This window comes from Dromiciops gliroides, chromosome 2, assembly GCF_019393635.1.
Source record: "Dromiciops gliroides isolate mDroGli1 chromosome 2, mDroGli1.pri, whole genome shotgun sequence".
NCBI classification, from domain to species: Eukaryota; Metazoa; Chordata; class Mammalia; order Microbiotheria; family Microbiotheriidae; genus Dromiciops; species Dromiciops gliroides.
Window position 1 is genome coordinate 369,503,336 of NC_057862.1, and position 72,089 is coordinate 369,575,424.

General features: G+C 39.1%; 2 protein-coding genes across 7 annotated transcripts in view; one reads left to right on the forward strand and one right to left on the reverse strand.

The window, feature by feature from the left end:
- The first annotated feature begins 834 nt into the window (after window positions 1–834).
- On the forward strand, window positions 835–54,233 carry RPN2 (ribophorin II). Of its 5 annotated transcripts, none has more exons than XM_043984045.1 (18): window positions 835–1,146; window positions 8,611–8,801; window positions 17,354–17,449; window positions 18,277–18,452; window positions 20,661–20,736; window positions 23,292–23,426; window positions 26,755–26,931; window positions 29,181–29,299; window positions 32,079–32,184; window positions 36,848–36,939; window positions 40,155–40,269; window positions 42,524–42,718; window positions 44,202–44,288; window positions 46,169–46,264; window positions 47,505–47,580; window positions 48,556–48,685; window positions 50,584–50,631; window positions 52,135–53,851. In XM_043984045.1, exons 1-18 carry the CDS (start codon window positions 1,122–1,124, stop codon window positions 52,349–52,351), a joined length of 2,157 nt encoding a protein of 718 aa, XP_043839980.1. In that variant the 5' UTR covers window positions 835–1,121; the 3' UTR covers window positions 52,352–53,851. The 5 variants fall into 5 exon arrangements, with proteins under 5 accessions (XP_043839980.1, XP_043839981.1, XP_043839983.1 ...); XM_043984046.1 differs by having other exon boundaries at window positions 836–1,134; XM_043984048.1 differs by lacking the exon at window positions 52,135–53,851 and adding an exon at window positions 53,873–54,233 and having other exon boundaries at window positions 838–1,146; window positions 50,584–50,677.
- An 11,685-nt stretch (window positions 54,234–65,918) lies between these two features.
- GHRH (growth hormone releasing hormone) overlaps window positions 65,919–72,089 on the reverse strand; it is a 23,530-nt gene continuing 17,359 nt past the window's right edge. The window contains exons 5-7 of one of the 2 annotated variants that reach the window (XM_043988576.1): window positions 70,996–71,127; window positions 70,191–70,298; window positions 65,919–66,872 (exon numbers count right to left, since the gene is read on the reverse strand). In XM_043988576.1, the coding sequence (XP_043844511.1) occupies window positions 70,232–70,298; window positions 70,996–71,127 (199 nt within the window). In that variant the 3' untranslated portion in view covers window positions 65,919–66,872; window positions 70,191–70,231. Of the gene's footprint in view, window positions 66,873–70,190; window positions 70,299–70,995; window positions 71,131–72,089 lie in introns of both variants that reach the window. The other variant, XM_043988575.1, reaches the window with a different exon arrangement.

Below are 72,089 nucleotides of genomic sequence, written 5' to 3' on the forward strand. Positions count from 1 at the left end.
AGGTACTCTTTCCTTGGAAAAGCAAAGCAGTTAATTAACCAGAGAGTGGTTAGTCAGATAACGGAGGAAGTTGGGCGCCTTGAAATTTATAGGAGCCTAATTGGGCCAGATGTACCTGCTACGTGATCAGGACCAGGTAGTGACAATAATCTTAAATTAGGAATATGACATATTTACTGTTTCATGTATCCCACTCCCCAATAGCTAGCATCCTCATTCCCCAAACAGCTGTAACTTTTCAGTCCTAAGTCTGTCCCCCCCCCACCCCCTTCTTTCCTCTATAAAACTATCACCTTCTCCTTTGTTCGTAGAGGAACATGCCATAAATCTGATCTTTCACTCTCTTTGAGCAGAGTGGTGCAATTGGAAGAACCTAGGTCTTGAAAGCTAAGGAGCAGCAATTGCGAAGAGTTCGCTCCTACATTTTACTAGGCGTGTGACGTTTAAGACTCAGTATTCTCATCTATAAAATGGAAAGAACAGTCCTTGTAGCAACTCCTTCCCAGTGGGTGGAGTCCTAGGGGAAACGCTAATATGCAATAAATGGTTTCCATTTCTATATGGCTTTGAGGTTTGCAAAGCTGAGGAGCAAGAGAGTTGTGGTGCGTCAAGCAATTAAAATTATTAGAGTTACATAGCTGCTTTCCCAAATGAATATGCCAAAATTTCGAGCTTCCTCATTCCTCTCCCCGCTTCTTCCCAGCCAAAGCCTACTGTCTCTTTAAAATGAGCTATGGGAAGGCTGATGAATGACAAGGCAACTGGCCAATCAGCAGAAGCCCCGTTTCTGGTCCGGATTCCGCCTTTCTAGCCGTTTTCCTGAACCACCGGGAGCTTAACGGTTGCTACGCGGACTATTCCATGCAGGCTCTACTCTTGGGGGTGAACGGGACTCGACGCACAGACTGTGTAGGCATTTCAGGACCCTTCCCGTAATATTCACATCACAGCTTTACGAAGATGTCTAAGAGATTTTGATTGGGGATTAACAACCTGTTATTGGTGCCCATTCTCGGGAGAAGATACTCTTGCATAGCCTGTCCACCTCCGCCGTTTAGTTGGAACCACTTTCTTGGGCGGAAGTCTGCGGCGCGCCAGATCCTGGGCTGGAGCTCGGAGAAATGGCGGTCCCGGGTGAGGCGTTGGGTATGGCCCTGGCTTGATCTTGGGGAGGGGACCCGCGAGGTCCTTGTCTCCCAAAAGGGAGACGGTGGAAGCCGAATGCGCCCTGCACTTGAGCAGGAAAGGCGTGTTCTCCCTCCCTTGCGGAACAGGGTCATCTGCACGTTCCGGTTTCGCAGGGGAGGGCAGGGAGGAGGGGAGGGGAGGGAGAGATTCTCAGGGACTTTACGGGTCCCCGAGCGGCCCAACCCCAGCGGGACGTCCTCCTGTTGGGGGTGCGTGGGGGCGGGGAGGGCTCCGCAGCGAGGCGGGGGGGGGGGGGGAAGGGGGACGTGCTGGCTTTAACCTAGGGTGGGGAATTGGAGAAAAGGTGATGTAGCAAATGTGTTTGGGCCTCGGGCAGCGTCAGGGAAAGTAGCCTCGTGCTCCTGGTGGGAATGGGAATTCATGTTTCGATGGCGATTTTAGGTTAGAGAAACATTACTCGAAGCAGCCCTGTAGGAAGCTGGGAAGTAGGGAGTGTTAGTGTTAATTAACCCCACTTGAGGAAACTGAGGCCCAAAGAAGTGAAATGATTTGCCAAGCAGGAGTAGGAAGAGTCGGAGGCTCAGATGGTACCTGGAAAGTTGTTGGCTAAAAATGCTTGAGTTCATTCATTCCATCAGCAAACCTTTATTTCTTTCATTCATTCGATCAGTCAACGTGTATTAAACGCTTAGTGTGTGCCTGGCACTGTGCTAAGTGCTGGGGATACACTGAGGCAAAAAACAGCTCCTGCCCTCAAGGAGCTTACAATCTGATAAGAATTCCAGGGCTTGCTGTGCTGCCAGGATCCAGTCTTTAGACCCCAGGAGAGAAGAACATAAGAGGCTGTCTAGTCCAACCCTCTCGTTTTGCAGATTGGGAAACTGAGGTCCAGGGAAAGTAAATGACTTGTCCATGGTCACATGTGTAGTACTAGGAATGGAATGGAACTTTGACAGAGTTGATCACTCTCTTCTCCTAGATTCCATTTTCTCTCTGGATTTTTTTGACACCTCTCTCTCCTGGTTCTTCTCCTACCCATCTGACTGCTCCTTCTCAGTCTCTTTTGCTGGATCTTCATCTTGGCCATGCCCACTAACTAAGGAGAGATGGTGTCCCACAGAACTCTGACCTGGGCCCTCCTTTTTTTCTCTCTCTGCTATCTCCTTTGGTGTTCTCATCAGTTCCCATAGATTCAGTTAGCATTTTTTTGTTAATGATTCTCACATCTACTTATGAACCTTAATCTCTCTGCTGACCTCCAGACTCACATCTCCATCTGCTTATTGGATTATCTTGAACTTGATGTCCTGTAGGCATCTTACACCCAACATGTCCAAAGCTTAACTCATTATCTTTCACTCTAAATCTTCCCTCCTTCCAAACTTCCCTATTTCTGTCAATGGTACCACCATCTTCCCAGTCACCAAGACTAACAACCAAGGAATCATCCTCAAAGCCTCTCTCTCAGTTCCCATATCCGTTCTGTTGCCAAATCCTATCTATCATACCTTCATAACATCTCTTATACATGCCCCCTTCTCTCCACTGCCCTGGTGCAGGCCTTTATCATCTCACACCTGGACTGTTGAAATAGCCTTCTGGTTGTCGGCTGGCCACACATCTTCCCATTCCAGTGCATCTTTCACTCAACTGTCAAAGTGATCTTCCTAAAGTGCAGATCTACTCATGGCAGGCTACTCAATAAATTCTAATGACTCACTATCACCTTCAGGATGAAGTATTATAATAATAATAGCTTGCATTGATATAGTTCCTACTGCCTTCCAGGTCCTGTGCCCAAAAACAACCCTGGAAGTAGGTGCTATTATTAATCTTCATTTTATAATTGAGAACATGGCAGCAGATGGGTTAAGTTACTTGCCCAAGGTCACATAGTACTTGAGGTCAGATTTGAACTGGAGTCTTCCTGACTCCAAGCTCCATCACTGTCCAGTGCTTCATTTGATTGCCTCTAGCCTTATAAAACCCCCTCTGGCATTCAAAGCCATTGATAATCATATCCTGCTTGTTCAGTCTTCTTAAACTTTATACTCCCCAAGAACCTGGGATAGTGGTCTCTTTGCTGTACCTTTAGGAAGACACTCTATATCCCAATTGGGCATTTTTACTGGCTATCCCTCCATGCCTGGAACAGTCCGTTCTCATCTCTGTTTCCTGGCTTCTTTCAATTCCTGGCTAAGATTCCACCTTTACAAGAAGTCTTTCCCAATCTCTCAGTTTTCCCCTCTACTGATTAGTTCCAATTTATCCTGTATATAATTTGTTTCTATGTTGCTGTTTGTATGTTGTCTCCCCCAAATAGACTGAGCTCCTTGAGAGCTGGGGGCTGTCTTTTCTGTTTCTTTGTATCTCTGGTGTTCAGCACTGTGCCTGGTTATGAAGTTGGGACTTAATGGATGTTTGTTGACTGACTGTATTTGAATCTAAGTGCTCTGCCTCAAGTCAGTGAGTGCTTTTCTAGTATACCACTCCATCAGATAAAAAAATGAAACTCTCTGCCTTGAGGGAGTTTAATAAAATCTAACACATAGCATAGAGTAGTGGCCTGGAAGGGATGCTACAGGGGATCACTGTATTGTGAGTTCAGCCATCTGACAGGAGTTTGTTATACTCTTTCCAATAACAGTGGTAATGTTGCTTTGATTTTTGTTACTTGAGCCTAAGATGGAAATAGGCAGCTAGGTGGCTCAGTGGATGGAACTCTAGGCCTGGAATCAGGAAATTTCATCTTCCTGAGATCAAATCTGGCTTTAGACATTTATTATCTGTGTGACCCTGGGCAAGTCACTTAACCCTGTTTGCCTCGGTTTCCTCATCTGTAAAATAACCTGGAGAAGAAAATGGCAAACCACTCCAGTATCTTTGCCAAGAAAACTGCAAATGGTGTCATGAAGAGTTGGACATAACTGAACCACAACAACCACATAGATGAAAGGATTTAGAGGGATCATTATTGAAGGATTTGGAAATATCCTGACCTAGAAGATAGAATGGTGTACTTTGGAGTCAGAAAGACCAAGGTTTGAATCTTGCTTTACACTTACTGTGTATGATCCTGAGGAAATCACTTAAGCTTTCTGAGCCTATTTTCTTAGAAACAAATAAGATAATGTATGTAAAATGTTTTATAAACCTGAAAGCCCATTGTAAAGATCAGATCCATACATTCTTTTACCCTCTCATTTCACTGAGGAAGAAATTAAGGCCCAAGAGAAGTGTGATGGCTAAACACTACATAGGGAATAACACTTGTTATTTATGTAGTTTATGAAGTATTTTGACATTCTTTGTTTGATCCTTATAATACCCAAATATTATCTCCATTTTACAGCTGAGGAAATTGAGGTACAGAGAGGTCACACAGCCAGTATGTAGCAGAATTGGAATTCAAACCCAGGCTTTCTGTTACCCATTCCACTGTGTCATTGAGTCCTAGGTTTAGAGCTGGAATTGATTTTAAGAGGTTACTGAAACAACTTCATTTACAAGTAAGGAAACCGAGTCTTAGAGAGGATGACTGATTGTCTAAAGTCACATGAGTAGTAAATAGCAGATCTGGGGTTGCAACCTAGGTTCTGTAACTTCAGTTCTAGTCTTTCCACCAGATCATCTTGCTTTTCATCATACATTCCCTTCTCTCTTAAATAGAAGCTTACATGGTATTTTAGATCCTCCCTGTGGTTGGCTCCATTGCCAATATCTATTAAGCATCTGCTATATACAGAACACTATGTTAGGGTGTAGGAGGGGTGTTTCTACATTCCCTGGCCTCATGCAGTATCCCTGGCAGCTTAGTCTATTAGTGATATATGATTTATACACAGATAATATATACAGTATTATAACACAATGTGCTAAATGAAGTTGGCAGGGTGGGGAAGGAGATTGTTCAGCCCTGAAGAGGACAGTGTCAGGGGAAGTTTCCTGGCAGATTAATTATTTAAGTTGTGCTTTAAAAGATGGGTAGGAATTTAATGAGAGTTGGTATTCCAGGCATAGGGAACAATGAGCAAAATTATGGAGACTGGAATAAGTAGGGACTATGAATAATCCATTTTGGCTAATGCTAGAATACTCAAAGGAGAGAACTAGAGGGTAATGCCAGATTGGAGAGCCTTGCACATCAGGCAAAGAAATTTCAGTTTTATCTGGAAGACAAGGAGAGAGTCAGGGATGGGTTATGAATACGTCTGTGCACATAGAAAACTGGTCTGGCAGCAGCATGATAGTATAGATTGGAAGGCAGATAGTGGAAAAGGGAAGACTCTATGGGAATAGGCTTGGCAGTTCTAATTTCTTCTCAGTTGTTGATTTGTGAAGACTAACACAATATCTCTTACATAGCACACATTCTATAGGTATTTGCTGAGTACAGTTTTATTTCATTTAACTTATTAAGCAAATATTTATGCAGGACCATCCAAGGGCAAGATTCATTGCTAGGTGCTATGGGGAATGGAAAAATGAGTGAGCCTTGGTGCTTGCTCTTTGAGAGCTTATGGTCTAGTAATGGGGAGGACACAAGTACCCCAATAACTAATCTTTTTTTTTTTTTTTTTGGTAGGGCAGTGGGGGTTAAGTGACTTGCTCAAGGTCACACAGCTAGTAAGTGTCAAGTGTCTGAGGCCAGATTTGAACTCAGGTCCTCCTGAATCCAAGGCCGGTGCTTTATCCCCTGAGCCACATAGCTGCCCCCCCCCATAACTAATCTTTAAGATAGAATGCTATAAGTGATAACAGTTACTATTGGGGTTAGAAGAGGGAATTGTGGATGCGGTTACATTTAAACTGGTCCATGAAGGACCAATGGAATTTCAAAAGTAATAATAGTTTACATCTATAAACACTTTATATTTCTGATCTTATTTGCCTTCTGCAACAACTGCAAGTAATAATGTAAGTTTTATCTCTGTTTTACAGATGAGGAAGTAGGCTCAGAGAGGTTAAGTAACTTGCCTAACATCACAAAGCTAGTAAGTGATGGGGCCAGGACTCCAACCTACCTGGAGGAGGTAGGGAGGGGGCTGTGGAAAAGGATATTCTAGGTGGAGGAATCCCCATGAACAAAGGAATAGAGGAGGTCAGAGTCATGTTCAGGGAATGACTCTTGGTGTAGTTTGGGTGAACTAGGAATTCTTTTTTTTTTTTTAATAAACTTGTTTGTTTATGGTTTGGGGTTCCAATTTTTATCCCTCTTTCCCTCCCTCCCCTTTCCCCTTTTAAGCCGGCAAACAATCAGATATGGGTTATACATGTATGATTATGTAAAACATTATGAACTACGAATTCTAACACCTGAGGCAGATTGTTTTGGGAGTGGAGTCTGGGACATATTTGCTTTTGGGAGTGGTTGAAGTAGTAGTCTAGAAATAGGTCGTGGGATTTGAGGTTGAAGAACTGAGAGGCCAAGGTAAATAAAGACAAAGATATGAGACTGAATTGGGTACTGAATTTATTGCAGAAGAGAGTGACCTCTCCTTCCCTTCTGTTCATGGATAACAAGAATCTGGACAAAATGAAGAAAACTTTAAAGGAGGTCTAGTTACAGAGTGATAGTGACAGAGGGTCTGAAAGTGGCGACGTGAAGTAAGAAGTATGCCAAATTTTACTCCAGGCCGTATGTTTTTTTTAAAATTTATTTTAGTGAGGCAATTGGGGTTAAGTGACTTGCCCAGGGTCACACAGCTAGTAAGTGTTAAGTGTCTGAGGCCAGATTTGAACTCAGGTACTCCTGACTCCAGGGCCAGTGCTCTATCCACTGCACCATCTAGCTGCCCCTAAGTAGTATTTATCTTTTTTTCCCCTTAGGTGAGGCAATTGGGGTTAAGTGACTTTCCCAGGGTCACACAGCTAGTAAGTGTCAAGTGTCTGAGGTCGGATTTGAACTCAGGTCCTCCTGACTCCAGGACCAGTGCTCTATCCACTGTGCCACCTAGCTGCCCCACTCCAGGCCATATGTGTTCAAGTAAGAGTAGAGCAGCCAGCTTTGCCCAGGGTGCCTAGAAATGTGATATCTTTAGAAGAAAACTAGGTTTAAGTGAAATGGGAACCACAGATGAGAAGGTAAGAAAGGGAGAGATCTAGAATGAGAGAAGTTTGTTAACAATGGAGAAGCATTTCATGGGGCACAGTGGAAAGGGAGGGCAAAGGCTGAATTGGAAAGGAATGGGTTTAGTGCTATGCCTAGGGCATATGTAGTAAGTACTTAATTAATGCTTATTGGTTGATTAAGAAGTTATCAGGGGGAAAAAATTAAAAAACAAGCAAAAAAAAAGAAGTTATCAGGGGAAAGGAGATTTTCACCCAGACAAAAGGTGCTTTCGAATCACAGAGATCTGAGAAAAACAGCAAGAATTTGCTAGCCATAGTGCATGGAGAATACCAAGTGTAGAGATACTAAATTGGCCCAAGGCTCTAATTAAAATGATGTTCAAATGCCCCTGCAGGTCATGACTGAGGTGATACTCCCTTAGTTGATTGGAGTAGTTCTCTAGGTAGCATGGTGTGTGTGTGTCTAGATTGTTTAAATGGAGACTTACCATCTGTTACTATAGTCACTGATAAAACAGTTCTTTTTTTTTGTGTCCAATGTGAGGGAAACCAGAGGAAGGGTGTAAGGCAACTTTTGCCTTCCAAGAAGTTTTCAGCTGGGGAAGATGCTGGACAGCGCTAGTGAGAACCATCCATGCTGATCTTGGCCATCATGTATGGCCAAGTTTTCTAGTCAAGACAGTGTTACAGGGCCCAATTTTCTCCCTTTTTTTTCTTTTTTGATAGGGGTAGTAACTTTTTTCCCCAATGGAAAAGCAGCCTAAGAGTGGGATGTGATGGCCATGACACCCTGGATGTTAGCAGCCCCAGGACAGTAGGGAGGAGAGAGACACCTCAGATAAGCATTCTGGTTCCTACTCTAGGATATGTGAAAAGGGAGTTTATGAGAGCTGAGGCTAGAAATCTTTCTTTTCCCTCAATTATGTAGATATTTTATATAAAGTTCATTCTCTTAACCATATGTCCTAGCTACTTCTACCACTTCATTTGTGTAAGTGAAAAGCCTTGGCTCTTTGTCCTTCTTTGCACTCTAGCATTAAATTGTAATCAAGATTTTTTTTCTGGGGAGACTGGAAATCTATGGTGGACTCTTACTACCAGTCTGTTATTGAGGAGCCATGAGGATTTTTTACCAGAGACTGTCATGATCAGAGGGCATTAGGACAATCTTTGTTATTTGGGAACAGTTAACTTTCCTCCCCATAAGAATACATACTCTAAAAAAAACCAAGATACTCTCCACAAAAATTCTCCCATACCTATCTTGTATAATCATAGTAGTTATAAATGTCAGCAGTCTTTTCTGGGTTATCAGTAACTCTAAATGACATCAGAATAGAATGCAACTTATTTAATAGTCATTATTAAAATAAACACATTTCCCCCCAGGTTCCAACACCATCTTATTCTTGGCCCTAACAATCACAATCATCCAGGCCCTAACACCCAGCCACTACCTCACTCAGCGTGATGTTGAACGATTGAAATCCTCTTTGAATCAGCCATTCTCAGATTTGGAAACTGCTTTCTACTCCATCGTGGGACTCAGCAAGCTTGGTGCACAAGTGTCTGACGTAAAGGTGAGCTTAAGACTTTGGTTTTCCTAATAGTTTTTAAAACCTCCTACATTGCTATCTCCACTTCTTTTACTTGAGGGTTATTTTTTGTTGTTGTTGTTTTTTTCCATATTTTTCTCAAGCTTAAATAAAGGACATCAAGAGCTAATTGAGTTCAAATATTTTTATTTCAATGCAGTAAGTATTAAGTGGCTGTTTCATGCTTGCTATTATGCACTGTGGGACATGAAGAGTATGTGATGTACCTCCAGAAGCTTATAGTGTAGTTGGAGAGGCAAAACATCAACACCTAGGAGAATTACTGATAATACAAGGCAATAGAAGGTAATTGCCAAATGAGCAGATACTAAGGGAATACCTTGGATTCAGTCTTCTGAGAAGAGAAGGAGATCACAGTGGAGCTAGTGTGATCTAGGAAGGTGGCACAGAAGAGTTGGAATTTGAGCTGGGCTTGGAAGGATCTGTAGGATTCAGAAAGGTGGAGTGAGAGCATTCCAGGTGAGAGATCACATAAGCAAAGGAAACATCCAAAGTATGGTAAATAGTAAGTAAATGAATATGACTACAGTAACAAGTTCATTCCCAAAGGTCCTAGAGAGCAGAACCAGTGAAGGATTTTAGGAACTCTGGAAGGAATAATCCACCAATATTCTGATAATTACAGGGTTATGGCATGTTTCCTTTATTGATAATACATAGCTACATGGAAGAGAACCAATATAAATTTCAAGTCTTGTCTGGATAGCAAGTACCTCTCAACAGGTAGAGCAAAATGAAACCTTTTGAAATCTTGGGGAAACAATCAAAAGATGGGAATCACAGAGCTTAACATTTTAGAAGATTAAGGAGTCTAAAGAACTGCTCACAAAATTTTATGGACTCATTCAAAAACACTTGAGGCTTAGAAAATTCTATGGGAGACTCCAGAGTATTCAGAAAAAAGTAAAATGCTAAAAGATAATGGTTTTTAAAAAATTATATAAGCTAGTAGTACAAGCCTTTTATTCTGTTTAGAGGCAACAAGATTCCCCTTAGTTTCTTCAAGTTAGCCTTCATAGTAATATCAAGCTTTCTAAAAGCACAGCAGATACGCTAGACAGACCTAGAGTCCTAATCCCACATTCCCCACTTTTTGTGCATAAGGGAAATAAATCAATCTAAATGTCAGAACCTACATTTCCAGTTATAGGCAAATGATCCTCATAGAGAGGTCAAGAACCACGAGGCAGAACTCATGTCTTTGGGAGGGATTACAAATAATGGTTACTTTGTGAAATGCAAAGGAGAAACCAGTGACCATGGGCTAAGATGATAACACAGGTAAAGAATGTGAAGATGTCTCAAACATTCCAAGCTTCCCAAAGTCTAGCCAGTGGTTTCTCTCTTTATTTGGGGGTCATCATGATTATTTCTAAGGTTCTCAGGGGAGGGAGAAATGTAGATACAGCTTTACCAACCCTTCTTTGCTAATTAGAACATCTAGTCTGTCTAATCTGTATTATTCAGGGATTTGGAACAGAGCAGGATTTCCCCCATCCTATGAAAAGGGCCATGCCTAGCAGAGTAGACATTTTAAGTTTTTCACAAGCTGTTACAACATTAAACTTTTGTTGCATCTGGTTCTGAAAGTAACAGACTTTTTTAGGTATATAAAGTCAAGATTCCTTTAACCCTGTTTGATTTTGGGGTAAAGTTTTGCAAACTATTTTTGAAACAGCTGATTTATATATCATTACCTCATATCATTCAAGGGTTGAAATACCAGAGCTTGTTTGTGGTCTGATAGGTGGAAGACCTTCAGTTCATTTGTTGGTCAGGGTTACCTTTTCACAGCCTTTACAGAACTGACACTCTGACCTTCTCAGCAATCAATAGTTTAGAGATATGCCATTTAGCAGTTCCCCTTTGGTAACCCTTTGCATATTCCTCTCATAGGGTGAATTGCTAATTTATCAGTAAGCATTTATGAAGTACCTTCCATGTGCTAAGCATTGTGGAAATAGTGACAAAAAAGCAGAACTGTTCTATACTCAGAGAGCTTGCATTATAACAAGAGAGACAGCATGTTCATATATAGGTATTTACGAGATACATACAAAGTACATACCAAGATAACCTTGGAGATTAAGGAACGAGCTAAGGCTATATGCAGAAGGTGGTGCTTGGCTTGAGTCTTGAAGGGAGTCAGCAATCACTAGAGTTCAATTAAGAAGGAAAGGTGATACCAGCAATGGGAAACAGCCAGTGAAAATGCAGTGAGAAAGGAAATGGGAAGGCTGGCAAGTAAACCAGTATGGCTAGACTGTAGTGTGTGTAAACCAAGTAAGATGTATGATTTCAAAGGTAGGAAGAGGCCAGGTTGTGGGGCACTTTAAATGCCAAACAAAGGAGTTTATATTTAATTCCAGAGGTAATAGGGGACCCCCTAGAGTTTATCCAGTAGAGCTGGTAACCTGTGCTTTTGGAAAGTCACTTTGACATATCTGAAGGATGGATTAGAATGGGGAGAGACTTGAAGGAGGAGACCTGTTAGGCTATTGCAATAAGTTATGACTTACAAAAACCAATAAAGGTCTGAATTATGGTTGTGACTATGTGATTAGAGAAAAGGAGGCTTTTGGAAGAGATTTTGTGGTGATGGAAATGACAAGATTTGGCATCTTTGGATATGTTTCCCCAGTCAAAGTGAGATCATAGGCTTATAAGTAAATCAGTTTATAATCCCAAGAAATTCCATCTCTTCCACTGCTTACAATTAAAGTAAGATGTAAAGTTGCATCTACATTAGCTGTTTGTTTACAGGTATGCCATATACTGCCATTAAGATTAATTTAGTAGACTGCAGATTTCCAGGGAACAAAATCCCAGAGTTATCACAGTTTAATAACATTCTGTAACTTAAAGGTTCTTGTGAACAGTACTATTTTCAAGCTCTGCTCTTTGTGTTCTTAAAATTGGCTCTGCCTGCTCTTAATAGAATCTGATCTGATTTGAATGAATTCAGTATCAAATTCATGTTAGTAAATTGTTGTAAAGCACCATTTTCCCTTGGATGGGTGAGAATAAACAAGACACAGATACCATTAGGCATTTTATATAGAAAGGCTAATGCACAAATGTATAAATCTTTTGGTTATTATTAATCTGATGTTTTAAAGTCAAAACCCAGCCTTTCAGCTCCTATGTTTAGAATACCTCTAAATATTTATTTTTCATTTCAGTTGATTTTAGGCTTAAAATTTATGACTTTAATTTTACATTTAGGCTGAAAATGCATGGAAATGTTTGAGCCCCCAGAGCTTTGTTTTTGTTTAGTTGCTTTTCAGTCATGTCTGACTCTTTATGACCTCTTTTGGGGTTTTCTTGGCAGAGATAATGGTTTGCCTTTTCCATCTCCACCTCATTTTACAGATGAGGAAACTGAGGCAAAGAATGTTAAGTGACTTGCCCAGGGCCACAGAGCTAGGAAGTGTCTGAAGTCATTTTCCTGACTTCAGGCCAATACTCTTTTCACTGCACCTTTCACATAGTTAATCATTTCTGTTATTTGTTCTTTGACTCCATAATTTTTTAGAATATATCGTTAAGTCTCCATTTAGGTCTACATATTTTGTTTGTGCTCCCAAACCTGAGTACTATTTTTATTGTGTTATATACATCACAATGTAGGTTTCGTTCCAAAATATTAACTGCACAGCTTTATAATAGTTACCAAAATTATGATAGAATATCTAGCAACAGAATAAGACAATCTTATTAACAATTAAAAAGTGATATAATAATAACATAAAACAGAATTTATTGCCAATTATCCATTAATATTAGTCCAGTTGAATGCCTTTTTCAATTATCTATATGATTAAAAACTCTAGGTATGTGCCTCCTGATTTCAGCATTCTGTATTGGTTGCATTCAAAACCAGACAGCCTGGATCATCAATACAATAAATAACAATTGCCCCCAACTAATCTATGACACCTGATGTAAACCTGACTTAAATCACTCAGTTCTAAGGTTATGTCATGATTTTAGCTTTCCTTTCCATATCTACACCAGGATCGCAGCATTGGTGAAATTAAGCCTGGAAATAATTAGTAATCTCCCTAACTTCTTGAAAAAGAATCTCTTTTTCTTTAGAGACATTCTCTTGACCTAAACAATTTCTAACAGGAAGCAGCTTTTCTGTGAATTGGGCTTTTTCCCCCTTTTATTTTGATCTACTCATTCAGTTTTCTGAACTTTTAATAGCTTGCAAATGGTTTTATTGCAAATTACTACATTTTCATTTGCATGCCTCTAACATTTTACTTTCTCTTTTAGTATCTTACCATCAGTTTCTTAACCTTAAGCTTTTCTGTTTACAAATCATGTTTATACTTTATATTGGGTTATATTTCCAAAAAAGTTTTTCTTTTAACCTAGTTCCTTTTAGAAATGACAGTTCCTGGGCAGCTAGGTGGCGCAGTGGATAAAGCACCGGCCTTGGATTCAGGAAGACCTGAGTTCAAATCCAGCCTCAGACACTTGATACTTACTAGCTGTGTGACCTTGGGCAAGTCACTTAACCTTCATTGCTCCACAAAAAAGGGGGAAAAAAAGAAATGACAGTTCCTAAACTAATTGAATTCTACTATGTCATTTATTCAGACTGATTCCTATGAATTGAAATTCCCCCCCCTCAAAAAAAAGCATTAATCTTTCAAAACAATTTCCTTTTTCTGTTGGAGAGCAAAAATTGAAGATAATAGTTACTAGGAAGAAAGGGATAACTTAACAGTATCTAATAATAATGATTCACATTGAACACATTTTGCTTTAAGATGTTAGAAATGCAGCTAACAGCTCGAATAGTGTCACGCAGCTCTCAGCTCACAGCTCAAAGAATCCAAACAGGCAGCCAAGTGTGGGTGAAGGCTTTATTCATCTTTGAAGATGAGCAGGCTTCTGAATGTACCAGAGAGTGCACTGAAATGAGGTCCCTCATCTCTGTTTATACCCACGAAGGGGGGGTCCCCTCCAACCAATCACATTACAGTATTTTACAGTTCCTTATTTACATACTATTCCACCTAGCTACATACAGCATAACAATAACAACCAATCAGATTGTATGAATAGACCAATCACAGTGCTAGAAACTAGTCAGGTGGTACCAGTCAACCAATCAGATTTTACAAACCACGATACCAGGCCATAATCCATTCTAGGCAAGAGTGCCTGCCCCTCCTTAGATCAAAACTGTGTTAACATGCATAACTTTTTTTTTTTAACATACATAACTCTTTAAGAAAGAAAACCTAAGTCGGAGTTTGACAAATCAGATTGCCCTGTTAATCGACCATTCAGATTGTGACACTAGGCCCCAACCTTATTCTGAGTAAGAATGCCCCCACTCCTTACTAAAACAGGGCTTGTGTTAACATAACCTGTCAAGAAAACAAAACCCAAGTCAGGGCTTGAATTCCTAGTCACGTGGGGATCAACTCAGTCTCCTCAAGGTGAACTCCCAGCCCAGCCCGACTCTTAAAAAACCCAGGCCCCACTCCAGGCCCTGCTTGGTACCTAAGGCCCAGGAGCACTGAGGTTCTGGGGAGCCCATTTGCCAGGCAGCTCCCTACTGGGAAGTTGGGGGTAGGGGGGAGCACAACAAAGCTGTAGGGCCTGAAACCAGACTCACTCTCTGTCTTTAGGGCTCTAAGAAGAGTCCAAATAGGGTCTTTTCTCTCAGATAGAACAAAGCATTAAACACCCTTTCTGTTTGTTCTGAGACTCAGCATCTCACTGGGTGTTTTTATTCTATATGAGATAAATGAAGTCATTTATAATACAGGGTTTGGGGTAACTACTGTATCCCACAGTCTCCATGAGAGAAAATAAAATAGTAAGGCTGGTTACAGATATTTAAATTTCTTGATTTCCAATTTGATAATTCTTAGTGATTCCAAAGAAACTCCAATATGAAATTGTTTACAAATTCAGGTTTATTTATATTCTGTACACTGATATTCAAAATATCAGACATATATTTTCTATTTCTGTAGTAATTAGTTTAGATTTCATAAATCTTAAGAACAAGTCCTTAACACAGTTTCATTTTCATAATTGATAAAATCTCTTCTACTTGTGTCACTTGATTGAACAGGTCACAAGAAGGTAGTGCCTTCTGCTCAAATTGGGAAACTTATTTTCTTTTTAAATTGACCTTGGGGCAGCTAGGTGGCGCAGTGGATAGAGCACTGGCCCTGGAGTCAGGAGGACCTGAGTTCAAATCCAGCCTCAGACACTTGACACTTACTAGCTGTGTGACCCTGGGCAAGTCACTTAACCCCAATTACCTCACCAAAAAACAACAAAACAAAACAAAACAAAATAAATTGACCTTAATTTTTATCCCTTTTCACTTAAGAGAATTAATTGTATAGACTTGAAATAGGTTTTAAAAAAACCTCTCAGCATCCAAATTCAATCCCAGAACTGTAGAGGTCCTCTGCTGAATGCTCAAAGACATTGTTTTCATGTGTATACATGGGAGAGACTCATTTACAGAGTAAGAATCTCATTCTTTGTACTGGTCTAGTACATCTGGTCTAGTTTCTGGCACATACTAACTAGGTATTTAATAGACATTTGTTGATCCAGTGAGGGTAGACTTGGAGCCCTGATTCCACAGGACTGAGCTAAAGAAAGTGCCATTTAAATAAGATGAGCATGACACCTATGTGCAGGGTAGTTTTAAAAAGGGCAGGAATTGGAGCCAGCGAGACCAATTAAGCTATTTGAACAAACCAAAGGAATAGCTCATATGTATAGGTAGTTTTAGGGTTTTCAAAATATTTTCCTCTCCTGAGCAGGGTTAATGGCAACAATGGTAATAGAAAAGAAATGGAAGCAAGAGACATTAAAAAGGATTGATTGACAGGACTTAACAGATTTATTAAATAAATGCTTGAAGGACAGAAATAGGGAAAAGTCAGGAATTTGGGGGGGAAAGGGGAGGAAAGGCACGTGTTTGGTTTTAGACATTTTAAGTTAGATTTGATGGCAAAATAAATTATCCATCAGGCAGCTAGATATGTGAGACATGCTGAGAAGAGCAGTCAGGACAACTAGAGTTGTAGGAGTAAGTTGGCTACACATATATGATCACTTTTGAGTTTGGTTCCAGTCGCCAAGATTGCATGTTTTGGTAAATATGCTAGTATTTTACAAATTGGTTAGAACTCTCATTCAGGATTTTGATATTTATATCTTACTTATCATCAACATGGAATTTATAGATTGGTTTAGAAAACAGCCTAAAAGCCCTTTTGGACTTTATTGATCATAATAAACATGCTGCTTCCTAATTATACATTCTCTTTATGAAATGTCTAGAAACTGTATTGTTAAATATATATGTGTGATAAAAGGGAATTGTACCACAGCCTCAAAACTACTGAATTTGCTGCTTAGCCAGTTGTTTGGACTGAATACATCAAATTGAGAGTTACATCCTATTTGCCTCCATTTCATTGTATAGGGGTGATTTGCCTCATTTTTCAATTCTTGCTTTTTCAACTGATGAGAAATTTTCAACCAGAATAATATTGTTTTCTTTTTGAAAACATGAAAATGCCTGCTCCAACAAAATTGCCAGGTGCACACAAGAGTTTTAGCTAAATTTATTGTGTGACATTTTTAGCAATGTTGGGAGGTAAATATGTGAATTAAAATGGAAAACAGTTATGGAAATAAAGAGTCTTGAAGAACAGTAAGAAAACTTTTCATTCTTTGTCTATCAGTTCACTGGGATTTTTCAAAGTTTAATGCTTTTGTGCCTTCTTCACAGATTTTTCTTTCTATTATAACTTAAGAAGCAACAGTTTAAACTGTGGTATCTTACGCTGCGGGAAAGAGATGTAGAGGTACTTGTTTACGTTGATAGGTACACATAAAAAATTGCATTGTATTGCTCTCAAACTTCAGATAGAAGTAATTCACATGGATCAGTTTTAGGATCTTAATAACCAGATGTTATACTCCAGGTTTTCCACAAGATGGAGACAAAGCACATGCTTTTATAGCAAACCTTGTGCATACAGGAATTTGCATGTTGCAGTAATTTGTTTCTTTTTCTCCCTATACTTAATTTACAATCTTCTATAAGGTTTTCTTATTCCCTTCCTTTCCACGATTGGCATTCTTTTTAGATATTTACTTTATTCAGAATTTTAATGGAAATTCAAGGGTTTTTTTAGACTGTTAATTGCTAAGTTGTTTTTAAATTTTGTTTCAGAATTATAGGAACATATAACTTAACAAACCAAAGTATTTAATGATGTTAATGTCTATATAAGAGCACCTCCTTAGTATTTCTAGCTTTAACTCAATCTGGGTCATGAGGTAAATAACAGTTCTATTGCATCCAGTAAAAAATAGATGATCAAGGGACAGAAACATGTATAAGTTAGCTTTTAAGTCAATGTAGAGATAATCTGTTCTACAAGATACTTGAGATTTTCCCTATCCCTGCCAAAATCACTACTTAATCTTACTCTCCTTTTTTTTTTCTTTAGCAAGCCTGTACCTTCATCAAATCCAACCTAGATCCCAACAATCTTGACTCTCTTTTCTATGCTGCACAGTCCAGCCAGGTCCTTTCAGGGTGTGAGGTAAGTCAAATCTCTTCAATCTAATGTTATAACCATTGACCTACCAAAACCTCTTTTGACATCCTTCACGTTACTGTTGGTTGAGGGAGGAATTGTTTAGGGTTTTACAAAAATAAAAGTATTGTTCTTGTTGTTTTTTCCTGGAAGTTCTTTTTATAGCATGGATGATAATTCAGTTCTGTTTAGTTTTTGCCTTTTTTTTTAAATATGAAGCTTTATTTTTTCTCCTGAATTTTGACTTTTTACTGCCTTATCTTAGAAAACAAGTAAACAACATGACTAAGATAGAAATACATTTAACATGATTGTACATGTGTAACCTATAGCAGATTCTTGCTGTCTTAAGGAGGGAGGGGGAAAATTGGAACTAAAAATCTTATAAAAATGAATGTTAAAAAAAAATGAGTGTTGAAAACTCTTTGCATGTAATTGGAAAAAATAAAATAACATTAAGTGGGGAGAAAAGAAAACGAAGTGAATAATCCTTGTAACAGTTTTTCCCCTTGTTGTTTAGGGAAACCATAATTTTCTTTTCTTTCCCACTTTTTTTCTTGAAACAAAGAGAAAGGATAAGTATATGAAAAATCCTTCCTCACTAAATTTCTAGAGTGTTTACATGCCTGAATGCAAGAGAACCGTTATGCAGAGAAAAAGGACTGTCTAAGCTAGGAATCAGAAACATTCAAATGTTGGTGTAGGTGGGTTGGCAAGCTTGATGCCTTTCCAGCTTCACTTTCCTGTGACTAGAGGGAGGAGCCACTAGCCAGATTGCCTACTTGCCAATACCTGCTCTGAAATCCTCTATGTTTCTACTAATTCTTTCATAGATTTCTATTTCCAATGAGACCAAAGATCTGCTCCATGCAGCTGTGAGTGAAGATTCATCAGTCTCCCAGATCTACCATGCAGTTGGAGCCCTCAATGGCTTTGGCCTTCCTTTGGCATCTCAAGAAGCACTCAGTGCTCTCACTGCTCGTCTTAGTAAGGAGGAAACAGTATTGGCGTGAGTCATTGTTGAGAAGCATTTTTTCAGCTCCTAATAACCTGTAAGACTGTCCCTATAACTGTGCTTAGATAGTTCAATGGATAAGTTTTGCCCTCTAGGAGGAAGAAAAATATTAAACCAAGATATGTATGGAGAATAAGATATGCAGTCAGACATAGGAAAGAGGGATAAGTTAATCTTATGGGTAAAGAATAAAAATAAGAGTGAGTATATAATTGACAATCACATCAACTTACCAAGCTTTACCAAGTATTTTCCTCACATTAATCCTGTGAGCTAGGTGTTGTTCAAGGTAAGAATTATTATCTACATTGTGTGTGGGGGTTTTTGGTGGGGTTTTTTTTGTTTGTTTTTTGGGTTTTTTGTTTTTTTGCAGGGGAATGAGGTTTAAGTGACTTGCCCCCAGGGTCACACAGCTAGTAAGTGTCAAGTGTGAGGCCGGATTTGAACTCAGGTCCTCCTTTATCCGGGGCTGGTGTTTTATCTACTGTGCCACCTAGCTGCCCCCTACGTTGTGTTTTAATTCAAAAATCTTTTTCTCTCACCTTCCCAATTTTTTCCCAACTCTGCATCTTTTATTAGCAAACATTGGAATCTTTGTCATGCTAAAAATTCAGTTTCGTTTCCCAATTGTACTGTAATAGTGATCCTTAAAGACTGTACTTCATACTGGCTCTCATGCTTTCTTTTAGTGAACTCTACCACTTCCCTTTTTTATAATAAAACATTTCAGTGGAGTTAAGTTTTCCAGAGAGCATGTTAGAATTGTTGTGAAGTTAATGGAAATCATTGAACACTGAAAACTCTTTTACCTTTTGTGTTTGTTTGTGGGGTTTTTTTGTGGGGTTTTGGGGTTTTTTTTTTGTTAGGCAATTGGGGTTAAGTGACTTGCCCAGGGTCACACAGCTGGTAAGTTGTTAAGTGTCTGAGGCTGGATTTGAACTCGGGTCCTCCTGACTCTAGGGCTGGTGCTCTATTCACTGCGCCACCTAGTTGTCCCAAAAACTCTTTTACCTTGCATTCTCTAGCAAATTGATTTTATAAATAGTGCTAGGCTAAATTCTGCTATCAGTCTGGTAACCAGAGAGCAGTGAGCTCACTCGACCACTAAATAGCTTTAGTTTTCCCCCTTTTAATCCAGAAGAGCACCATTTACATTTTCCAAGGTTTGTGTGGCCACAGAGTAGAGTAATGGATATTTTAGATGTGGAGGGGAAACTTAGAGAACATCTAATCCAGACTTCTAATTTTACAGAAGAGGAAACTGAGGCTAAGAAAGATTAAGTGACCTAATTGCCCAAATGAATGGCAAGACCAAGATTAGAACCAGGTCTCCTGACTCCTGCATCAGTGTTTTCTCTAATATTATGTTACTTCACAAAAGCAACATCTATTTATTGATTTCATACTCTGATCATAGTATCATGCTAGTATTTGTATGGCATTCAAAAATGTCAGACACAGCCAGTTTGCAGTCTAATTAAGTATATCTGAGGGGCAGCTAGGTGGCGCAGTGGATAGAGCACGGGCCCTGGAGTCAGGAGTACCTGAGTTTAAATCCGGCCTCAGACACTTAATACTTACTAGCTGTGTGACCTGGGCAAGTCACTTAACCCCAGTTGCCTCACTTTTTAAAAAAAAAAGGTATATCTGACATGCATTTGAAAACTTAAACAACAATACAATAGATGTCTTATGAGGAGAAATTACTTTGATTTGGGAGGATATCCACCCTTATCCAGATATTGGGGGAATTTCCCATGTGTTTCATAGATTTTCTAACTGGTAAAATATGTGGATATTTCTTTGAAAAATATCTAGATTTATAGCTTGCTTTCTCCTGTTCACTGTTTTGTTGTTCTTTCTAGCACAGTCTAAGGATGAAGGAAGAAAGGATAGAAGTTAAAATATAAATCATATGCTGCTATTCCTGGCCCTATCATGAAAGACTGATGTGACCTTTCCCTTCCTGAGCCTCAGTTTCCTTATTTGTAAAATTAGGGAATTGTACCATTTTGTCTCCAGGATCTCCTTTAGCATCCTGTGATTATGACTTAGATAATCACTAGCTTCTGTTTTCTAATTAGATTTGAAACTACAATTTTGTCTTTTGTTTAAATCAAATTGTTTTGAGTAAGAGTATGTATGTATATATATCTGAATAGACTTGTTTATTCCAGACTTGCCTTTTTTTCACTCTTACAGAACTATTCAGGCTTTACAGACAGCCTCATATTTATCTCAGCAAGCTGATCTGAGTGGCATCGTAGAGGAGATTGAGGTAGGCACTGCACATTCCAACTGGGATCCTCAGCTAATCCTTTTGAAAATTCTCCACATAGGCAGCCAGGGTAAAGAATGATTTGGTTTAGATATTTGTTTTACCACCCTATGCTTGAGAGAGAGAAAAGGATTTATTGAGTTGGCTTATTTACTTTTTTTTGTTTTGGGGTTTGTTTTTTTTTGCAGGGCAATGAGGGTTAAGTGACTTGCCCAGGGTCACACAGATAGTAAATGTCAAGTGTCTGAAGTCAGATTTGAACTCAGGTCCTCCTGAATCCAGGGCCGGTGCTTTATCCACTGCGCCAGCTAGCTGCGCCCCTTATTTACTTTTAATGTTTGATTCCAAATAATTACAAAAAATCTCCAAGTTGGAAGGGATCTCAAACTGGGTCATCTAGTCCAGTCATTACCTAAAGCATAAATACCTTCTATAGCATCCTTGATAATGATCAGCTTCTTTCTGACTGAAAAGCCAGAACTAGGGACCTTCTTGCATTTCAAGGCAGCCTATTTCATTGTTGAACAGCTCTTGTTGTTTGGAAGGTGTTCCTTATATTGAGCTGAAATATGTTTCCCCCTGATTTCTACCCATTGGTACTAATTGTTCCCTTCTGGGACAAATTGATTGGTATAGTAGATCAGAAAATGAATTGAGACTCAGCCGACTTGCATTCAAATCCCAGTTTTTATATTTATGATCTACCTGTATATCAGGCAAGTCTCTTTACCTCTTTGGGTTGCAGGGTTTCCTTCTCAGCACAATGAAGGTGTTTGAACTAGCTATTTGATAAGATCCCTTCCAATCTTGTGATCCTAAATCTAATTCCTTTACCACAGGATGGCTCTTTAGCTGCTTAGTCTTCCCTTCCCCCACCCCGCCCACCCACTCCCAATTCCCCATATGTGTGTGTGTGTATACATTTATATATATACATATAAACACATAAATACGATTCTCTTAAATCTTCTCTTTTAATCTAAACATACTCAATTCTTTCCATTAATTTTCCATTCTAGTTGCTGTCCTGTGGACAGGCAAAGGATTTGCCATTCTTCTTAAAATATGGCACCCAGTAAATATGAGATCCCCTGTGGATTCTGATCCATCCTGAATACAGTGGGATTCATTACCTTATTTACCCTAGCCTGCTGTTAATGTAGCTTCAATACTGTCCCTTGTATTTGTATAAAATGACATGGCACTCATAGGATTTTATAGTTGTCTCTACTCACTTTCATCTTCTCAGCTTTGGCCCATCATTTCAGCCATTAATTTGGAGCTCTTTGGATCCCTGTTGTAGTATGATACCTGCAAGTGGAACCATTTTGGGATATTTTTCAACTTTTCATTTCAGGGATCTGTGTATCTAGGCTGTGACTCTAGGTGTTTTTCAGCTTGAAGATTCCACCTTTTTACTTTTACTGTATTTAATCCCAAGAATCCCAATTTTTTTCTGTCTCCCTTGTAGACTTACCCTGATGTGCCTACATAACTCTACTTTTTTATAAAGTACTTTCCTTTAAAAAATTTAGTGAGGGTGGTAGAACAAGATAATGGGATATTATCCCCTTTTTAAAAATGAGAAAACTGAGGCTCAGAGAAGTGACTTGTCCAGGTTCATATGATGTACATGTGGCAGAGCCAGATTTTGAGACTGGGTCTTCTGGCTCCCATGATCAGTATTCTTTCAATTCAAGAAATGCTTATCCAGTACCTCATATTACAGGACACTGCTAGATGCTGCAGAAACAAAGACAAAGATTAAAGTCTCTTCCCACAAGCTTTTCTTCTGCTGGGGGATGCAACAAATACACAGGCTACAGCAGAAAGATCAGTAGCAAAGGATCTAGGTTCAAATTCTGCCTCTACCACTGTCTTTGACATTAGTCACCTAACCTTTCTGGGCCTGTTTCTTCATTTGTAAAATGAGGGAGCTGGGCTATATTTCCTCATAAGCTTCTTTCTGAATCTAAATCTATGATCCCAAAGAAATAGGAGCTAGTTTGGGAAAGAAGGGAATACTAATAACTAAGGGGATCAGGAGAGGCTTTCTGTATGAAGTGACCCAAGTTGAATTTTAGGGGAAGGTAATGATTCTATGAGGCACAGGAGAAGGGAGAAAATGAATTACAGGCATGGAGACACATGTGCAAAGATATAGGAATGGATGGGGAAATGATTGCCTCTCCCAAATTCCTGATGCTGCTTGTAAGATGTGCATTGGGGTAAAGAGTGGGGACTGCTTATGTTGACAGTTATCAGATGATCTTGTGATTGCTAGTTTTCTTTTTTTTTTTGTTGTTTAATTAATAAGGTATTTTATTTTTTTCCCCGTTACATGTAAAGATAGTTCTCAACTTTTGTTTATACAGATTGCTAGTTTTCTTAAGGAGTACACTATGTTTCCCAAAAATTTCCTTTGAGATTCCTCAGAGCCCAGTATGCCAATCCTGTACTCATACAGAATAATGCTAAGCAGCTTTGTTTTAATTACACATATAATTTCTCTCTTTTTATTTGACTTATATTTTGGTTGTGTCTTTTTGTGGCAGGACCTTGTTGCTCGTTTAGATGACCTGGGTGGAGTGTATCTACAGTTTGAAGAAGGCTTAGAGCCCACAGCATTATTTGTTGCTGCCACCTACCAGCTCTCAGACCATGTGGGAACAGAGCCACCCTTTAAGGAGGTATTAAACAGTTAATAAAATAGAAGACAAAGAACCTTTTGCCTACTAATGTCAGATGGACTTTTTACAAATGAAATCTAACTGTTAAAAAAATGTGATCAGTTTAAGTACACATTGGTAACATGTTGATGCACTTGTTCATTGGAGCCTGGCCAGAATTGTGAAGTACATGAAATTCACACTTGTTGACCCTCTCCCATATCCCTATCCCTATGCATTTCCTTCATATTGCTCTCTGACACTGCTTTTGCTCTTCCAACTATGCCTCTCCTTCAGGGAACTTTCTCATGCTTCAGAATTACTCTTCTTGCCTGGTTGTTAAAACTTTCTTTCCCCTGATTTGGATGACCTCAGCTGTTAGGAGACAATTTGGTTAAAGTAATTCCTGATAATTATAGAATCTTTTGGTTAGGTGGAACTTCAGATGGTAATCAGTCCAGCCATTAAAAAGAAACATGAATCTCTAATGCAGTATTTTAGTCAGGTGGCCATCCAGCCCCTACTTCGATACATCCAGTGATGAGGAAAGCTATATCCCAAGGTTATTTTCGTACAGCTGTAATTTTTACACATTCCTTCCTTATACTGACCTAAAACTTCCATTAGTCCTGGTTTTGACTTCTGGAGCCACTTGCCATACATCTAATTGTTCTTCCATATGATAGCTTTTAAGTATTTGGAGACAAAAACCAAACAAATATTACTTGTAGTTAAGTTTCATGCTGTTCATCCATTTCACTGTTCTCAGTCTTGCTCCCTCCTCATCTTCAATTCTTAGATTCTGTCCACAGGTCTTTTCTTCTTGATATATAAACCCAATTCTTCCCATAAATTCTTGTATGAGTTTTCTTTGCCCTCAAATATTCTCGCTTGCCACTGTTCCTCTTAACGTTTGTGCAAATGACAGGTGTCCTTAATCCTACAGGGGTGAGGGGAGATATGTTTCATTTTTAAAGAAAGAACATGCTAATTCATATGCCTCTATCATTGGTAGAGGATAGATAGGAGTTACTTTTGAGCTGGCTCACCCTTCTTATCTATTTTAGCCCACTCTTACGCAAAAGAACAGGAATCTACAACCAGCTGCTCCACTTTTGAAAGCTTGCCAATCTATGCCCTAGAGTATTTGTAAAAGCAAGCTTCTGTTTTTCAGTATTTAGAAGGAAGGATTTGAATTAGATATTGAAACTTCCCCGTTACTATGCATTTTTTTTTTTTTAGTGAGACAATTGGGGTTAAGTGACTTGCCCAGGGTCACACAACTAGTAAGTGTTAAGTGTCTGAGGCCGAATTTGAACCCAGGTACTCCTGACTACAGGGCTGGTGCTCTATCCACTGCGCCACCTAGCTGCCCCTACTATGCATTGTTAAACACTGGAATCTTCTCTAGGAAATTTTTAGAAAATAGTAAATAATTAGATATCCAGGATGTTTGGTTTATAGCCCTGCTTGAAAATCTCTCCACATTTCCTTCCAGTTTGAGGATTCTGTCTTAGAGTTATTAGTAGTAGTATCATTTGTATGGAGCTTTCCCCCTTCCCCTGAAAAAAATTAACAGGCCTAGAGTAGCTCAGCAGCTTTAAAAGACCTTTTTTAGTTTTTTCTACAAGTGGTAATGGAGGAAAATAGGCTTTAGGGTGATAGGGACGATTCAGAACATCTGTACTGCCCAGGGTGGAGAAAAGACAGAACTGATGATAGTCTACATATCAGATTTTAAATAATTCTACCCTCATGTCTGTTTTTCCAAAACAGGTGTGTGACTACAGAAATTAATCCTGTTGTTACTTTTTACAGGGCAACTCTAGTGAGTAGTCACAGACTTTAAGGTGTCAGGGGCCAAGTGATATTAAAAATAGAAGTGGTAAAAATGTTGACTGAATTTCACTGTCAGAAACAAAAGGCTCTTGTTAGATAGTGACATATGTATGGTGTATGTTATAGTTTGGTGGAAGGAAATACTGCCTCTTTAAGCAAGCCAGCTCCATAATTTAAAAAAATAAACTTTTATTCTTATAATTTAAAATCACTTCCAGATTTTTTTCCTCTAGGCTAGTACATTATTTTCTTTTAGTTTGTTTGTTTTGTTTTGTTTTGTTTTTGCGGGGCAATGGGGGTTAAGTGACTTGCCCAGGGTCACACAGCTAGTAAGTGTCAAGTGTCTGAGGCCGGATTTGAACTCAGGTACTCCTGAATCCAGGGCTGGTGCTTAATCCACTGCACCACCTAGCTGCCCCCAGTACATTATTTTCTAATGGATAGCAGTTTAAGTCCCTTTCTGATGTAAATCTCTGGTTTTGAAAGTTCTTCTAAATAAAAATTTAGTCCTAGTTTGTCTTAATAAGGATGGGATGGGAAGAAAGAAAGGTGGTGGAAACAGGAAGTGAGGGGATAAAGATTTAGTGAGCAGTATATTTCTTTTTTTTTTTTTTTAAGTGAGGCAATTGGGGTTAAGTGACTTGCCCAGGGTCACACAGCTAGTAAGTGTTAAGTGTCTGAGGCCGGATTTGAACTCAGGTACTCCTGACTCCAGGGCCGGTGCTCTATCCACTGCGCCACCTAGCTGCCCCTGTATATTTCATACTAAATGGTACTACTGTGTAAGCTATTTCAAGTCAACAAGCATTTATTAGGCATCTACTAAATGTCTGATTCTCTGCTGAGCACTGGGGCTACCAAGAAAGGCAAAAACAGTCCCTGCTCACAGTCTAATGGGGGAGATAACATCCAAACAAGTACACTCAAGGATAAATTAGAGATGATTTTAGAGGGAAGGCACTAGTATTGAGGGGGACCAAGAAACCCTTTTATAGAAGGTGAAATTTTAGCTGAGACTTGAAGGAAGCCAAATAGGTGAAGAGGAGGACAAGCAGACAAGAATTTCAGGCATAGAAGGCAGCCAGTAAAAATGTATTTTAACATATGTTTATGCATGGATATATTTAATCTTAGGAAGTCGATTTGCCTTTTATCTAAGCCTTCGATAAGTAGGTCAATAATGTCACTACCATAAATTACAATAGTGGATTTTTTCTTTTAAAATCTCATGTCATCACAGTAATAATCTGCAGAAATATTTCAGCTTGCAGACCTGACAAAAATAGAATGAAAGCCATTATATATAAATCCAGAATTTCTGCTTATTTTCCTCCATTTACACATTTCAGTTTATGATTAGAAAGTTTTATGCCACTACCTAGAAAATGGAGGAATGACTTTAAAAAGAGTTGACCTAATAATCCCCCTTTGAAGCTAATTAAAAGAGAGGAAGCATATTTCACATTTTCTTTCCTACTCATTATCTTGGGTTGTTCCCCTTTTCCTTCAGGATCAAGTAATCCAGCTGGTGAACGCAGTTTTCAGCAAAAAGAATTTTGACTCTCTCTCTGAAGCCTTCAGTGTTGCTGCTGCTTCTGCTGCATTTTCTCAGAATCGCTATCATCTGCCTCTCGTCATTGTTGCTGAGGGCTCCGCTTCGGTGTCTCACCAGCAGCCTGTTCTCCGGGTAGGGCTTTCGCAAACTTACTTGGAGTCCACACTGAGTCTCAAGTAACACGTTCTTAGAAGATTGCTTCACTTTACAAGGACCACCTTGTATAGCCAGTCGTTGGTCTCATGAAGGTATATGTGTTATTTAGGACACCACTCAATTGACTAGGGAGGGACATGAAGTATGGATTTGCACTCTCTACAAAACTACCTAGCTCTTGTATTTAAGTTTAATTTTTCAAAGGATTTTAAAATATACTAGCTTCTGTTGTGTAAGTTAACTATATACACATTTCATTTCTGTGTCCATGATATCCCAAGAGACCAACATTTATTTATAAACATAACACTCTTCAAGAACAAAGGACATTCAGAAGGGGATAGAAACTGGCAGAGCAATATTGTTACTATTATGTTAAATTTTATGTACACATTTTAAAAAGCTGTATGTTTTAGAAGTTCACAGTTTTATATATTGCCCTCTTTTTCTAGTGTTTATATACTAAAGTGTTCATGATTGATATTAAAGGTCATAATTTTTTAAAATTAAAAAAAATAAACAAGAATGCACTCTCCAACACCAAACTCTTGCAAAATATATTGCTTTGAAATTTAAGGTTCCTAGATTAACTCCTATTTAATCTCAGAGTTTACTAAATAGAATTTGCTAAAATAGATAATTGGGTCTTTTTCATTCAAGGTAGTGAGGGTGTAGCTGTCATTTTTTCCTTAAGTATCCATTGCATCATCTCAGTTTTCATTCAGTTTATCATTGAATAATCCTAAAGTCAAACTTTGTCAGGTAGAAGTTGTGGCAGTTAGGTGGTACCATGGCTGGAGCACTAGGCCTGGAGTCAGGAAGACCTGAGTTCAAATGTGACCTGAGACACTTATTGGCTGTGTGACCTTGGGCAAGTTACTTAACCCTGTTTGCCTTAGTTTCCTCCACTGTAAAATGGGGGTAATAATAGCACCTATTGCCAAGGGTTTTTGTGGAGATCCAATGAGTTAATAATTTGTGAAGTGCTTAGCTTGTATAGTACCTTACCACAAAGTAGGCACCATAAAAAATGATTATTCTCTTTGTCCTTCCTTTCCCTAGAAGTCATATGACATTAAGTAGTAGCATCTCTTTGACATCCTTTTGAATATTTGTTGATTTTTCTTTTTTTTTAATTGAACATTTTAAAATATCTGTAGTCTCAAGAAGAATGCTTTTGGATGTTTCAGGTCCAACTGGGTGGGTTGACCACAAACCAAAGATAAGCTGAAACCCTTTTATGATATTTTCTAACGTGTTAAACAATTTAAGACCCATCTATATGCCTGCAGTTGTCCCAATATCAGTCATCTTCCTAAGGAAATATGCTTATTGAAGAGTTTTTAGGCACTATGGTTAGCCTCCATCAAGTCCTCACCCTGGTGCCTCATTATGGTGTAGTCATGACCCTGTATTCTTGAAGCTTTTCTTGGTGAGGCCCAACCAAGTCCTGACACACTGGAAATGCTTCAGATAACAGGTCTGGTAATGGACTAAATGCTTTTCATCCAAAGTCAGGTCTAGGTGAATTCCAGGAGATTGGCTGCTCGGGATGAATTCTTCAGGGGCAGCAATTCACAGACACTATCATAGGATAGAGAGGGTTTACTTCTATTTTGGGGAAGGAGTTTCTCTTGAAATCATGAATCCCTGAAGAATGATATGTGTGATACAAAGACAGTATGATATGGTGGCAGCTGGTCTTGGAGGTTGGAAACCTATGTGCTGGTCCTTACTCTGCCATCCAATGTACTGTGTATCCTTTGACACATATCACTAGGTCTCAGTTCTCACATCTGTTTAAACGAAAACTTTGGACTATGTGATCTCCAAGGTTCCTTCCAGTTCCAAAAACCCATGATCCAGTCCATTCTTTACTATAAAATCCTATCATACAGGTCAGCTTGATTATATTTGATTTGTGATATCAACCTATAGTCAGGAATTTTCTTAAGTAAATTTATCTGAACAGATCTCTCCTGTAATTATTAGAAGAGCATTTATTAACTACCTACAATGTGCCAGGCACTATTCCAGGTGCTTTACAGATAGTATTCTCATTAGAGCCTCACAACAACGCTTTGATCCCCTTTTATAGTTGAGGAAACTTAGGCAGATAGGTGGAGTGACTTGCCCAATGTCATACAGCCAGGATGAATGAGAAATAAAAAGTAATCAGGTGATGGAGTCTTTACTTAGACATATAATTTTGTATTTCTTTCCAGCTGCAAGTTACTAATGTTATGTCACAGCCACTGGCTCATGCTTCTGTCACGTTGGAACGTGCTAAGTCTTCCTCTACTAAGAACACAGTCTTACAGCAGACTGCCTTCGCTCCTTCAGGGTAAGTCTCTAGATCACTTTGTTGGCATTTTAGCACATCTTTTTTTAAAAACCCAGTTAATTTTTTTCATTCAACAAACGTTTATTGAACATCCATCATGTGTAGAATCCAGTGATGAACACTCAACATACAAAGATATAAGATGGGATCCCAGCTTTTAAGGATCCTATAGTCTATTAAGACATAAGATATTTGTGGGAGCAGCTAGGTAGCACAGTGGATAAAGCACTGGCCCTGGATTCAGGAGGACCTGAGTTCAAATCTGACACTTGACATTAACTAGATGTGTGACTCTGGGCAAGTCACTTAACCCTCATTGCCCTGCCCCCCCCAAAAGAGACATAAGATATTTGCATAATAATTGTAATACAAGGTAGAATATAAGGGAAGTACAAAGTACTATGGACTTTACCATATGAGAAGTCAAATGCATTAAAGTCTTAGATTAATTTATAACATTAGTTCAGAGCATGGAGAGATCACTCCTTGTCTGGGGGTGGGTGGTGGAGTGGAGGATTCAGAGAAAGGTACATTGAGGAAAGGGCATTTTATTATATTGCTATGCTTACTTTTAATAGCTAGAAGTTAGTTAGCTAAAGGCAGAGGCACTCACTTACATGGCACATTAAGAACAATGGCTGTAAAACATTCTCTGTAGAACTGGGGTGTGTTCCCCCACAAATACACAAAGCATCAGTGCCTCTAGCTCTTCAGGGTCTTGACATCTTTTCCCTTCTTGTGGTGTCATCATGCTGCCCCCTTTTCCCTGGGGCTATTTTGTCTCTGGGCAGGTAAGTGAGCTCCATTTATTAGGCTTGCTCTTTTCATAGCACAACTCCTGGCTAGCAGGACTAACTTGAGGAGAGGGCATTTTAGCAGGGTTTTGAAGAGTGCAAAAGATTTTGACAGTTCGTGTTATCTTCTGGTACCTGTGCACATTTTATGTCTGTCCAGTGAAACCACTGTTCCTGTCTCAGATTCTAAGCTCCTAGGGATCTGGGGCTTGATCATATCGTATGTACCATAGCACAAAAACACTTAAGTCCAATTATGATAAGTGTCTGAGTATAGCGTTTCATGGAGAGGGAACTTCATGAACATAAACTTAGAGGTGGGAAATTGTAGTAGTTACCGGTTAATGAAAATAGCCATTTATTAGTATCATGATCATAAAACCAAATATAAGCTTATCTTTGGTTATAGAAATTCTTTGAATAAGCCTTCATTCTTATTTTACTTTCATACTTGGTTTATGGGTATCAAAAATACTGGGCTTGGGGCAGCTAGGTGGTGCAGTGGATAAAGCACCGGTCCTGGATTCAGGAGGACCTGAGTTCAAATCCGCCTCAGACACTTAACACTTACAAGCTGTGTGACCCTGGGCAAGTCACTTAACCCCAATTGCCCTGCCCAAAAAAAATCCTGGGCTTTACATTTTAAAAAATTATTTTACACAATTGAAAACTTATCATAGTATTGTAGATTTAGGTCGAGGTGGGGAGGGAACCTTAGAGGACATCTAGTCCAAGTCTCTTATTTTGCAAATGATATAACTGAGAGATTAAAAAACTTGCCTGAGATTACACAGGAGATAAGTGGCAAGAGCTGGGATTTGAACCCAGGTCCTTTAACTCCAAATCCAGATCTTTCTCTACTGTACTACACTGCCTCCCATTGCTGGTTCCATCTCTTATTACCTACCTTTTTGGGTAACTCAATGTTTATAATTCATCACATTGTTGTTCTAATAGCTTTTTTTTTTTTTTTTTAGTGAGGCAATTGGGGTTAAGTGACTTGCCCAGGGTCACACAGCTAGTAAGTGTTAAGTGTCTGAGGCCGGATTTGAACTCAGGTACTCCTGACTCCAGGGCCGGTGCTCTATCCACTGCGCCACCTAGCTGCCCCTCTAATAGCTTTTTAAAGCCTAACCAGGTTTATCATTATCAGACTTCAGTGTCTTTGTATTATGCTACATACCATACAATCAAGCCCCACATCCCTAGAAGCTTACAATCTAAGATGGGAAGAGCACATTCATTGAACTAACATAAAATTTGCATAGATGACAGAAGAATTATTTTCTTAAATGCCAATTTGAAAACCAATATAATTCATATAAATAGGAAAAGTAGCTAATGTGTATCCAAGAGTAAAGAGGTCCAGAGGATTTATATATTTTGATGGTTAGATTTAGGAATTCATTTTCTTTTTTAATTAGTCATAGAAGAAGTAAATTTTTAAGAACTGTTATGAAAAAAGAAAGTGTTTCACTTGCTAGGGGTATAGTGTATTTCAGATAGAGTGTAACCTGGAGGACTTAGACAAAGCAGATTTGTTTGAAAAAAAATATAGGAGGTGGGATAGAAAGTAGTTAAAAGAAGTGGGATTAGCTCAGGCAACCTTGAAATCACAATTACTCTAGTTGTTATTAAAGTCAATCATTAACAGTACCAGCTTGTTGTATTAAAGAGGCATATAACATGGTAGAAAGAGCAGGGGATGCAAAATCAGAAGATTTGGGTTATGGTGAGTACCTGGCTCTGCAACTTCCTATGAGATTAAAAATTAGTCATTTAGCCTTTCTCTCTAAACCTCTATTTCCTCCTCCGTATAATTGAGGTAAAAATTTATTTTGTTTACCCTATAAGTTTTTTGACAGTATCAAGAAATAAGTATAAAATACATTATAAAATGTAAATTATTAAGCAAGTTTCATAAGGCATTATTATTAATGACTTTATTGAATTAAGCTTTAATAACCATGCTCCACTTCATACAGAGATAGTTTCGATCTGAATTTCATGAATGTGAAGCCTGCCAGTGGTTACTATGACTTCTCTATCAACGTTGAAGGTGATAGCCGCTACATTGCAAATGTTGTAGAGGTAGGTGCTTTTCTTGTCATCTCTGTGGCCATGGCAATATTCGAAGCAGTGTGTAAACAGGAATAAATCATTTTTCATCTTGGGGATTTTTATTTCATCCTCTGACCAAGCTAAAGCAAGCCTTTAGAAGAAAGTTAAATATTTCGACTATCATTTGACAGTCTGCCAATGTTATATTATGTGAAAGAATTGAGTGTGTGCCCTTTACAAGTGTTGTGGGTGAAGTGGCCTTTTTACATCAGGTTAAATGCTTGTTGATAGCTAAGCATAGATTGAGTGGTATTTGGCAGACATTGGGAATTTGCATATAATGTACAACCTAGAGCCTTTTATACTGAGAATATATATTAGACTCTTGCATACTTAGAGATGTAAAGGCAAAAATTACCTCATTTATCTGTTTGTATCAGGGAATGAGCTCTCTACAATTTGTGAGTTTTGTTGGGGGAGGGTTATTTTGTTTTCTTCTGTTTTGTTTTTTGCTGATACATACTTTTAACATTCCAGAAATACCAGGATATATAAATTGAAATTTCAAAATTAAAAAAAAATTTATTTTCACCCAGAAATATAATGCCCATTATACCTTTTAAATCATGCAAAACATTTCTATATTAGCCATGTTGTGGGGTCAGGAAGCAAGAAAAATTAAGAAAGTGAAAAAAAAAGTTTCACTCCACACTCAGAATTCATCAGTTCTCTCTTTGGCGATAGATAGCATTTTTTCATCATGAGTCCTTTGGGGTTGTGGTGGATCATTGCATTGATCAGAGTAGCTAAGTCTTTCACTGTTGATTATTGTTAAATATTGCTATTGTTGTGTGCAGTGTACTCCTAGTTCTGCTCACTTCACTTTGCATCTGCTCATATAAGTTTTCCCAGGTGATTCTGAAACCATCCTTTTTGTCTTTTCTTACAGCATAATAGTACTCCATCACAGTCACATACCACAGCTTGTTCAACCGTTCCTCAATTTTCAATTCTTTGCCACCACAAAAAGAACTGCTATAACTATTTTTGTACATATAGGTCCTTTTTCTTTTTTAAAATTTTTTTTTTGTTTTATTTTATTGGGTCCTTTTCCTTTGATCTCTTTGCAGTGATACTGGGTCAAAGGGTATATACAGTTCTATAGCCCTTTGGTCATAGTTCCAAATTGTGCCCCAGAATAGTTGGACTAGTTAACAGTTCTACCGAACAGTGCATCAGTATACCTATTTTCCCACATTCCCACGTCATTTTCCTTTTCAGTCACTTTAGCCAATCTTAGGGGTATGAGGTAGCACCTCAAAGTTGTTTTAATTTGCATTTCTCTTATTATTAGTGATTTAGAGCATTTTTTCATGATTATTGATAGCTTTGGCTTCTTCCTCTGAGAACTGCCTGTTCATATCCTTTGTCCATTTATCAGTTGGGAAATGGCTTTTATTTTTATAAATTTGACTGTTTTCCTACTTATTTTGAGAAATGAGACCTTGATCAGAGAAAACTTGCTGTAAAAAGGTTTTCCTCTGTTTTCTTGCTTTCCTTCTCATTTTGGCTGTATTTGTTTGGTGCAAAAACTTTTAAATTTTATATAATCAAAATTGTCCATTTATTTTACCTATTGTGAACTTCTGTATCTCTTGTTTGCCATAAACTCTTCCCTTATCCATAGATCTGAAACACGTAATTTTTTTCTTGTTCCCCTATTTTGCTTTATATCACCCTTTGTCTAAATCATACCCATTTTGAACTTATTTTGGTATGCTGTGTGAGATACCTTTGTGAATTTTAATGGTAAATAAAATTTATGCTTTTTAAGTAAACATCAACACTTTTAAAAACTTTTTTGTAAAAATCTTGTATGCATACTTTCTTATTAGCACATAGACTCAATGTCATCATTATGATAAATAGTAAGAGCAATAAATGCTTTATCTAGCTTTCTGCAAGGCACTATGCTAAGTGCTAGGGATATTAATATAGATATCAAATATTTTTAAAAACCAAGATCTTTGATTATGATTAAAACCTATGATATAAAGGGCAATAGGGAAACATAAAGGAATACCTGTATGTTTGTTGCTTGAGAAGCAGTCTTGCTCAGAATAGACAGGGTTATCACCAGAAAGTTAGCATCCCAGTGCTGAGGGTTTTTTGGACACAGCAATTCAGAAAGATTACTTATTAAGGTATTCAGAGGCCATGATTTGCAATGAAATCTTGAGTCTTTGAAGTAGCAAATTAAGCAATAGTTTTAGAGGTTGTCTTGCCTCAAGGTAAGGTTAAAAACCACATGATTTCTTGGGGTCCTTTCTAGCTGGCAGGAATGGGAATGGGGAAAATAGTCAAGATAGCTGTTGATAAATCCCAGTTATGTTTTAAGAAAAATAAGTTTTCATTATAATATCTAGATGCTATTCCTGGTTTTTTTGCATGATTTAGTCATGTCATGTTTCCACTGTCCCAGTTTTTCCTCTTTAGTGAGATACTTACTACCATTTAGAAAGTGGTTTCAAGGACATTTACTTAGTCCTCAGTGCTCTCAAAATTCCACTATAATTGCTAATGGTGAGCATTTATCTCTCCAGAGAATAGTTTATTCATCATTGAATCAAGCCTTGTATTTGTAAAATGCTTTTGTAGTAGTTTAAAAAAAACCTGAGAAATAAATGCACAGTAACTATAATTGCCAGTAGCTATTATTAATGTAAATACTAATGACTTCCATTTAAGTCATTGCCATCACTTTTTTAACCTGATGATGGAGTTAGTATTTGCGTCCTGCCTGCTGTATTCATCAAAGTGGGACTAATTCTTATTTACAAGGGCTGACCTCCGTTGCACGTGTCAAATTTGCTTTCTAATTGCAATAATAATCGCACTTAGAGCATCAAAGCCAGCAGGCTGGTTCTGCTTAATCTCTCCAGAGGTGCTCTGAGTTGGCTGGAGTGCATTAACACTGGCAGCTTTCCATGAAGGCCCCTAATAGTACTCATTGTTATTGGGCAAGTTGTCAGGAAAGCTATGGGTTTTGGAAGCTGTCATTAGCATTAATTGCCCCTAATGCACCATCATTTTTGACAGCAATGAACTAAACAGGATGGTTATTACTCCCAGCAGAAAGGCCACATTTCCTGGCATTAAGATATTTTTGTGGTGTTTATGGCATATACTCACTATAGTCAAAGAAAGGGCCAGTGTGGACCAGCCTCCAAATCACCTATTGAATGAAAGACAAGTTCTCTTTTTTCTTGTTAAAGCTGTGAAAGGACATTTTATAGAGTTTGTTTAAAAGAAGCAGCTAACCAGTAGGAAACCTGCTTTTAATTCTTCTTGAAAATGAGCCTCCTCAACAGATGAGATTAATGGTTTTTAATCGTTTAATGTTTTAAGAGTAGAATTATTGTGACTTTCCTTTAAATACAGTTGCAGTTAACCATTTGTAGATAAGTTTTGGAAACAAAGAATCGGATTTCTGTATTGATGATGGGGGAAGCTATAACTTAAAATATCTTTAAATAAGTACTGATACAACATGACTAATATGGAAATGTTTTGCATGAGTACACATGTATAACCTATATTGAATTGCTTGCCTTCTTGGGGGGGGGGAGGAAGGAAGAGAATTTGGAACACAAAGTTTTAAAAATGGATGTTAAAATTCGTTTTTACATGTAATTGGGGAAAAAATAATATTCATTTATAAAAAGAAAAATAAGTGCTGATAGTGTTTAAAGGGTAATTTAAGTTTGATATGATTTGACAATCTGCCCATATGACTGTTATCTAGAATTAATTACTTGTTCTGATACTACAAAATGAATGTCCACATATTGTACTCATGTGCCCATGTTCATAAAAGGCAAAGAAGAGAGAAGAAAAGACCTGTCTTTCCACCCCTCCTTTATAAAGGTGAAGGTTCACACATGTGGAACATTTATATAATGCTAGATTTCTTCACTGTGATGATTTGCTTTACTAAAAAAAAAAAAAATTTAAATCTTTGTTATAAAGAATGACTCCAGGAAGAAGGGAGTAGTATAATGGGAATTCTAGGTGATTTGAAATCAAGATAACAATAAAACTTTTTTTAAAAAAGAATATATTATCAGAATTATACGTGGAAATCTAGAGGACTGACTTCACCTTCCTCATTCTGTTTATAGTACATGTTTTTAGAGCAGGTCATTAACTTGTGTTTCTTTAATAAAAAGGGCTGATTTTTAAGAATATTTTTACAATTGCTGTCACTGCCATAGCAGTGATGAGAAAAGTATTTGTTTCTGTTTGTAAGATTCAAGGACTGGGCCTATATGGTACTCAATACAAAGACTTTACTAAAAAGTTTCCCCTAACTCCAGTGACCTACCCTGCTGAGGATATTCTCCCTTGTGTTCTGGTTGGAGAGATGACATGGGGGTTAAAAAGCTTGTTGTGGGGATTCTGTGTTTCTGTCTTTGGGATTTGAGGAATTCTTTGATTAAGAAAGAGCGTTTGTTGCCTGGGTAGGGTAGGAGGCCTGGTGAAAGCTACCTTTGTTAATCATCTCAGCTAAGATAACTAACCATTGGGACTCCATTTTGTGACTTCATTTTCAATTTAAGCATGGGAATTCAGAAATTGATATTCTTTATGATATGACTAACAGCAGACTTTGTTTCTTTATGTTTCACTATAGCTCAAAGTCAAGGTCTCCACTGAAGTTGGCATCACAAATGTGGATCTTTCAACTGTGGATAAAGATCAGAGCATTGCACCCAAAACCACACGGTAAATGCAGATATATACAAGATCCTCGGAGTTTCCTTCTCATCTTTAGCCAGCTGAACTTGTGTGGTAGCATCCAGAGAGGGGGTCCCTGAGAACACCCTGCCTCTCATGGTTTGATTGCTGCATTAATAGTCTTGTAGAATGTAGCTGGCTGCATTCAGTTCCGGCCTGTGTCCCAGAACATGCCAGAGCTGAGCACTGGGAGTTCTCGCCTGCTAGGGGGCTGAGACACATTTTTAATGGCCCAGGTTGGTTCTCGGGTCCTTTCTAGTCTGGGTGCCCCTCACATGCAATTGGAAATCTACAAGAGCCCCTGAAACTGTATCCTTTTGAGAATTTTCAGGCTCTGGTTTGAGCATTTTCCTAGGAACCTATAGCAAACAACACTATGACAGAATGTTCTGAAAGCCTGCCTTGAGAGGCAGATGGGCAGAAATCAAATGTTTTCAGATTAGGGCCTGGATTAGTTTGGAATCTATGCATATAGAAATTCTACTGCCCATAGTCAGCTATAGGGAGACTCTTTAGGGAGAAACTTTGTCATCACTCTGGGAAACTGGTAAGGACAGTTTGCCTAAGAACAGCCATAGACACTTTTTAGCAGTCTCTTCTCGTGCGTCCTGCTCCAGGTAGGTAGTTCATGGTAAGAAGTTCCGATGTGATTAATCACTCAGTAAACATTTATCAAGCACCTCCTATGTGCCAGGCTCATGAATTAGGTTGATGATATTTTCTTTTTTTTTTCTTTTAAATTTTTATTTATTTTTAACATTTATATTTTACATTTTTAGTTCTAAATTCTCTCCCTCCTTTTAGTCCTTCTCCCACCTATTGAAAAGGCAAGCAAGATGAAATCAGTTATACATGTGAAGTCTTGCAAAACATTTCTGTATTAGTCATGGTGTGTGTGTGTGTGTGTGTGTGTGTGTGTAAGGAGGACGGGGGCTTCTCCAAAAAAAAAAAGAAAGAAAGAAAGAAAAAGAAAAATTAAGAAAGTGAAAAAAATAAGCTTCAGTGCACTCAGAGTTCATCAGTTCTCTCTCTCTGGAGGTGGATGATAGTATTTTTCAAGTAATGATATTTTCTGAAACAAAAATCAAGACACACGGTTTGACAAAATGTAATCTTTTTTCAATGACCCATTAAAAAATATGCTTTAAGAAACAGTTTTGGCGCACCTAGGTGGCGCAGTGGATAAAGCACTGGCCCTGGATTCAGGAGGACCCGAGTTCAAATTCAGCCTCAGACACTTGACACCCACTAGCTGTGTGACCTTGGGCAAGTCACTTAACCCTCATTGCCCCACCAAAAAAAAAAAAAACGGTCTTGTAAAATTTTTGATATATCACTGTCTTGTGGAAAATGCAATCAGGGAACTAGAAAGGAAGATGTAGATTTTGGTGCCAATTCAGTAATTTCCATTTATTTATTTTTAAGTGAGGCAGTTGGGGTTAAGTGACTTGCCCAAGGTCACAGAGCTAGTAAGTGTTAAGTGTCTGAGGCCAGATTTGAACTCAGGTACTCCTGACTCCAGGGCCGGTGCTCTATCCACTGCGCCACCTAGCTGCCCATGCCAATTCAGTAATTTAACATTTATGAAGTATCTGCAGGAGGGGACAGAATGTAAGTTAGTCCTCTCTTATTGTACCATTTATAGTCTGGAAGTGGGTTATGATACATATACAAGTAACTATAGTACAAAATAAAACAGAAGGATAAGCAGAATATTATGTAAGATCCCAGGAAGCCAAAGGTCATTACAAACTAGGGGTCAGGTCTCAGGAACAGCTTCATTGAATAGATCAGGGTTTCTTAAACTTTTTCCACTTGTAACCCATTTTTGCCCCAAAATTTTAAAATTAAAATAGATATACATGTTAACCGTTTACTGTTGCCAAATTTTGCAAGGGGTCATGACTTACACTTTTAAGAAACTTTGTAGTAGATCACATTTAATTGGGGTATTAAAGGATACTCAGAAATTCAAGAGGCAGGGAAAAAAAGCTTGTTTTTCAAGCATAGAGAACAATGTGAAAGTATTCCAGTTTGAGTGAAGCATAGAATGCCTGAACAAGACTTAAATCGTTTTGTTCAGCTGTGGCATAGAAAAAAATGCAATGTAAGCAAAGGCTGGAAAGGCAGGGTCAAAGGACCAGAGATTTAGAGCTGGAAGGATCCTAGAAGCCAGCTCCTATAAGCCCTGCATTTTACAGATGAGGAAACTGAGTCCCATGCAAGTGAAGGGATATGGCCAATGTCTCACAGATGTAGAATGGCAGAATCAGGACTTGATCACAGATCCTCTGACTAAATCCAACACTTGACTGTACATGCTTTTGACTGGTGAACAATGAGCAGAAAAGTTTGGACTTTATACACTAGGCAGTTAGAACTCATTGAAAGATTTTGAGCAGCAAAGTAGCATGAGCAGTTGATGTGTCTCCAGTCAAATAAATAAAATAGCTTATACCTCACTATATGTTCACTAATAGCTCATTTGTATAAAACTTTGGGGGGGGGGGCGGCAATGGGGGTTAAGTGACTTGCCCAGGGTCACACAGCTAGTAAGTGTCAAGTATCTGAGGCTGGATTTGAACTCAGGTATTCCTGAATCCAGGGCCGGTGCTTTATCTACTGCGCCACCTAGCTGCCCCCTGTATAAAACTTTAAGATTTGCAGACTACATTTCTCATAATGAGCTTGGGGGTAGGTAGGACAAGTATTATAATATTCATTTTACAAATGAGGAGACTGAGGTATCAAGAGGTTCACTGTGTCAGGCAAGGTCACAAATTTAGTAATTGGCAGAGTTAGGATTTGAAGCTATGTCTCTTGACTCTCAGGCTCTGCACTCATTTCTACCACCTCCCACTGCATCTCTGGATCCCAGGTTCCTCCTCTGAGAAATTAGAGTTGAACTAGATGAAAGTGAAGGCATCAGACCCCCTGTCAGATAAATGTTTTTATAAAGGCATAAGCTAAAATACATAGGATTACAAAAGAAACAAATTATGTTGAAATAATTGTCAAAATATTTTTTTAAAACAAGCGTACAAACCCCAGGTTAAGAACTCCTGGACTCAATGATCTTATAAGGTCCCTGTTTCAGATTCTTTTTACCAGCTAAATAATAATAAGTATTAGTACCCACTTTGGATACTTGGTACAGATTCCCTGAAAACTTACCTCTTGTCTTTTTTCTTTCTCTCTTTTAGGGTGGCCTACCCAGCTAAAGGAAAGGGCTCATTCACCGTTGACAGCCACCAGAACTTTGCCTTGTCCTTCCAGCTGGTTGATGTAAATACTGGTGCTGAGCTTACCCCTCACCAGGTCAGAAAAAACCACACTGAGCTTCTGATGTCACTTTTCAGTACAAATTTTTGAAAATACTCTTTTAAGTTTAAAAATTAGCCATTGGTAGTCCTTATGGACCTAATATAATACCCCCTCAAAAAACCATTTAGATCCAAAGATTCAGGCTTCCTAATTCCAGGTATTTGCCAAGTGCCCTGAAAATCCACCATGGATTGAGCTGTTTGTTCCTTAGTACTTTATTATCTTCCTACACTAGCACTATCAGGCCTTTTGCTTGGGGCACACTTTTCTTGATAGAGGGGAAACTGGTAGGTGTTAAAGAGAGATGAGCACCCAATTGAAGCTGTCTTCTTGGGGGAGTACGAATATTTTGGAGGGCATTGAAAACAGAAAAATGTGGCAGCTGTTGGATGAAATGAATGAAAAATGTTGGCAAGCTGTCAAGCAAAAGAGATTTAATTGTTAATGGGGATCTCTAGAGAGGAGGGTATCCTCTTAGGGGACATATGGGCAGATACTTTGTATGACAAGATAGAGGAGAAAGCATGGGGAAGAAACTACTTAAATCCTTTTATTCAAGATTAATTTCAATGATTTTTAAAAGTGTATATAAAAATGTATAAATACTTTTTAAATGTCCTTGGGATGGTTTTACTTGGTTGTCCTGTCAAGCTTTCTCTAAACTGGTTTTACACTCTTCTACTTCTCTCTACTTTAGAAGAGGCTATTACTTCTAGTCATTAGTTATTCTTCTTTGTAATATTTTACAAATTTCAGAATTTATTTTCTAAACTGATGTTGCCAGAGGCACAGAAAAAACATAAAACCTTATTCATGTCAAAAAAAAGGGCAGCTGAGAGAACGTTGACAACTACCAACTTTTTTGCCTCATTTCCCACTTGTATAAAATGTCTATGAGTCATCTCTGCATCAATCAAGATTATCCTTGATGAGGCTATTAGTAGGGAACAAGCCGGCTTTAGTAATCAATATCCAGCAGTGGGCCACGTCTTTACTTTTTTTTTGGCAGTTGACTCAAAGATGTAGAGAAGATGAGTCTTGATTAACATTTACCTCAAGGTAGAAGAGAGAAAGGTCCCATATACACAAATATTGATAGTATTTTTGTGTCAGCAAAGAACTTGAGCAAAGTAGTTTGCCATTAATTAAGAAATGATGAAACAATTTTGGTACACGAAGTGAAATGGAATATTATTGGGTCATAAGAATGACAAGAATTCAGAGAAGCGTGGGAATACTTATCAAGTAAAATAAGCAGAAGTGGGAAAATGGTACACATAATGACTATATTGGTGTAAACAGAGAGACCAAAAAAAGGAAATAAAATGCTATGTAATTGTAACAACTGAGCTTAGCACTGGGAAGAGTTTTTTAAAAAGGACTTAACTCCATTGCCGATGTGGGGGACTATGCATGCAGACTATTACCTATACTCTTAGGCAATATAGTTGATGTATTGATTGGGTTTTTAATTTTTTATTTATATTTTTTGTACTTACTTACATTTTCCTTTCCTTTCAAGCAAAGGATGGCTTGCTGATTAGGGAAGGGGAAGGTACATATTTGCAGAAGAGTGTGATATAAAAAGTACCAATAAGATTACATTTTTTTTAGAGATTAATTCAATTTTAAAAGCCTTTAGTCCTAAGCAATCACATTTGATATTTTGTATGTAATGACATCGGTCATGGTGACCTTCTGTAGTTCTCCATGATATTAAGGAACAGGATTAGCCTGGATGAATGCTATTTATGTTTTAAAATAAGTTACATTGATGCTTTTTATTTTTACATCATTGTCATTTCCTGATGTATCATCTCCTCATGGAGATCTTATGACAAAAAAAAATTTGTAAAACAGTGTGACACTGTGATTGTATCTAACAATAAAACCACTAAATTTAAATCTAACAAATCTAGAAAATTGGAAATGAACTGATGAGTCTTGCCTCATTTCCCTTTTCTTACCCTTCAGTGGAGAAGTTTATTATACAGTGAAGTAACCAAAAGACTAGAAGAAGAAAGGGAAAGTTGTAATCAAGAGCTTGAATAATTCTATCTTAAATCTTTATGAGACTGGCACCAGGATAGTCTGTCTACTTGCTCCACTTTGTTAGGCTTCTCTGTGACAGATCACAGGGCTGTCCTTGTGATGATGGAGCCAACAATTCAGTCTTGTTGACTAGATGTCAGACTCAAGGGCATTTTGGAAAATCTCAGTGAAAGGTGCCTTTGTTGTTCCTCCCCAGACATTTGTCCGTCTCCACAACCAGAAAACTGGTCAAGAAGTGGTGTTTGTTGCTGAACCAGATAGCAAGAACGTGTACAAGTTTGAACTGGATACATCTGAAAGAAAGAGTGAGTTTGACTCTGCTTCTGGTACTTACACCCTCTACTTGATCATTGGAGATGCCACCCTGGAGAATCCAATCCTCTGGAATGTGGTATGTACCTCAGTACCCCTAGACCTAATACTGATGACCCAGCCACAGTGAGACTGTTTTTGCAGAGTCAGATCTTGTCACCCTAGGCAGGATCAGGTTGTCCTTTCCTGGGTTATAGTTAAAAGCAGAACTGCAGGGGAAATTTTTGTCCTAAAGGGTGTCAGAGATAAGGATGACTTAGGTAAATGGTCTGATTAAATTAATTCATTTGATCAACAGATATTTATTGAATGCCATTTATTTATAAAACACTGTGCTAGGCACTTTGGAGGATACAAAAATGTGTAAGAGAAACCTTGTCCTTAAGGAATTTGCTGTATGGGGTTGGGGTTAGGGGAGGAGGAATAATATGGACAACCAACTATATTATACAAGGTAATATACATGTTAAGTGCTACATGAGTGATGCAAAGTACTCAAGGAATTCAGAGGAGGGAGAGATCATTTTTTTAAAATTAGGAGTATTAGGGAAAGTCTCATGGAATAGGAAAATATTAATGAAGAGCTTACTATATGCTAAGCTCTGTGCTAAGTGCTGGAGGTACAAATACAGAATTAAGGCTGTCCTTGCATTGGGGACCTCCCATTCTAATGAGTTATGATGGCACATAAAGCAGCAGCTGGTCTTTAGTTCCTCAGTGGGTGAGATGGCTGGGCCCTGGAAGGGGCTGCTTTTAGCCCTCCAGATGCTCCTTGACGTGTGAGCAGTTGCTGAAGTAGGGACAGGAACCATCCTTTTGTGCAGGAGATGGCTATTAAGCTGGGTTTTGAAGCACAGATAGGCTTTGGAAGGCTGGAGAGGAAGGAAGAGCATGAGCAAAGGTGGAAAAGTACAAGACTTCTTCCATTTGAAAACAAGATGTTCAGTTTGGCTAGAACATTTAAATTCAGGTTGGGGAGTAGAGGGAGGAAATAAGGCTAGAAAGGTAGATTGGGACCAGATTCTGGGAGGCCTTGGATGGTAATTTGTCCCTTAAGACAGATGGAAGTGAGGCCATTGTATTTTTATGCTCCAACTAGGCCTTTTATCTCTATCTTTTCCACAATGGTTACTCCTTGAGGCAGAAATTGCAAAGCACTCAGTTTTTTTAAAAAAGAAATTTTTTTTCAATTAACAAGCATTTATTTGCTGGTACTCCTACATTTTCCCCAGCTGAGGGAGGAGAAGAAAACAAGAAAACCCTTATAACTAATATGTATAGTCAAGCAAAACTAATTCCCACATTAACCATGTCCAAAAATACATGTCTAAGTCTGAATCCATCACCTCTCATTCAGGAGATGGGTAGCCTGCAAAGCACTGTTTTGAAAATGATTTTGCACTTAAAAAGATTACCTTGATTTGTGGGCCAATCCCTTCACTACTTTGGGGTTTTTTGGCTACAGCACAGAAGAGAACTGATCAGTTAATTCTCTGAAAATTTTGGCCTCTCTTTTCCATCCCTGTGTCTATCTATTGTAATTCCATGCATTTGTTTTGTAGGCTGATATAGTCATTAAATTCCCTGAAGAAGATGCTCCGTCTACTATCCTGTCCAAGAACCTTTTCACCCCTAAGCAGGAAATTCAGGTATGTGTTAAAAGGGGGAAAAAGGCTTTGACTTGTTAAACAAGTATTGGGGAAGAGAGCCAATTCTAGCCAGTGGGATTGAGGGGCAGAAAGGCATTGAACCACTAAGCTTGCTCTGACCTTGCTATTAATGCAGTGGTGCTATCACAGGGATCCCAGCTCTCTCCCTGAGAATACCATGTGGTACCCGTATGTTGTAGATCTGCTTAGGATGCTCTCCTTTTACATCCTTATAATAGAAGGTTGGGATGACTTAGAGATGGAGACAGGCATGTGTTAGTGGCACAAATGCAGGATTGGGGGTCAAGAGCCCTGATTTCTAGCCTTGACTCTTACTTTTTAGCTGTATGACTTTAGACAAGTCAGGTAACAACTTTAGGCCTCAGTTTTCTCTTTTGTCAAATAGGAGTGAATGGTACCATCCCTGTTTACATTATCAAATGAGACATTACATGTCAAAGTACTTTGAAAAGTTAAAAGCACTTTAAAAGTGTAAGGTCTCATAATGATGATAAATCATAGAAGAGAGAATAAGTCCATGAGCAGTGGTAGTGGCAGGGGCAGTTTATCCTTAGCTAGGGAGCCTGGCAAGATAGAAATATAGCAGCAAGTTTAAGAAATGGAAGTGTGTTAGGGTATTTTTCTCTGATTTATGTAATGGCTCTACCAAGAAATTTAGAGGAAGAAAGATGTTCAAACCTGCAAGAAAGAGAAGCTGAAAGAGAAATAAAGAATTTATAATCCCTATAGAGGCATAACATAGAAATGGGGCAGCTAGGTGGCACAGTGGAAAAAGTACCAGACCTGGATTCAGGGGGACCTAAGTTTAAATACGGCTTCAAATACTTGACACTTACTAGCTGTGTCACTTAATCCTCATTGTCCCACAAAAAAACAAAAACAAAAAATATAGAAATCACCTGTGATTAGACGCTTCAATCATGTTAATCATACCATTTAGGATCAGTTCAGTTCAGGAAAAGGCAAAAGAAATAGAGAAACCCAGTGGAAACTTGACCACAGCAGGATGTAGCACATCTTGGAGATCCAAGAGCTCTCAGATCATGTATTTGGCCACCTGCTTTGCATAATTTATGGCTGTCCTCTTGATTTTTTGCCTCTATTGGCAGAACCACTCTGAGAAGGAATTTATTGAATTATACTCTGGGAACTAAATAGTTCCTTAAGGAAGAAGGTGATCTCCGATTAAAAACTAAGTCTGGGGGCAGCTAGGGGGCTCAGTGTATAAAGCACCGGCCCTGGATTCAGGAGGACCTGAGTTCAAATCTGGCCTCAGACACTTGACACTTACTAGCTGTGTGACCCTGGACAAATCACTTAACCCTCATTGCCCCACCAAAAAAACCCCCCCAAAACAAAACAAAACAAAAAAACCAAAATTACTCATCTTACAGCAATAAATGAAATTATTAAAAAAAACCAAACAAACAAAAAAACTAAGTCTGTGGGTGCAGTGGATAAAGCACTGGCCCTGGATTCAGGAGGACCTGAGTTCAAATCCAGCCTCAGACACTTGATACTTACTAGCTGTGTGACCCTGGGCAAGTCACTTAACCCTCATTGCTCCCCTCACCCCCCCAAAAAAAGTCTAAGTTGTTTTTAGTTATGGTAGCTTGACATCTGAGGCACCTGGTTATCATAACGATCTTTAGTGCCATCTGTAGTGACATTGGAGGGATTTATAGGTCATCCATTACAGCCCTCTCATTTTGCAGAGAGATAAACTGAATCCTAGAAAAAAGAAAGTGATTTCCTCAATATGACACATAATAAAAAAGCCAAGATTTATCACATAAGGTAGCCAACTCTGTAGGGAAGGACTTATACTAAAGTGTTTTTGCTGTTTCTTCTGTTTTCAGCACTTGTTTAGAGAGCCAGAGAAGAGACCACCCACTGTAGTGTCCAATACATTCACTGCCTTGATCCTTTCTCCCTTACTCTTGCTCTTCATTTTGGTGAGTAGACACACTTGACATAGCAATTCGTGTTTAGAAGATGAGTCAAAAGCAGCAATTCTGCCAAAGCAGACTTGGTGTTCTTTTATGGCATAATTTAAAGGCAGCAGCAGTGCCTTACAACAAACTCGAAAAAATTGGGGATTCAATAAGAAATGGTGTCCTATAATGTGAGGTCTGTGATAAACATTTAACATGCAGGGTTCCATGCATACATAGGGAAAATATGCAATTCCTACCCTCAAGGAGCTTCTGATTTAGTAGGGTAAATTTGACATACGCAAAGAATTGTGACCCAGATAAGGGGAAACATAGAAATAGAGATCCAGAAGGGTGTGGTCTTTGGAAACCAAGCCAGGGTCTAATGTAAAATCTAGGAAAATGAGAAATGAAGGAAGACCATTGAATTTAGTGATAAAGGTCAGGAGTGAATTGGGTGGTGAGAGGGAATGACAGAGGGGCGTGACTTTTGGGGTCAACAAATTTGACCAAGGTTTGGGTTGTGTTTTAATATAGAGGACAATTGAACAAATCTTCAGCTTTAGAAGATTGGCTAAGCAAATTAGAAGGTACTATGTAGTTATTAAAAATAGCAGGTGGACTATATTGATGGATTAAATGGTTTATTTATAAAGGAAGTGAAAAAAGCAGAACTCAGAGTAATATGTAGAAACTGATTGCAACTATATAAAAATACATCTGTACACTGACATGGATTAGAAGAGAATTTGAAGTAATTTTCCTTATCTTCTTTCTTTTGCAAATTAGAGAGTCTAGATAGTTAAATAAAATCTAAATGGATAGATATGCTTTTACATTTCCAAAAACTTGAACCAGAATGTGAAAAGCTTGCTAATAGTCCTCATTGTCTTGTACATCCTGAGGAGCAAACAGCACATTTTTGGTTTTATAACAGATCCTACCACTGCCTGTACCCAATATTTGAACATTTTTAGGACTGGAATCAGTTTGCTTGGTGTAAGTGACCATCTAGCCTTTTCAGTTTTGTAACTTTTTTGTCTGAAAGTTGGGATGCCTTGCCAGCAAATGTAGTGAACTAGTGACATGCCTATGATGGGGTAACTTATAGTCATTTTTGGTCACTGGGAGAAACTCTCATTCTTTCCAGATTGAACACAGATTTTTAAGCATTTGGGTTGTTAAATGAATTAGTAACAACATTGACCATGTGTTACCTATATTTTAATGTTTTTTTAATGTGTGTTTTCCCATCTTGCAGTGGTTTCGGCTTGGGGCCAACATTTCCAACTTCACCTTTGCTCCCAGCACCATTATCTTTCACCTGGGACACGCTGGTAAGTGCCCCAGACAGGTAATTCTGCTTCACCCTTCTGACATTCAGACTGCACAGGCAAAAGCCATGTTAAGTGAACTCACAACCTATTAACTATAATGACTTAATAGGATAACATTTCTTTCTTCCTCCTGGCTTTTTAGAATGGTTAATATGGTGATAAACCTGTTTGGTCTGTCAGCTTATAGCAGCCATCATTCTATAGCAGGCTTCTCCAGGCAGCCCATTTACCTTCATTTAATAGCCATGTTCATCATGTTCATTTCAAGAGATTACTTTATTATGTCTTTACACTGAACCACCTTCCTAGATGAAGAGTGTTGTTGGAGTTCCCTAGGGCTCTCCACAGTGCACTGAACTGCACATTTGCTAGGGGTATTTGCCCACTTATTCAAAAGAACTCTATTTTTGAACCAAAGTAGCTGATTCTACAGTGGGTGTTTAGCATCTAAACCATGTTTTATACATGCACCATTTAATCATTAAGGATTTAAAAGCCAATTTTATGACTTTTGTCTGTGCCCCTCACAGGTCTTCATGCATACTTCCATCTTAGTGCCTCTTTTCATCCTTCTTCCTTCTGTCCAAGAATGACCAGATTGTGATTCTGTCAGGACCACTGTGATTAAAAAATAGACACCTTCAGTCTTGCCAGTCAGGCTATAAGGAAGCCAAACGTACTAATAATCCCTTGTCCCCTTATTTTCAAAACACTTGGACATATGTTTTCTCATTTGATTCTCACAAGTCTTCTGGGAGTTAGATGAGGCTATGATAATTATCTTCATTTTTCATCGGAGATATAGACAGGCTAAATGAGTTGTATAAGGTCACACTGCTAAGTGGTGGGTCCTAGGCCTCTGACACCAAGCCACCCTTTGTTCTTTCCATATCTTTTTTTCAGTTGTACTATAGTCAAGGGTGCTAGTTTAAAAGTCATCACTACCATAACAAGTTCTTGATTTCTTTCTCTTAGCTATGCTTGGCCTCATGTATGTCTATTGGACTCAACTCAACATGTTCCAGACCCTGAAGTACTTGGCCATCTTGGGGAGCATCACATTCCTGGCAGGCAACAGAATGCTGGCCTACAAAGCAGTAAAGAGGTAAAGTGGGGTGAGGTAGGGGCATTCTGAAGGAGGACAAGAGCCTGATGGGGATTGGTATCTCTTTATAAAATCTTGTTTTATGTTCTTAGTTACATTGCCACTTTAATGACCAACTTCACTGGGGGTTTCCTCCTGGACCTGTAGGGTGACTTTTGACATTTCAAACAGGGGGTAGTTTGCCTGTTTCCTGTGAGCAGAAGGGAAGCTAGTCAGTTGGCCGTTATCAGGGTGAATCACTGTTGGTATCAGTGCAGGCTGGGAGGTGGGGAGCATGGAGAAGAAGGCAGATGAAAGATGATGAAAGATTAAAGAGAAAATGACTAGAAATAATTTGCTTCTTGGACTGGTATAATAGAATTAGCTTTGATCTCATGGCTTGATGGATAAGGGCTGTATAGTCTAAAAAAATATACATCCTTACATATATGAGGAAGTACTTGTCACTTGGATCCAACCTAGAAGTAGAGGCTATTATCATTCTATGTCAGAAAGGGGCCATTTACTGATTAGCTCTAAGTATATTGAAGCCTCAACAATTTAAGTATCTACTGATTAGAACGAGGATGGGGAGTAATTACTTTATGATGATTAAAAGGGTTTAGGACATCTGGCATGAGAGTTGCTTTAAAAATTCACCACATATAAACATTCTCTTCCCTTCCTCTACTGAAACTGAGAGGTTCCTTGTATGCATATTGTCAGTTACCCTGTCCCTCTTAGCTCAATAGAATTGCCATCCTGCATACCACTGAATTACAACAGCTCATGATTCCACCCTCACCCCTTTGGAACAGGGAAACCTTGGAAAATTCTCCCTCTAGAACTTGAGACAGTTGATAGAACATTACTTCCCCTCTCCCAAGTGAAGGCTATATTCATTGCTTTCCCATCAGGTCCCTTTCCCAGAAACCTCTCGTGTCCTATAAAGAGCCCCCATGCACTGACTCAAGGTCTTTCCTCTTGTCATGGGGGGTGCCACCTCTTTGCCATGAGGAAAACAAAGCATTCCAGACTCATTCATCTGCTCCTTTCATTACCAGCCCTTATGGTGATTCCATACAGATGGCAGCATGGATTTCCAACTTGAAATAAAGGCAGATAGAACTACAGAGTTCTTTCTATATGGTTTGTCTCTGTTAGAACTTGGATTATTTCAGCCAACTAAAGGCTGTCAGATAAAGGTAAAAATGATGTTTTGTGGGTGCAGTAGTCTCTCCCTTTTCCCACTCACTTGGGTGTACGGATGTATACTCTAGTCTGAGGGTGGTTGATACTTATATTTAGTAGTGTCTCATCTAATTTTGCCACCAATTTAGCAAATAAATCAGAGGCTAACAGGGACACAGAACAGAGAGAGTTTCTGACTGTCTTGCTGTGGAGCATTAGGCAAAGAAATATATCCGGACTCCCTGTGATAGATAGTCGGAACTCCACCAGGGCTTCCCTTAGCTCCAGCACTCGCAGCAAGTTCATTTTCTTTCACCTTCCCAGCTCCTTCAGATACCTTCACTTACCTCTGCATTGCCTTTTGATGGGAGTTGAGTACTCCAAGCAATTTTTGAAACAGACTAGTATTCTCTTGTGACTTACTTTGCAGAATCCCAGAGATTGCAGAAATGTTTTATTATGTGAAATTACCCTTTTGAAGGTGCCCTGGCAAACCAAGCAGGAACATGAGGGGGGAAGTGTTTGACTCGGGGTTTGCACTTCTTGACCTTGCTGTTTTGATACTGGAAGAGAGCTGCCATACTGACTTGGAAGAGACAATTAGATACTAAGTGGAAAATGAGTGATACTAATGGAAGCCCTGGTGGTGTGTGTGCCTTTTCTTTCTTCTGCTTAATTCTCCTCCTCACTATCCTTTCTTGATTCTCAAACCCTCTTTCCTTTGGCAGGATCGCTGCAGAACAGAGCAGTAGATTGGCAAAATATAGGACACTACGGTAAACCCAAAGGGGGGGTCTTACTAATGACCAGCTCTTCCCAGAAGTAAGGGCCCTTTCTGAATTTACCTGCCTCACGCATGTTGGTTGTTCCATCTAATTCTCACCTCCCTCACTTCCTGGGCCCAAGCAGTATTATTTGAAACTCCTTTCCAACCTGCTGGATCAGTCTGGGACTCTGGAACATGACCACCCCCACCCTGCCCCAAATGTGCCTATTCTTTGGAGGTCGCCACATTACCTGTACCAGAGAATGGTTCAGGTATTTCATGTCTTATATGAAGAATGCTATGACTCTCCTACCCTTCATTTTTATGAGGTGCTCACTGCCTGTAAAGGGGTTCCTTGCTGATCGCAGTATAGTGGAATTCAGCTCAGTGTAAGTAGGGTCAGATTTTGACCGCCTCCAAGGGGACCCCACTCAATACCAAAAGGAACTTTTGTGAATCTCAAGGACCATGTTAGAATGAGAAGCCAGAGTATTTGAGGTGAATCTTTTTCTGTGATTGGTATTTGTGAAAAAGAGCAGTCAGTGTTTATGAGTCCGGACCTGCTGTTACGGTCTTGTCCAGGCAGTGCCTTTCATCCTTGTCATAAATTTTTGGCCACTTTGCAGACTTAGATCATGAGTCTCAGTGAAGTATATGATAAGGTAAAGTGGACACCAGAATAAGGACTGATGACCACAAAAGCAAGGTGACTAGATAGCAAAGCTGGAATGAGAAAATAGGTTCCTAGAATTCAGAAAGTGGTGTGGAATGGCCTGGTTTGCCCCCTACAACTCCGAAATAGCTAGTTAAAACCCTTTCTTCATTCTTAGGTCATTATTAATGAGACCCCTTTCCAGGGGTTGGGAGTGATTGTTTGACACTATATTGATCAGTTCCAATAGGCTGGAAGGAAAGGTATAATGATGATTGAATTTTAAAGGCCTACCTATGGTTGTTGCTTGTATTGAAAGCTGTTCTCCTAGCCAGACTGAAGCAGGAGGGTTTTGGTCACTCTCTCCAAAGGAGAAATCAACAGAATTGAACCTCATGCTGTTTTATGAACTTAACCTCCTTTTCTTCAGCCCTCAGTGCAGAAAGACAGAACTCTTATTTTTGTCATAAAATCTGCTTCCTCTGACTGAGGCCTATTTGGGAAAATACTGGTATTGAAGTCCCTGTTGTTCTTCCTTCTATATATTGATTATATTTAATTATAAAATGAGGCATCATTTTGATTCTCACATATTTACTTATGTTTAAGCCCAGATAGCTTTAAGGAAAGAAAAGTTAACTTGATCATTTGGACTTGGGATTTTCTGATGTTGGGATTTTAAGAAAAAGCCCTTGGTCTTTATGTTTGTGTTCTTTTGAGTCTAGATTGGCAGAATATTTCCTGTCTTTACTTGCACTCAAAGGACAAAGGGCTGCTAAATCACTTTGGGAGGGTTACAGTGCTTTATACATAGTAGGTGTTCAATAAATATTTGTTGGTTAATTAATTGATTGGAGTTAGGGTCGAGAACATCAAAGCAAATCGTCAAGCCAAGGGAACAATCAGGAGTCGGGGTCAGGTAACCAGCCCGGGGTCGGAGATCCGGAGAGCAGGATCTGGAGTGAAGCAGAGGCAGCAAACAGGAAGCGAGGACAGGAGCACAGGAGATCAGGATCAGGTCGCCAAGGCAACATCAGGAACACTGGAGAGCGGAGTCGGGTTGCTAAGCCAAGGTTAGGAACAGAGATCATAGTCAGGAGGGGTAGGGGAAGCATAGAGATAGAAGTTTAACTTCTAGTTGGGGGGGGAAATGCAGTTCATCAGCAAAATAGAGAGTAACTAGAGGCCCTCAATACCTAACTGAATCTGCTGGTGCCTTCTCCGCTTCACCCTAGCTTGACAGGCTAATCTCTGTATTCTCGACCTACCTGTTTTCCCCCTGGGCTTTAACATGCACTGAGAGGTAGTAATAGGAAGAAAAAACTTCTTAGGATTCAAGGATATTATCTTTTTGTCCCCTTGTGCTACTCCCTTTCCTCCTTTCCTCCCCTCCTCTTTATTTCTCTCTCCCTTCTCCCTACCACATTTATCAGCTATTCAATGGAAATCAACCGACCACCCTTTATTCTTAGGCTAATATTTGACTTTGGGGCATCAGCAGACAGTTTCCAGGCAGAACTTCTTAGCTAAGAACTCATTTTGTTCACACCTATACTTCTCATTAATCTGCCTCTTCATTGCTTATCCTATCCTCTCCCCACTTTCCCATAAACCGGGCAGAAACATTGGGCTTAAAAAATGCTTGGTTGAATAAGGGCGCTTTCCTTGCATGCTCATGCTGCTGTCTGCATGTCAGTTTCCATGTGAACATATTCCATCTCTTGTCATAGGAAGGAGGGATGGATTAGAAGCCAAATCAGAAATGGAGAGTCCTTTGGATATGTTGGATTTGGCTGCCCCTTTGGTTACTTGTGGTTTACTAAGGAAAGACTGCTAAGTGTTTGTACCTGCCCTTGGAGTTTGTTTCTTCATTAGATTCCTAACCCTCTCTGTAATTGAATCTTCACAATGTTGAGTCCTCAGTGCTCTGTAGAACTACAGAGTGGAAGATGGGATTCTTCTGAACTTTCCTTTTTCCGTGACAGAGCTGGACTGATTTGATCACTTGAATATATATCCCACTGGTAATGTGGCTGTAGCCAGGGCTGGAATTGTTGCCTATTGTGCTTTCCTGTTACTTTTGCAAACTGGGAAAAGGGCCACAGGGAAGGAGGGATTGTGATTACACAGTAAAATCTCAAGTGTTTTTCTGATGAGATTTTGTTCCAGTGAGCCAGCTTCCATTCCCTAGAAGCCAGACTTTCCTTGGCTTGGAAGCATAGCTGGTCCAGTGGCAACTCGTAGGGGGTTTTGACTCCCTTAATACTTCCATACATAAGACATTGTTTGGCAAGTTGGAGTCAACAAGATCCAGGCCAAGTGTTCTTTAACCGTTTCATCTGTTCTCTTGCTTTTCCTCTTGTTGAGATTCACCCTGTATTTGGGGGCTGCATTGGGTGTAGTGTCACTGGCAACATCTTGTCTCTTTATATTTCCACATCCCATTCTTCATATGTGTTCATTTTCTGTGTTTATGACCTTAAGAAACAGGATCTTTCAGTGTCAAAGATGCTTGATCACCTGGTTGTCATTAGGTAGGAAATGCAACAGCAAATTAAGACCTGGGATAATTTTGTATTTCTCTCCCTCTTTTTTTCAGAGCCACACAGTAGTACCAGAAGGAAGAAGGAAAGTCTAAAAACTTAAAAGAATGGTCCTTGCAATAGAAGCCAAGGAACAATTTACATTCTGGAGAGTGGAACATGGAACCAATTTTTGTTTAAAACAAACAAACAAACAAAAAAGTCCAGGATCTTATGGTTGTATTTTTGCTTGTCTTTTGTTTTTTCACTCTCCTGTTGAGCAACTCTCTGGGAGCCTGGATGTTTGGTTCCCTTGGAATTGTGGCCATCAGCCATCAAGAGGCTGTGATGGATTTCTTAAGAATGCCCAGATGTTGAGTTTTGGAATGTTTGAATTCTAATTATTGTGATTTGTAATAAAGAGTCTGATGAGAGAAACGGAGACCTCTGAGAATTTTATTCAGATATTTCTGGGGCGGTTGATAGTGTGTGTATGACATTGATATGTAGTTCATTTTGCTTGGAAGAAAAGCTAAGCAAGTTGACTGAAGCATTACTTTGGGAATTCTGGTCTTGGTCTCATATAAACCCCCACTTGTTCTCTTCTCATATTAGGATTGGGAGTTTCCTGGGACATCTTCCTTTCTTTGTTTTTACCCAGTGTTATCCTCCTTCAGTAAACACCAGCTATATCTTGGTGTCTAGTATCTAATTGTCTTTAGCATCTAGATTTCTGCTTTAACAAATAGTGGATAGTTTGTGGTTGAGTGGAGCAGATACTGTCCAGGGTCCTGAAACAGGAGAGGCCATATGAATTCTGTAATTGGGCCCACTTCTGTCCTAATCAATAGAGGTGAGATCATAGCCTCATAGATTTAGAGCTTTAAGGGACTTCAAAAGTTATCTAGTCCAGCCTCCTCACTTTACAGATGAAAGAACAAAGGCCCAGAGTGGATATGATGTCACACAGATGGTGAGTAGCCGAGTCAGAAGCTGAGCTTATATTCTCTGATTCTAAATCTCAGACTCTTTATATTAAACCACAATAAACCACTTTGCAATTACATTCACCTTCCCAAGAACAGGTATCTTGAAGTTTTTTTGCAGGGTTGGCCTTATCCATGTAAGCAGAGTAGTTTTTGGTATGATATGATTTCAGATGTGTTAGGCAAGCCCCCTTTGCCCAAAAACGCTTTCATAAGTCTAGAATTCTTCACTGTTGACCTTTTCTGAAATTAAAAATGCATAGTAAAGGGGCAGCTAGGTGGCACAGTGGATAAAGCATGGGCCCTTGATTCAGGAGGACCTGAGTTCAAATCCAGCCCCAGACACTTGACACTTACTAGCTGTGTGACCCTGGGCAAGTTGCTTAATCCTTATTGCCCCGCGAAATAAAAACAAACAAAAAATGCATACATCACCAATCATTCTGAATGGCAATTTGGAATTATGCTTAAAAATTACTAAGATGTTAACACCCAGAGATACCATTGCTAGGCAGGTCAAAAACAGAAACAAGGAGCCCACATATCACAAAATACTGATTGATTTTAGTTAGTTTTTTGTGTTGGCAAAGAGCTGGAAGTAAAAGAAATGACTGTTGATTGGGGAGTAGCTAAACAAATAGTGGCACATTGATATAAGAGAAAGAAACAATTTGAAAATTTTAGAGAAAGAAGATAGTATAGTGTGATGAATAGGGCACTGGAAGCCATAAGACCTTGAATCCTGCCTCAGATATATAGTAGCTCTGTGATCCTGGATAAGTCACTTCACCTCTGTATCTTAGGTACCTTCTCTATAAAGTGATGGGATTAAACTTGATGGCCTTGAAGGTCACTTCCAATCTAAAAGCTATGATCCTATGGTTTACATGAACTAATACAGAGAATCAAGTAAACAAAGCCAGGAAAATTATCCAATGATTGTAACAACATAATAAAAAACAAAGTTTTTGAACACTACATAATTAAGGACTAACCATAGTCCCTGAGAAAAGTAGAGAAAAATATACCATCCTCCTCTCTGCAAAATTGGAGGATTATTGATATGGAATATTGCATATTCTGGAAGACATAGTTCATATGTTAGCTTGTTTTCCTGAACTACCTTTTTTAATCTTTATTTTAAAGGTTAACTTGCTGAGTAGGAGGAAGGGATATGCTTAGAAAGAAAGGTATAAAACAAGATTTAAATTTTTTTTTAAGAAAACTTTAAAAAGAATCCCACTCCCCCAAATAAATGTGTGTGGGTTAATGGGCAATTAAAAAAAACAACAACCCTGGATTAATTGAGCTATTAAGTCATTCATACTTAAGGGTAAATTATTTTTAGTAATCAAATGTCTTTCCTCCTAACATCTGCTGAGAGCAATTGCACTGAGAACAGAAATTTTGATCTATGGGGTTTAAACTGTGTAATTTAAGATTCTAAATGTGGATTCTAATCTGTTCCCCCAGTTTTGGGGGAAACTGACTAAAATCACTGATAAAACGAGTTTAGGTTTTTAAGGGTTTATTGGAAAATAGAAAGAAAAAGATTGAGAACAGAATTCCAACAGCCTGGCATTCCTATCTTTCCTCAAATTTTCTGTGAAGTCCTCTGCCACCACCACCACCAAGTCAGGAACCCAAAAGCCCAAGAGCTCTCTGCGTAGGCTCCCTCTCCTCCTTCCTGTCTCCTCCCAGAAAATAGGAGGCTCCTCAAGTTGATTGGCTGGTAGCCTTGATAGACAGCACCCATGAGCAAAACGTCATTTCCTGACGCCAAGGAAAAGCCACAATGTCTCTGAGGCATTTTCCTCTTGGTGGAGATTTCCCACAGCAAGTCTCCAGTAGGTGGCATCATTCCAATCATTACAAAACAAAGCATTTTGAAACTTGAGACACTTGGGAAAAGCAGGCCTGGGTGGAATAGTGGAGTGTGGGGGTTAAGGCCCCATGGTAGGTAGATAAATAGGACACTTGCAGGTTAACTTTAAGATCTATTTTGGATTTTAAGTTTCCCTTTCCAGAAAAAGTGTTGACCTTCCTTTATTACTGTGTGTTGTGCCAAATTACCTTATTTCTTTTAATTACAACTTCCTTTGCTTTTCCCTTTAAAATATTTTAGGCATTCTTCCACTTCTTGGTAGAAAGGCTCTGGACTAGAGGTGCAGAATTTATACATAGCTAATGTATCCATTTATTTTCCTTGACTATGCTTATTTGCTAAAAGGGAAAGCTTTTGGGGGGAGGATAGTTGGTAGGTAGCGAGAGTGATACAAAAAATATATATATAGAAAAGAAAGGAAAAATATCAATGAAACAGTGTCATCTCCATAAAAGAGAGCAGAAGGAAGTTCAGGAGACCTGGCGAGCTGTGCAGTTTTGTTAACGCTGTTAAATTGAATATAGACTATAAACATAAATTCATTATTTCATATACGGTCCTTTTCTGGTCTTTGTTTATTGAAATGTTCATGGTTTTGGATGTTTAAAGTTCATAATAAAAAATTTGGTTTTAATCCTAGAAAATGCCTGGACCTTGTTCTCTCTGTTTCTTTGTTCCATCTGCCTTGCCCCACCGCCTCTTTAAGGTCCTCTGTGCTTTACCATCTGTCCCAGCTTTCAGACTCCCAACACTGTCATCTGATTTATTGATATAATCTAAGAATACTTAGACTTTGTCATCCACCCGGTCAACTCACCCTTAGGTGAGACCCTTCTGGAAGACTTTCTGTCTGCCCTGACACTTAAATTTCTTTTGTGGGTTGTCCTCCCCCCAAATCACAGCGTGAGCTCCTTGAAGCCAGTGACTGGCTTTTTCTACTCTTCCTTCTAGTGCTTGCAATAATAAACACTTAATAAATTCTTTTGCATTCTTTCATTCATTTCCCTGGCATAGGAAGCAGGCTTTCAGGTAAGCATAGCTGTGCCCGGGCACACCAGCACTACCTGGAAACTATGTAAGTCTTTCTGTATTTAGCCAATTAGAAGGAGCTGTCCCAGCTCAAGAATATACCCATTTGTGGGAATGTTATTGCATATTTCTTTTTTTTTAATTAATAAAGTATTTTATTTTTTTTCCGTTACATGTAAAGATAGTTCTCAACTTTTGTTTATACAAGCTTTACAATTTCAGATTTTTCTCCCTCCCTCTCCCCTCCCCTAGACAGCAGGTAATCTGATATAGGTTATATACATATATATACACATAATAACATTAAACATTTCTGCATTAGTCATGTTATAAGAGAAAAAATCAGAGCAACAATGAAAAACCTCAAAATAGAAAAAAACAACAGCATCAAAAACAAAAGAAATAGTATGGTTCATTCAGCATCTATACTCCACAGTTCTTTTTTTTTTTTTTCTTGGATTTGGAGATCCTCTTCCATCACAAGTTCCCTGGAACTCTTCTGTGCCATTGCATTGGTGAGAAGAATATAGTCCATCACAGTAGATCAACACTCAATGTTGATGATACTGTGTACAATGTTCTTCTGGTTCTGCTCATCTCACTCATCATCAGCCCACGAAAGACCCTCCAGGTTTCTCTGAACTCCTGCTCATTGTTTCTTACAGCACAATAGTATTCCATTGCATTCATATACCACAACTTGTCCAGCCATTCCCCAATTAATGGGCACCCCCTCAACTTCCAATTCCTTGCCACCACGTAAAAAGCAGCTATAAATATTTTTGTACATGTGGGTTCCTTTCCCCCTTCCGTGATTTCTTTGGGAAAAAGACCCAAAAGTGGTATTGCTGGGTCAAAGGGTATGCACAGCTTTATCGCCCTTTGGGCATAATTCCAAATTTATTGCATATTTCTTGTAAGACCAATCCTCTCCTTGAAAGTTGTATATTTCCATATCTGATTGCTTACCACTTCATGGAGGGGAGAGGGAAGGGAGGAAGGGAGGGATAAAAATTGGAACTCAAAACTATAAATAAAAATGTTTATTATTTTAAAAAAGAAACTTGTATATTCCACAGATTTAAATATTTGTTTAGAAACAAATAGAAGAGAGATAAAAAATAAAATAGTTCTAATATCCAATAGTGGGGAAAATTCCCTCCATATGTTCATAGAATAAGGTTAAAGCTTATAAGACACTCATTAGTATGGCTATTAATTGTAATAATTGTACACTATACTATATATTATAATCATTGCTACATTATAGTAATAACATAAATTATTCTAATTACCATGACATAGTAATAATAATTATAATTTTACTTAGCCTGCCACCACCCTTTTTTTTTAAACTCAGAAGTAGTGTGGGTTCCTGTGGCCATTATTTTATTTGAAAAACTTAGATTGAGACCTTCCAATTTTGCTATTGGAGGTACAGGCAGAGAAAAGTGGTTAGAGAATGACTGGTAATTGTGGAGAATGGGAAAGGTGATTATGAGAGATGGACCTGTGGACTTTGTGATTCTGATTCCTTTTTTACCTGCAGTACTTCTCTTTTCCTTACAAAATTCTTTCTCAGCTCCCAGAAATGTCTTGTTTATCCTCAATATCCCTTGTGCATTTTTTTGAGATTGCTCTCCTTGCTTTCATTGCTGTCATGGAGGAGCTAGCCACAGGATGCTAAGTGACCCACAGCAGTGTTGTTCCCATAATTCTTTTCATTCTTTTCAAGAGGAGAGCATTAAGGGGTTGTTAGTGTCACTGGTCTTTCTAATTTGATCCTTCAACTAGTTCTAAAAGAAAAAAAATTCTTTGTAGGCCATATTAATTCAATTTCCAAAAGAAATTGGACTCCTATTCTTCAAGACCACGTATAGACTAAAAAAAAAGCAAATTGTACAAACATAAATTCACAGTTTCACATACAGCTGTCTTCTGTTCTTTGTATAACGAAATGTTCATGTTTGTGGATGTTTAAAGTTCATGCTAAAAAGATTTTGTCAAGTCATGGCTTAATTCTGTTTCTTGGGCAAGGTATCAGATTTGGAAAACAGATTGGGTCTGGGGATTTTGTAAGTGAAATGAAAAATGTCAGGACAAAACAAAGTTTCTCAGTAACATTTTTATATCATGATGCTCAATTATATGGTAGATTGATTGTAGATTGTTGGACTAATTTGATCTTCCTCTAAAAATATCAGAAGAGGTTTAAAGGGAGTAGTAGAACATTGGTGAATGTGTGTGTGTGTGTGTGTGTAACACTGCTTTAAATTACTTTGCTATTTTTCTCAGCAATACAATGAACCAAGACAATCACAAAGGACTCATGATGAAAAATGCTATCCATCTCCAGAGAAAGAACTGTTAGAGTCTGAATGCAAATAGAAGCATATGATTTTTCACTTTATTTTTCATAGTTTTTTTTTCTTTTGGTCTGTTTCTTCTTTCACAACATGACTAATATGGAAATATGTTATACATGATTGCACATATATAACCAGTATAAAATTGATTACCATTTTAGGGAGAGAGGAGGGAAGGAGAAAATTTGGAACTCAAAATCTTAAAAAATTGAATGTCAAAAATTCTCTTTAAATCTAATTGGGGACAAATAAAGCATTTGATCTCTTTCAAATCATCTAACATTGTTGTGTCTTGGTTTCTTCATGTGTAAAAAGAGGAATGGAGAATAATAGTGAAGCTATCAATCTTCTCTTAGTGATGCAAGTAATGAAATATCACAGTCTCTAAAGATTTAGAATGGCACTAAACTGGGATATAAGGACCCATCATCAACAGTATGTGCTTTGAGGCATTGGGCTTATTTTTTTCACCGCACTACCGAGGATAAAGTCGGCCTGATCTATGTCCTTTTACTCATTCAACTATGTCCCCTGTTAATCCAAGATAGAGACTTCTAAGAAAGCTGGCCCATAATAAGAGCATGGCCTCCAGCCATGGAACCAAGGGCAAAGATTACTTGGAATTGAACCTATTCAGCATGGGGCGCTATTCAAATATGCTATCACTGGATTACCTTAGAATTTTAAAGTTGAACAAGAATTTAGAGGTCATTCAGCTGCTTAATCCAGGTAAGTGGCACAGTGGATAAAATGTTGGACTTGGAATCAGAAAGATCTGAGTTCAAATCCTACTTCAGATACTTACTAGCTAGATGACCCTTGGCAAGTCACCCAACCTCTCTGAGCTTCAGTTTCCTCATCTATAAAAATAAATGACATCTACCTTGCTGAGAATTAAATGAGATAATATAAGTAAATTGCTTTGTAAACTTTAAATTGCAATATAATAAATGTTAGCTATCATCGTCATCATCTAATACAAACAACTCATTTCTTTATATAGGCAACCTCATGACAATCTCCCCCAGCAGGTGACCGACCATCTGGTTTCAATTTGATGGGAATTTAACAGGTAGCTTGTCTGGATAGGGTGATTTTCAGAGAGCTCTCTACTTCACAGGTGAGCTTCTTCCCTTTTTGGATAACCTAAAGTTCCTTATATTTGGGAAATGTATAATTGTTGTTCATCAGTTGTCTGACTCTTCGTGACCCCATGGGGGTTTTCTTGGCAAAGGTACTGGAGTGGTTTGCTATTTCCTTCTCTAGCTCATTTTACAGATGGAGAAACTGAGGGGAAAAGGGTTAAGTGACTTGCCCAAGGTCACCCAGCTAATAAGTGTTGGAGGCTGGATTTGAACTCAGGAAGAGGAGTCTTCCTGACTCCACATCCTGTACTCTAGCCACTGTGCTACCTAGCTGCCTACAAATTCATTATATATGGTACTGAAATTTCTCCTTGAAACTTCTACCCAGTGGTATTCACCTTTGACACCATACAGAAAAAGTCTAAATCATCTTCTTCTACATGACAGCTTTTAAAATATTTAAACCTGATCTCACTGACAGCATAGAGTAGTGGAAAGAGGGCTGTCCTCAGAGTCTGAAATAGCTGGATTCAGGTTCTGCCTCTGCTATCTCCTCTCTCTGTGATTTTAGGCAAGTCACTTAACTCTTTAGTGGCTCAGGCAACCCTTTAAGACTGTTAACGGATGAGTTGGGCAGTTAGGTGGCTCAGTGGATAGAGCTCTGGCCCTGCAGGGAAAGAATGAGGTTGGTGACCTTGCTTACTTAAATCTAATTTAGTGCAAATCATGATATCACCCTGATGTCATTGTCCTCTTTGAGAACAAAGGACAACCAACAACACCAGATGAGTTGCCATCTGTATCAGTGGAAGGAGTTTCCATGCTGGGAATTTCCTAAACAGATGAAATTACCGATTCCAAAAAAACACATCTCTGGAGAAGAGAATGCACAAACTAGGAGAAGGGTCTTCTTCTATCCAGACATAATGCTGAAGCTACACTTGGATTCAAGAGACCTCACTTGGAGTTTCCATTGAAATGCTTGCTAGCTTTCTAACCAGAGGGAAGTCGCTTGAACCTTCTGCCTCATTTTTTTCCATCTATAAAATGGGGCAATGTTACTGGCACTATCTTTAATGTGGATATGTCATTATTCATGTTTATTTACAATGTTCAGTAGCAGCCTGAGTTTGGGATTCCAATTTATACATTTTAGGGCTTACAATGAAACATAGTATCTGCCTCCAGCCAGCCAGAGAATTGATAGACTCAATGCAGACTCAAGCATATTTTCTTCTATTTCTTGTTTTTTCTTACTCTTCTTTTCTTGGGACATGGTTAATACAGAAATTTGTTTTGTATGCCTGTACATATTTGTGAATGGATTATATTCTTCTTGTCTCCTATAATGAGAGGGAAGGAGAGAATTTGGAACTCGATATAAGACAAAATCAAATTTAAAAAACAATAATTTTTTGCTTTTCTTGAATTGTATAGACAGGCTATCAGAAGCAGCAAGGAGGAGCAAAGTGCCAAGCCTGGAGTCAGGGAGATGAGTTCAAATCCAGCCTCAGACACTAGCTGTGTGACCTTGAGCAAGTCACTTAGCCTTTGTTTGTCTCAGTTTCCTCAATTGTAAAATGAGGATAATAACAACTGCTTTACAGGATTGTCATGAAGATCAAATGAGATAATATTTGTAAAATACTTAGCACACACAGTGCCTGGCACATAGTAGGTGTTTAATGCTTATTTTCTTCCTTATTTCCTTCCCTATAGGTCAAAACAGTGATATGGTGGTAACTCTCAAATGGATTTACTAGTAAAGTTATTAAATGTTCTAAGTGTAATTTGTGGGGAGGAATGGGAATGTGCAGAAAAATGGAGGCGTAAAGAGCTGAGAAGCTTAAAGCAATACCATTTCACTTTCAATTTAAAAATTTCAGGTTATCCAAAGTGGAGCATGTGGTGGGTACAACATTCATTACCAACAAGGAACTGCACAGAAGAGAAGGCATAAATCTGAGAGATGTGTAACTAAAAAAGGTGGTTAGGGAAGTCAGGTGGTGAGAGCAAGGGATGAAAATGGGCAGCCTGTGTGCTCCTTTGGTATCCACACAACATCAAAGTATTTGGAGGACAGCCACCAGTATGTTGGGTGGACCCATGCAAGATTTATGGGAGAACACAGACAAGAGTCACCTAGCATGAGAAGGCTTAGATGGGCTTGTACTTTATACCATTGCGGAGAGTACTCATAACTATGAGATCACAAATCCATCAAAGTAACATTAATAATAACATATTATTTATAGTTACAAAGCCCCTTTGCATGACCTTCCAGGGCTGTTGTGGGACTAAAATGTATTAAGAGATATGCAAGCACTTTGAAAAGTTTAAAAGTATTATATGACTATTAGATGCCATTGATACCAACTAAACATTTATACTTGCCAACCTTGCAACTTTGAAATTAAGCTTTATTTATTTTGAGTGCTGATGAAAATATATGCATCATAGAATGGGGGTGGGTTGGAAAGGACCTTAAAGATTAACTAGTAAAACCCCCTTATTTTACTGATGAGGAAGTTGCAGTCCCATGAGGTTAAGTCATTTGCCCACAGTCATAGAGGTAGTAAGTGTCCAAATCAAGATTCAAGACTTCCGGTTCTAAAGCCAGTATTGCTTCCACATTTACAGTACTTATTTTCTCTTGTTTCCTTGTTTTGTTCTATAAGCCTGGTTGTTGCTTTGAATGGAATGTTATTCCCTCTGTAACCCTGAACAAATCAGTTAATTTCTCTGAACCTCAGTTTCCTCATCTGTAAAATGGGGGTAATAACGTCATCTACCTGATTCATAAGGTTGTTGTGAACTTCAAATGCTCAGGGTTATTGGGCATGTATATCAATACATGTGCAGTGATAATGTATGTAAAACATTTGAAAGTATCATTTACATAAACTATAAAGTTAATATACCCCTCTATCTATGCATTTGATCCCATTCAGTCTCTTCTAGGACCTGCCTCCCTACACTCATCCCTTCACTCTTTTTATCTATGCTCTCTTCATCTACTGGTTCTTTCCCCTCTCCTACAAACAAGATCAAGTGTCCACTATCTTCCCACCACCATTCAAATTAACATCCCATCCCTTGGTGAGTTCACCTGCCCCTACATTTTTAACCATACCTTTTTTTTTTTTTTTAAAGGCAAGCCAGGTTAAGTGATATGCCCAGAGTCACACAGCTAGGAAGTATCTGAAGTTGAATTTGAATTCAAGTCCTGTTGACTGCTGAGCTGGTGCTCTATCCACTGCACCACCTAGATGCCCCTCAACCATACCTTTATGCCGACCACTCAGTCACAAAATCTCAGCACTGGAAGTTGACCTCAGAGATCACATGGTCTACCATGAACAGGAATCTCTTTCATAACATCCCTGAAAAGCAGTTCAACCTCCTCTTAAAGAATCCCTGGTTGGGGAACTCACCACCTCCTGTGATAGCTCACTTCACTGTGGGAGCTGTTAGTTTGGGGGGGTGAAGGTTTTTTTTGTTTTTTGGGGTTTTTTTTTTTAGGGAGGCAATTGGGGTTAAGTGACTTGCCCAGGGTCGCACAGCTTTTAAGTGTTAAGTGTCTGAGGCCACATTTGAACTCAGGTACTCCTGACTCCAGGGCCGGTGCTCTATCCACTGCACCACCTAGCTGCCCCTGGGGGGGGGGTGAAGTTTAAGCCTGGGTCTCCCTATCTCATTTAGACTGAAAGCAGGGACTATTCACAGACCTGAGCTTGCTTATTGGTTCTGATCAATATGGGAATTTTTATCCCTTTCTGACCTGGGTAGGTTTGATGCTCATTAAACAACATGGTGTTCCTGGGGGCTGATGACATCACTGCCAAGTTTAATGTAGAGACCTGACCAGCACAGCTCAATGTAGCGCAGAACTCCTGAACTCTAAGACTTGCCAACTTCTGCCTCCCTGGTAGCCAGGATTACAGACACATACCACCACCCCTAAAACGGAGCTCTTACTGTTAAATTTCCTCTTAAATTGAACCTAAATTACTTCCAAGCACAAAGCCTTGTTATATGAAGGAGGAGTTTAATAGATGTGGAATGAATGAATGAATGGATGGATGGATGAATACACATCTCCCTCCTTTATATAACTGTCTCCATGTACTATAATGTGTACTTTGTGCTAACATGACAAACACACAGTGATTCAAACTCAGCGGAAGGAGAGGAAGACTGAAATTGCTGTTTGATGGGTTTATTTAGAACATCCAACATCCTACTTGGTCACAAAAATGGGAGCACAAAACCACCTTCTCTAATTATTATTTACAATTTAGCTCAAAGGCATAATTACAACAAGAGAAACAGGATGCTAGGAGTGTGGGTGGAGTCAGTTGGCTTCACTTGCACAGGAGGTGATAGGGAGCAGAAAGGCATGAGATTCTTGGAAGATATCTTCTCCACAGAGGGCAGAGAGGACTTTTCCTACCCTTGTCTGATTACTGGACTAATCGAACATCCCATGGCTGGTAAGCTGAGTCTTGAGAAGCCTACAGGTGGAAGGGACTTTCAACATTACTTAGTCCCAATTTGCTCATTTTAGAGATGAGGGAGCTGAGACCTAAAGAGGAGTAGTGAGTGACCTCCTTAAGTACATGCAACTAGTTAGTGGCAGAGTTTAGTGCCCAGGTCTACTGATTGCACAAACTGGATTTAAAAAAATCTATTACCACAGCTTTGCTGTATCAAAATCCTGTCCCTCCCCCCCCCCCGCCCCCAACCCACCTCCCCACCCCTGCCCCGGCCAATTTTCTTACATAGGTTTTTTTGGGGAGGGTGGGTGAGGAAGAAAAAAAGTATTAATAGTTTTTTTTATTTTTAAAAGCCTTTCCTAAGAAATGTATGTTTAAACCTATCTTTGCATGTAATTGGGGAAAAAACCAAAATATTATTTAAAAAAGGAAGCTTTCCAAAGGAATCTCCAAAAATTTATCTGTTATAATGCTACGGAGCTGAATTAAAAACAAAGGACAATTGTAAAGCATGTATAAACAAAAGTTGAGAACTATCTTTACATGTAACGGAAAAAATAAAATACCTCATACATTAAAAAAAAAAACAACAAAGGACAAGCAGGGTCTTTCAAATGGAAGCTGCTTTACTGGGGTACATTTTCAGGGTTCCTCCCCAGTCTTCATTCTTTCAGGCCTAGACAAAGGAGACATCTCAACTAGTGGTAGTTCAGTGCTGGGAAGTCTGCACTTGTATGTAGTAAAGAAGAAGCATTTTTGTTTCTGGCTCAGATTCACTCAGCAAATTTAATTAAAAACCAGCTCTGACTTCATTTCCATTTCCCTAGATCCTGTTGCAATATTCTTTGTAGCAGGTAGGATGGGTGTGGGGTAGGTGGATGCCCCCCAAGGACGTGGTTTGCAAACTGGAATCCCTGGGGTGAGGAATTCAGGTCAGTAATGATTAAAAATGGGACCTGAGAGAGGAATCTTGAAATGAACATTTTCAGTGTTCGAATTCATACCTACTTGGACAATTGTCATATGCAAATTATAGACAAATTGCATGCCGATTCATCCACACTCTTCCTAACTTATATAAGACATGGCCTCTGAGAAAATTCTAGAGTCAATGATATGGATGAATTTTACAATTTCCAAAGGAAAGACGAAGAAATGGAGCCAATATCACACCTTCTTTGCTGCAGGTAGAGTATTGTACAGATGGGCTCTTCATCTCTGGGAATTCCTCTGTTGCAGAAAGAAACCCAAGGTTATTACAAGGTACAGATGCTGAGGAAGGATGGGGTAGGGGGAGGGGACACACCTAGAATGAGAATGTCAGGTTCTATGGAGCTACAGCCATCCAGAAGCCAAGGCCAGCCAGAGGCCTCCAGAGGAGAGTAATGACATTAGATGGCAGGAGTTATCTCTCTCTGCATATTCCTGCCACACATTAACAAGGCCCTGGTATTTGGAGCACTTCCGAGCTAAGACAGAAACAAAAGATCTGGCTGTTTTCCCAGTCCCATAGTCTTGTCTGCCCTGTGACTTTTCAGCTTTTGCATGACCCTTCTAAGTATTTGACTTCTAACTTTTAGGAACAATGTACCTATTCTTAGGTCTTGATCTTGGTAGAGGTCAGACTTCAGCCAGCCTATGATGCTGGCAGCAAAGGAGGTGGCTGCTTATCCAGCCCCTGGACTGGAGTAACAGGATGAGAGCATTTTTCCCAAGTGAGGTAATTCAAATCTCCAGCGAAGTAAGGTATTCCCATGGTCCCCATGGGAGGGCTCAGAAGAGTCCTCATTTGATAAAGAGTTGAGTGATCACCCAGAAAACCCTGTTGGGATCTGGGTTTGTTGAATAATTTGGTTCAGAAACACACTATAGAATTAAGCTAGCCTGAATCGCTCTCTGTATTTTAGAATGAAGCTAGAACCAGTTGCTAAAGCAGAGGTTTTGCTGAAGGATTGTGTGCAACTTCAGGAAGTTATTCCAAGCAGTGTGGTCCTAGTGTGGAGGAAAGGATGCTTGTACCTTTGTCTCAAACTCACAGGATCTCAGAGCTGAGGAGATCGCAGATGTCATCCCGTCCAGTCACTACATGAACAAGAATCCTACAAATAGTCACTCATCTTCATCCTAAAGAGCTCCAGTTTGGGGGCACACAGTTGCTATTTCCCAAGGCAGGCTATTAGACAGCTTTCATTGTTAGAGAGTTTTACTTTACACTGAGCCAAAATTTCTTTGTCCAGGAACTAGGACCTTGGACTATTTGTTTCTCTTCAGGTATCAGTTTCCCCATCTGTAAAATAGATTAATCCCTGACTCTTCCTCCTTTCAAGTTGGAAGAAAGGAGAATGGAAAGTGTCCTAGTAAAGATCAGTGAGGTTATTATAAGTATATCTGAAAAGTATACATATATACAATACATTCAGTATTATTGTTATTTTTTAAAATTTTTGTTTGTTTTTTGTTTTTTGGTGGGGCAATGGGGGTTAAGTGACTTGCCCAGGGTCATACAGCTAGTAAGTGCCAAGTGTCTGAGGTTGGATTTGAACTCAGGTCCTCCTGAATCCAGGGCTAGTGCTTTATCCACTGTGCCATCTAGCTGCCCCCCAGTATTACTTTTTATCGTTAGATGTCTTGGATTCCAGAATAAGTATCCAAAAAGTTCTTGAAGCAAATTGAATAAAATGAAATTTAATTACACAGATGGTAAAATTCAGCATGGATCCAATCACTCAAAAAGTATTAATTTAGCACCCACTGTGTGTTAAATGTCGGGGAAACAAAAATAAAAATCAAACAGTCTCTGCCCCCAAGGAGCTTGTGTTCTATTGGAGGAGACAGCATAAAAATTACCTTTACAAGTACAGGATGGGGGAAGGTATGACTAGACAGCAGTTTATATGAAAAAAGATGGAGAAATTATCAGACCCCAAGCTCAATATGAATTAACAGTGTAATATGGAAACCAAGGGAGCTAGTGGTATCCTAAGAATTGTTAAGAGAGGCACTGTGTACAGAATTAGAGCATTAGCAGTTATTGTATGTGGCCCAACCACATCTACAGTTTAGAAAGGACATAAGAAAGCTGAAGCATCTCCAGGAAAGGCGTGTGAGATGGGCTATACAAAGGAGCTGAGGATACACATCACAGAGAAGAAAAGATAAGGACATGAGATCTGCTGTCAAGTACATGAAGTACTGTCATGTGGAAGAGAAATCAGACTTGAAGCAGAGAGACCAGGCTTCAAGAGAGAACACCAGGAGTGATGGGTGGAAGGTAGAAAGAGGCAGATCGATTTCCACTTAACATAAGGAAAAATTTCTTAACAATTAGAATTGTCTGAAAAAGGGAATGGGCTGCCATTGGAGTTGGTAGGTTTTCTTTCGTTCATGAGATCATAAATTTAGAGCTGTACCTTCACATACCTTAGTGGCTATCTTTTTTTTTTTTTTTTTTTTGGTGGGGCAATTGGGGTTAAGTGACTAGATAGATAGAAGTGTTAAGTGTCTGAGTCTGGATTTGAACTCTGGTACTCCTGACTCCAGGGCCGGTGCTCTATCCACTGTGCCACCTAGCTGCCCTGGTGGCCATCTATTTTACAGATGAGGAAAATGAGGTATAAAGGCTATAAGCAATGTGTCCAAGCTCATACAGAAAGTGTTCAAGGTAAGATTTTCTCTTCAAATACAATGAATGAATGAGTATTCGTTAAGCACTTACTGTGTACTAGGCACCATGCTAAACACCAGGGAAATAAATCCCAAAAGAGAGTCAGTCTCTGCCCTGAAGAAGCTTACATTCAGAGAGGAGGAGACAATAGGTGGACGTAGGTGACTGGTGTCAAAGGAAGGGCCATGAGGGAAGCCATGGGGCAGCTGATTGAAATGCCCTTTCCAGAAGCAGTGGTAGTGATGGAGCTGGACAGCTACTTGTGGTGGGGATGCCATAGCAGGGGTTCTTGGTCCTTTATAACATTATAAAGTATGGCCAATTCTGGGATGGGATTTAATCTCTAAGAGGTATTAGGGTATGGTGGAAAGAATGCTGGACCTGCAATCAAGAGACAGCTTAGAATGTCCATTCTTTCTTTCTTTTTTTTTTGTAGGGCAATTGGGGTTAAGTGACTTGCCCAGGGTCACACAGCCAGTAAGTGTTAAGTGTCTGAGGCCGGATTTGAACTCAGGCACTCCTGAATCCAGGGCCGATGCTTTATCCACTGTGCCCCAGAATGTCCATTTTTGATACTTAGCAGCTGTGTGACCTTGGGCAAGTCACTTTTGTCTCTGTGTCTCCCTTTCCTCCTCTGTGAAAGGGTTGTTGTTGTTTGTCCTTTGTTCTTGAAGAAGATCATGACAGATGTCATGATTTGCAATGAATTGGATTTAAGTGAGGAAGTGCAAACTCACTGGGGCCATCTCCAGTTGCAAAAGGGAATATCAACACACTAACTCCCCATCTCATAGGGTGGTTGTGAAGAAAGTCCTTTGTAAACTTAAAGATGTATAAAATTATTATAATGGTAGTGATTGCTTATTGTAGATGCTATGTCATACCTGTTTGAGCACAGCAGGAGTTTTCTTGACTTCCTCTAATTTTACAGGTTTATGAGCCTGGTGAGGATCCCAGGTACATTCTCTAGTTTGCTGGTGATCCCCTTAGGCCTGCAAAAAATAAAAATAAAAAAGAAGCATGGAACAGTCCGGAGCTCAATAGGGAAGATCCTCTCAACTGGGAGGTAAAAGTCAATTCTGCTTCTGAGAAAGGTAAACATTGAAAAAAGGGTTCTCAGATGGAGGCCTATGGTATTTTCTTATAGGCTTCTTTTAAGGTCCTGCACATATACCACAGTGTCATTAGATAGATAGATAGATAGATAGATATGTGTATATATATGTATATATATGCACATACATATATGCACACATATATACACAATTACACACATACACACATATGTACTATACAGATATAGATACATATACATATATACCCATACATGCCCCAAAAGCCTTCCCTGACACCTCCACTCCCACCCCCCTGGGCACAGTGACTGATCCCTCTTCTGGTCTCTGTCACCAGTCTAGCATTGTTCCCTGATTGTTTCCTGGGTGTGCATCAGTTTGCTCTCTCTCAAGCTTTCATTGCACCTAGCATAGTGTTGGACATATGGCAGGTATTTAGTAGATACACTGATGTTATCCACTGTTTTATATCATCACGACAGTCTCCTATCCACTGTTCTTTCTGTTCCCCCAACTCCTCACATAGTTGGGGAGGTGACAGGATTCTCAGTCCCCAAATCACATTCTACAGTCACTGCTTTCATAAGACTTGACCTCTCAGGCCCCCTCTGTCTACCTTTGATTCTGCAACACGGCTGCCAAGAAGTCCTGTAACACCATCTGTTTGTGGTAGCAGCTGTCCATCAAGATGCCATCTAGTTGACGTCTAGACACTACTTCATGACCTTCTTCCTCTCGATTTCCCTGTCTGCTTTTGTTGGGAAGAAAAAAGCAAAGTATATTAAGATCATAGACCAAGAGTTAGAAGGGACCTCAGAGAGTATCTAGACCAACCTCCTCACTCCTCCTCATTTTAGATATAAGGAAACTGAGGCCCAGACAGGTTAAATTCCTTGTCCAAAATCACATGTGTAGGCAGCAACACAGGTGAGATTTGAACCCAGGTCCTTTGACTCCAGAGCCCATGCTCTTTCCTCTGTACCACACTATCTCCCTTTGAGGAGCTGTCTTCATATGTGGGCTTTCTAACATTTCTGGCAACCTCGGAAAGTCAGCCTTTGCACAGAACTTCTAGGAGTAAAACAAAGGGGAAAATTCCCTGTCCTTCAGGTGATATGTCCAGGGCAGATCCCGATCCATGCTTCCATTGATACAACCTTTTTTTGGAACCAAGAACCTGATTAGAACATTGCCTTCTCTATTTGGCCTGGTGCTGGTTGGGATGGGTCCTAGGCTGTGCTCCAAGAACGCAGCTCTCTGGGCCCATCTCCTCCAAGAGGCCTTTCCTAACAATTCCAGACCATATCCCCCTCTCCCTTCATACCTATTGCCCATCACTCCTCTTTCTTCTTCCTACTGGTGGCCTTGCCACCTAAGGCCCCAAAGGACATGGCAAGGAGGAAAATGAAGCATAGTTGGAGGGGCCAACCTAGTACAATGGTCACACACAAGGATTCACCAAATGGACCTCAAGGCTCTCAGGGAAGGCGTTTTAGAGATAAAAGAGATGCACAAGACACAGACCCTGCTTGTGAAAAGCTTACAATCTAGTTGTCATGGGAACAATTTTTAACATACTGTTGAGAATTTTATAAATATTATTTGGAATACACAAACAATATATTAAATGAATTAATAAATGAAAGAGCATTTATTAGGTATTTACCATATGCTAAGAACTGTGCTAAACACTAGGGATATAAAAACAAA

Excerpts from the sequence above, each read along its gene's own strand:
- RPN2 (XM_043984045.1), top strand. The coding sequence starts at position 1,122 with ATGGCGGTCCCGGGTGAGGCGTTGG. Across the intron at positions 1,147-8,610 it reads GGTCCCGGGTGAGGCGTTGG|GTTCCAACACCATCTTATTC; the intron begins GTATGGCCCTGG and ends ATTTCCCCCCAG. Across the intron at positions 42,719-44,201 it reads ATCCAATCCTCTGGAATGTG|GCTGATATAGTCATTAAATT; the intron begins GTATGTACCTCA and ends TTTGTTTTGTAG.